This window comes from Phragmites australis, chromosome 15, assembly GCF_958298935.1.
Source record: "Phragmites australis chromosome 15, lpPhrAust1.1, whole genome shotgun sequence".
Classification (NCBI taxonomy): Eukaryota; Viridiplantae; Streptophyta; class Magnoliopsida; order Poales; family Poaceae; genus Phragmites; species Phragmites australis.
The window spans coordinates 9,178,357-9,249,633 of record NC_084935.1 but is presented as its reverse complement, the minus strand read 5'-3'; the positions used below and the strand labels follow the sequence as shown (position 1 = coordinate 9,249,633).

Sequence of the window (71,277 nt, the reverse complement as noted above, 5' to 3'; positions counted from 1 at the left end):
GATAAAAAAAATATCAACACCTAGATAAAAGGGGAATTAGATTATTCATGGCATCATAATCAAGCACATACCTAATTTGATTAACCCTACCCAATCAATCTAACTCTAATACTTAGTTCAATACCTAATTCTCAGTTAGAGATTGAGATGGTCGAGCTTGGCAAAAAGACCTACAGCCTTGGCTGGTTGGGCCTATTGGGCTTAGAAGAGCAGAAAACGACAATGAGGAGGGGGTACATCACCTTAGTACTGTCTTTGCCCTGCCAGTTTAGGTCGGAAAAATTTGATTCAATTTTGATAATATTATCCGAAGTTGATTATCTTTTGAGTTCTACATGGATTAGTTTGTAATAAAGTTTAGGCTTCACCTCTCTTACTCAATACGAAATTTTGTTACAAACTAATCCCTGTAAAATATATGATCAAAAAATTATCAACTTCGAATATATTATCAATAGTCGATCAACTTTAAAACATATAATCAATTTTTCCTCAAGCTCAGGCACAAAAACGTAGCTTCTCCATGCAAGAGCGCGTTCTGACTTTGAGCGCTTCTCCACTCAAGATGTTCACCTGGGTGTAATCTTCATGCTATGGTTACCTGCTAAGAATCGCATGCTTACTTGTGCGGAGAGGATTGATGCGATGCATGATATCGCATGAAATGGACTACAAAACCGCAAGTGCATAGCACCTTATTATGGTTTCACCCTCGCTTTGCATATAAGTGTTGACGTGAAGACAACATGTTTTTGCCGAAGAAACATTATATTGCTACTCATTTTAAACTTCCAGTAGTAACTAATGCACCATTACATCACACCACATGGGCCACCCCGAAAGGGCAAGGTTTTACAATATAATAATCGGAAAAATAAAACTATGAATAAGGAAAGACGACGCAGGTGAGACAATATCGACATCATATTTCCCCATACAACCAATCCATTCCAACACAGTGCCATCTCCATTCTGCCCAATCTAACATTTGATACTCCAAACAGAAACAGATCGAACAAGAACAGGCGGTAATGAACAAATGAAATTAATTCATATTAACAATCAATGGGTCTAATTGATAAGCTGTTGTAGATCGATGCGCCAGGATGAAGCTAGCTGCTTCATTATCTGAACCGGCGTCGCCCCCTCCCAATCATCAGGCAGCTCGATGGCAGTAGCCTCGTGAAGTCCCAGTAAAAGGTCCTGCTTTGCATCTAGAGGGATCCCGAGATAATCAGATCCGTTTTCCATTACGAGATCTGTCAACTGCACCAACAACCAATGCATTCATAATTCAGACATGTAGCTCAAAGTAGTGCTTTCAGCTCAGAATGTAAAGCCATAAAATGCCAGACGTCTTAGTATATAAACAGCGATCACTCCAATATCTCTTCAAAGAAAATTGAACCCTTTCTTCTCCCCAAAAGAACACCAGTGGAGACTTTTTACAAACCCTTGTTTGAAAAACACAATCACATTGTTTTGTGTTTATAGATCGTGTGCATTTATATGGTCAGCTTAATCACTATGGGACTGTTTGGTTAGGGGCCAAAGAAAGCCAAGCTAAATTTTAGCCGTGCACTGAAAATTTGGCATCCGCTTAGTTTGAGGTCAAAATTTAATCATGCACTGAAAAATTTTGGCCGACCAAAATTTTTCTATAACGTTTCTGGGCAAATCTTGAGCAGCCAAATCGTCCACTAAAACTTTTGGCTTGCCAAATTTCAACTTGGCATCAAACCAAACGCCATTTTGGCGAATCTTGGGCAGCCAAATCGTCCACCAAAATTTTTAGCTGACCAAATTTTAACTTGGTCTCAAACCAAACACCATTTTAGCGGCCAAAATTTGGCACTGCCCTGATTTGGGGGCGGTTTGGTTTTTGGTCCAAACAGGCCAAGACAAAATTTGACCAAAGGCCAAACCAGTGCAGTGCCAAATTTTAGCCGCCAAAATGACGTTTGGTTTGAGGCCAAGCCAAAATTTAGCCGACCAAAAATTTTGGCGGACGATTTGACTGCTCAAGATTTGCCCAGAAACGCTATAGAAAAATTGACCTGCTAAATTTTTTCGAGACATGACCAAATTTTGACATCAAGCCAAACAGAGGCCAAATTTTCATAGCACGGCCAAAATTTGGCTTGCTCCCTTTAGCCCCTAACCAATCAGCCCCTTAGCCACTGGCTAAATTTTGGCTTAGCTTGTTAGGGCCAATAACCAAACAACCCCTATGTCTTTGCATAACAAAATTACAGTACTGCGTTGGTTTCATGAGTAAATTGAAGCAACTGCAGTTGTTTCACAAGTATGCAAGTGCATACCTACTGTCCAAATAGGAAACTTTATTATTATTTCTATCATCGAGCAAACAAGAACTATCCAAAAAATAAGAACCCATTTGTTCAATAAAGAAAGCATCAAATATCCTTCACATACTTCACTATCATTTTTCCTTCAACCTTGTAGCAATCCAAGAAAAGTGATGGGCCTTCATTCTAGACCAAATGAAAAGTCAAGATTCTGTTTGAGGGCAAAATGGCCAAACGTCAATTAACTACAGTTCTATTCGATCACAATCAACTTTGACCAAGACATGTTACAACTTGCGAATTCTTCAATTACTTTGCTTTGCTAGCTAAACATGTGGCCATTAACCAAAAAAAAATCACTCCAAAAAAATTTTAATTCAGTCTAGATACCATTCCTTGACTCTCCTATTCTCCCTAATAAAATTGCCATACTAACAAAACTTGAAACCTTTACAGATTCTGTACCATAGCTTGTTAGAAGGGCCACTAGCAAACTACCAGTGGATTAACTACTCGGGTGAAGACCATCAAAATCTCAACACACAAAATACCTACAAGGCTACAGCTAATATATGGGAACAATGTCTGGATAATGGTATACACATTACTCAGATTTGACAATTCAGGAAATGCTCGGTACCTTGGGCTCTCGTTCCCACCAAACTTCAGGACACCATCACATACCACATCCAAAACTATTTGCATGGCTCATCATCCGTTCTATCATTAGAGTGTATTATGGACGAATATTTGGCCACTGGGGCTACAGGCACAGTATACTAAATAATATGCAAGTAATGAAACGGTTAAAAAAATGCTTAAATCTATGCACATTGAGATGCACTTTAGAGTGCGGTACCATAGCCTAAACATGAAATGATTTTTTTTTTAATTTGTTCAGCACCAGTTTTGAGACCAAAAGACTTCAAAGTTGAAATTTCCTTGATATAGTTGTCAATGAAAACATCTCACAGCCTCTTTGGATACATAAATTTATTCCTGCAATTGAACGTAAGTTTACCTGCTGGAGCCAGTTCAAAGCTATATCATAGAAGCTTTCTTCCACCAAGAACTGCCCAACTGCGTGTAGGACTTCATTTGCAACCTCATTTGAAAGTTGATCAACAACTGGTCCAGTTTGCTCCATTAACTTTACAAGTAGTTCAGCATCCCCAGTTGAAAGAACCTCAGCATATGCAGTATCTATATCACCAACATGAACAGCATCCATTGCACGAGTCCAGGACTCCCAAAGCAGGCCTCTTTCATTCCCTTGATTGTCACCATTCAGACATTCTCCATCCAGCTCAGGAATAGCAATTCTTGCAGCAGCCCTTGAACTTCCATTATCTTCACCTGCCACTCTAATAGCTTCCAATGTTGCTTCATCTTTTGAGGCTCGCCATGCACTTCGAGCAGAAGGACCCTCACCAAACCTAAAGGGCCCCTGCCCCTTATCCCAACCTCTCCTAGGACCCGCTTGATCATTACTCCGTTCATTTCGAGGCATCCTACTGTCAGATGAAACAGAATCTAATCCTCTCCTAGCATTCACACCGCTTCTTGATCCAGAATATGCGTACGAGTCCCATGGTTCAGAATCTTGTCTCCAAGATGGGCTTCTTAAACCAGAAGCCATACCATCTGCAGAAAAATATCTTTCTGCAAATCCCATCCGCCCATCACCACTCCTCCCAAATTTTGAATTAGGATATTCATGAAAACCATTGTATTTCATAGATGATCTGCCAGGAGATGAATCGAAGCCCAGCACCGAACCACCACCTCTTCTGCCAGATGATAGTGATATTTCCCTAGCCATCCCCTCAACAACTCTTTCAAGACCACGCACTCGATTCTCTAGAGTAACCATGCTGTCATGGGATCCTCCCATGAAATCCTGAAATTTGTAAAAACGAGCATTATTTCGTTGTTAGCCACTTAGCCAACAGATGTCTAGTAAAAAGCTTGTATTCTGTCCTCAAAAGTAGCAAACAGCAAGACATCTCAGCAGTATTTGGTCTCATTTGTGACCTACATAGGAAATTTACATTATTCCTCAAGGAAACAAGGAGATATTATGACTCGGATCAAGACAGCAGGTAATCAAGTAGTTGCCACAAAAGCCATCAATTTTCTTACAGAATATAAAAGAATATTTTAATAACAATATAAGCAAAGCAGTAGAGCTGTCAATGAGCTGAGCATGGGTGAGACCAGTAGTTTGGGGCAAGCTCGAGTTCAAGCTCGAAACTGTCAAGGTTCAAGGTTGAGGCTCAGCTCAAATTCAGCTCACAGCTTGATAAGGCCAGATACCTGTATATTTGCTTGTTTCGAGTAAATCGTGCCTCTATTATATATAAAAGCATGAGTCTAGCAGATCCGAAGGATCACAAGCGTCCATGAAAAAAACAAAGGTTAAAAAAGTTGTTCCTACCCTAAAAACGCATTAGAGCATTTAGACAATATTTGCTGCATTGTCCCCAATTTAAACATGCATCCTGGTTTTCTAGATAGTCTTCCTACTCTGATTAGGCAATTAATGTGGGTTCCACAAGTGCAATGGCTAGTGTTAGAATAGGCTTGAGCTCAACTTAATAAGGCTCCGAATTCTGTAAATGCATGTCTACAAATATATACTAGGTTTAAATAATCTTAAGCTTGGCTAGTACAGGCATAAAATAGTAGATTCAAACCTCATCGAGCTGAACTCAAGAGAGCTTGACTAAGACCAAGTATAACCTCATTAGGAGTTTGAGCTCAAGTGTGCTCGAGCTAGTCTTGATTGGGCTCAAATCGAGCTCAAACCTAACAGCTTGTCGAAGCCGAATTTTTTTTATAACCTCACATGTCAGCTCAGTTCATTTGTCCTGTTATGCAATATGATATCTCTAGTCTCTGATGGATGGCTAAATGAAAGTTTTCACATCAAAAGATGGCCAGTACTAACACCAATTAACACTATGACAATAGTCATATTTTCACCTACATGGGTTACTATGATGTAAGATCTTAATTGCATGTAGAATCAAGTGTTAAAGGCTTAGAGCTTCCGACAATAATGTCTTGTCATCCATTACAAAATCAGAAGTGTGATATTCATTTCTACATACTAGCACAATAACAAACCAAACTTCAAAATTTTCACAGAAATAAACATAAACTAACCTGCAGCATGTTCATTAGACTGGTTTGCTGCCTCTCCAGGTGTGACAACTGTCTCTGTATTGCCAACCAGTTTGTTTTATTATTTATAGAAGGACCTTCTCCAGGAATGTTCATCGTTGCAGCAGCAGAATCTTTTGCACTATTTTCACTCCTATATTCAACATCAGATGCCCTAGCTTTTGTATCTTTGTTTCTATTTCCTCTTTGGCCAGCCCATTTATCACGAATGTTCTGAAAATTAGAGCTAGCACGCATTTGTGTCAGATTTGCTTCGTCGTCAGCTGATCCATTGCTGTTAGCTGGACCAGCAGGATCACCATCTTCTTCTGATTCATCTTTATTTCGTAAATTAGATAGTAATGTTTTGCGGGGAACTACCACCTCAACAGCCAAGTCATCTGCACTCCTTGTTTCAAGCTTTTGAAAAAACTCAGGGTTCACTTCCCTGTCCATTAATGTAGGTCTTTTCTTTAAGAGAATTGCTGCTTTTTCAGCTATGCTACTGCCCTTCCCTTTCTCATTGTTGGTAGGTGAATCTGGAAAAGAATCTTTGAAAGATTCAAATTTTCCACTGCTTTGCATTGACCTTTTCGAGTCCAGTTTCCCTTCACTATCAGCTGGCTCCTTATTTTTACCATCTGCTGCATGCAGGTTGTTTTACAATAAGTATGAAGTAGTAAACCCTAAATTCACTCATAAAACAAAAGAAAAGATTGATACCATTTCCATCTTCTCCCGTCAACTTTTTCCACAACTGTACTGCATCAATCATGCTATCTCTGACAGGCCTTACCTGGGAAAATATTGACAGGAATAACTTAACATAATACAATGCATGTAAACCGTGGGCATCTGAAAAGGATCCATGAGCAGAAACATTTCCTTCAATCCAGATAGAGTGCGGTGAATTCTAAGTTACCTTATCAAAACGGCAAGCCTCAAGGGCAGCAATGGTTGGAGCTGTTCCGTCACCTATCAAGTGGCCTGAATGGGTAGCCAGGACACATAATGTATCAGCAGCTGCTTTTCTAGTAGCCCAATCACTGTTCTCAAGACAGTCACGAATGTTTTGCAGCGTCGGCTGCATATTCTGAGGACTAATTGCTCCAACCTGAAAGACAATATATCAACAGATAATCAAACAAGGAGGCCCAATGACAGAGCTGAGGGTTCATATAGCATCATTGCAGCATGGAATATGCAAACCAAAACAATGCTTGCAAGATGGAATTTTTCCATGATGAGACCATTTAATGCTCCTAAGTGGTTTGGTGCCACAGTATTATACTCTTATAAATACAACCAGAATGAAAACTAAAAGAAATGAGTTGGTGCCTTATCATTCATGTTATCATAATAAATCGATCAGACGATCACATAACAAAAATGACAAACTAAAGCTCACAGGTACAGACCAACCTAGTAAGCTACTCCATGCACCCAGCAATCAAAAGTCCAAAAAACTTTAAAACTCTTCTCAAACATTCAAACGCACAACCAAAATTCTAGTGAGAACCATACTAATGCATAACCACCATGCTGCAAACAGCCAACTGACAATAGAATAGGCAAAAAGCCAATCTTCTACTCTCTCAGATAATACATGAACCAATATATTGATACATACAAATTAGCAAGAACATGTTAACTGAAACTCAAACGCATACATATCACATCTCTATGACAAGGTAAAAGAGATCACATAATCTATAATGAAATAAAAGATAAAAAAGATGTCACCAGAAGATTAAGAAAGCTCCTATTTAGACCTCGAAAATCACTAACGGCATAACACTTCCCATTGTTCATCAAGACAAACAGCGATTACAAGTAAACCCAGTATTCTGTTCTCTCTGGCAGGCAAGCACTAAATCTCCCACATTCATTCTATCAGAAGGAACCACATTGCAATCACAATACTTCAAAGTCCAACCCATGTCGCAGCCTCTCAATGATAATTCACCAGATACTTGACCGGAGGACCGAAAACCTCAACAGTCTCCATCCCTAAATTTTTCAAAGAGGTACACAAGCCACGATCAAAATTGACTGTTATGAACAAACTAACTACAGGTACAGTAGTGCCAAGCAGCAGTTAATTCCCTGGAAGCCCTGCCCAGAGTCTAGGATGACATTCGTAGTACCATACTCTCGACATAAGTCACCAAACACTTGACTTGCTCCCTCCAGACCAGAACCCTACCAGCATTTTTCGTCCTTAAAGTTGAAAGTGAGATGCACAGGCCACAACCAAACCAACTACTATGATCAAACTAACAGCATCGAGCAGCACTTACATCAAAATAGGCCGATAACTACCAGACCTTTATATCATCTGGTACTGGTATTCCTTATGCCAATTTATCGAACATCTAGCACGCTATGAAACACGGATACTCCCAGGGAGGAGTGTATCCGAGTCCGACACCGTATCCGACTCGGATACGCATCCGAGGAGTATCCGACCAAAAATAATTTATAGAAAATCGGATACCTCAGGGATACTCCATGGATACCTTGCGGATACGGCCCGGCCCAGCAAGAGTCCTCTCGGCCCACTCAAATCCCTCATCATTTGCTTGCCTCCTAGGCTCCCACTCGCATCACACCACTCGCGAGCCACCTCTCGCATCTCAGCACTCGCCCACCGCCGCCGGCATGTGGGCCCTCTCGCCGTCGCCGGTCTCAACCTCACCGGTGGCCACCCGCGCCTCCAGCCAGCCCACCCGCGCCTCCAGCCAGAAGCCGCTCCGCCCGCCCGGTGGTCGCGCCTCCAGCCCCGCCCTCCTGCGCCCTCTAGATCTGATGACTTGGTGAGTAGTAGAGCCACCCGCGCCTCCTGTTCTTTCTTCTAACTTTCTAGGTCTGTTGAGTGCGGGCTGTGCGGACTTCATCTGAATATGGCCATTTGGTTAGTGCTGCTTCTATCTTATATTGAGTGCACCCTCATAGTCTAATTCGTAGTTATAGGACTGCTGGCCATTCGGTTAGTGCGCTTTCCACTCTTTTCCTCTTTGAATAGCTGTGTATATGGTACTGTCTGGAGATGTACCTCCATGTTATTTATGTTTTTTTGAAAAAATAGTAAAACGTATCCACGTATCGGGTTTTCTAGAAAAAATGGTATATCCCCATATCTGTATCAGTCCGATACCCGTATCCATATCGGTGCTGCATAGCTAGCACGCACAACAAAAATTTACAAATCTCCACCTGCGCCAAGCTTCCGATGACGCCGAGCAGTGCCCCCTTCGCTTGCACGCCCTGCCCGCCGAGCAACTTGCACACCCTAGGACCAAGCTTCCCAAACATCCCGATGACACCTGGCCCAGGCCCCGCCCCTTCCACCGTCTTCGCCAGGCAGGCGGCTGCCCCACCCTGGACCACCTTGCTCTGCTCCCCCATCACCTCGAACAGCGGCTTCACGAACAGCGTCACGGTCGCATTGCCCGCCTCGGCAGCACCGGAAGCGGCCATCGGCCGGAGGTACACCGCGGCGAGCTGGCCCGCGGCGTCTCGGCAAGAGTCGCGCACGGAGGTGTCGGAGGCCGGGTCCTTGAGCCGCCGCGCGAGGTGCGCGAGGACCTTGTGGAGGTGCGGCGCGGCAACCTCCGGGTGCGCGGCGCAGAGCGTGGCGAGGAGGCGCAGCGACTCGCGCCTGGCCGGGGAGGCGAGCCCCTGGGAGTCGGAGACCAGTGCGTTGAGCAGCATGTGCACGGCGTCCGCGGACGGAGGCGAGCGGATGATGCGGTCCAGATCCTCGACGGCGATGTGGTGCGTGTCGCGGTCGGAGAGCTTCGCGAGCGCCGCGAGCACTCGAGACTTGAGCTCCGCCATCGCCGCGTTTTTCGATGGCGTCGCTCCGGCAGCCCCTGACGACGGCGGCGCGCACCCGCCGGAAGCCGCGGTGCCGGGGTTCGGAGGCGGAGGCGGCGGCTGCGCGGTGGTGGGCGACCTCGGGTGGGGTTTGGGGCCGGATTTGGAGGGCGCGGTCGCCATTACGGATTTCGGTGGGAATCTGGGGAATGCCAGGGCTTTGGGGGCGGTGAGAGTGGGAATGGCAAGGTCAGATTTGAATTAGAGGTGCAGGGTTTGGGTTAATTTGGGGCATTTGATGGCGAATTTAAGGAGGATTTGGTGGGATTGGGGCGCGCTTTTGGATCGATCGATGGGTTCGGGTTTTGGTTTTGGCGTCGATTTGAGAATGGGGTGATGAGATCTCTCCTTGGGAGCGGAGATGGGAGGAGACGAGGAGAGGGCGAAGGGGGGTTCAAGATTCTGACAAGAGTTGAGACTAGAGAGGGGAGGGAAGTGGGAGGGAGAGGAGTGAGGGCCCACTAAGGTAGAGAGAGAAACGGAGAAGTGACTAGTCAAACAGGTGTGTTTGGTTTTGATTCCTTTATAAGGTTTTCTAGTGAAATAATTTGGGTGAAATTATATTTTTTTTAAAAATATATATAGTTAGTTATATCTGTCTGGATGGATTGAGTTGAGTTTCTGTTTGGTTAAATAAATTTGAGGTCATGTGAATAGATATAAGAGTTAATATTATAATTACTTATATGAAGATGATTTTGTAATAATGACAAGTAGGCTAACCTACATAAGTAAATGAAGAGTTTGTATCCGTTAGGCCATACTGCGGATTCGAGTTTCACTCTCAGACTAGAATGAGGTATATATTTGTTTCCGCCAGATCAGACTACAACAATAGATGTAGGCAAGCAAACGAGCTTCTTTTCAAGATTCAAATCATATGATAGGCTAAGACATGGAAGATGTGGGGAACCAGACACACCTTAAGGGTCTTGGACCCACCTTGCCATGAACCAAATAAGCATGAAGATAGCTACAGTCTATTATTGGATATCATATAATTCAAAATTTAAAACTTTTCATAAATAAATATGATATTATGTGATTTTGAGATGTTTTGTTATCCACATTTACTACACTACAATCGACTGATATAGGTAATTCTTGCACCAGAAGCAATTATGCACGTGCGCTAGTGAGTTAGGGATCAAGGTTTAGGTACAGGCAGGCTCACAAAGATGGCAAAGGCAATGGCTGAAACAACAGTGGTTGGCATCGTGGTAGTGTAGTGGGGTGATAGTGGTGTGTGCCGTTGGAGCCACGGATGGCAGGAGAGCGATGGGCATCGCCGGTGATGGGGAGACTACAACTCGTAGAGGAGGGATTAGTGCGGAGGTAGTTGTGGATCCTGTAGCTAGGCCGCATGAGACAAGAGGAGGGGAGAGGTTCATCGGTGCAACTTAGTTAGAAGAAAGAGGGAGGGAAGCATCAATTCTTGAGGAGACTGGAGTTGAAGAAAGATGTTGGGAGTTCAATTTGGCTCCAACGATCAGAATGTAAATTGCGTGTTTTTTCTGTTTCAAATTTCACTCATCCGAATTATAGTCTCACTCTTTTTGTTGTCAAGTTTTCCTCTTACAATCTACCTATGTTAATGATTTATTTCTATTTGTATGGTAAAAAAAACTATGGATTAAAGTAATGCACATCATCTGCTATACAGTGATAGGTTTGCCTGGATTGTTTTGCAAAATCCCAAAGTAACATATATATTTATGAGTGGTAAGAGTATTAATATGTAGTTTCTTGAATCCTACAAAGTAGTGTTACATCATAATATATAGCTTTGTCTAGTGATCTCTTAGTATATTGAGTGAATATTAGATAACTATACCTATGTGCACGGAATAAGGGTGTCCAGAATGTGGGGAAAAAACTAGGTAGTAAGCAATAAATGTTGTCTTACTACCCGGTAGTAGTCATTGTGTAAGCTGGTCATAAGAAAATTTTAGCTATTGTCAACAATAGCGCTATGACCAGGTAGCAAGGAATAAAAAACTATTTCGCTCTCCCTCTCCTTTCCCTCTCTCTGCCTCTATCACTCTTAGAAGTTGCCTTTCGCGCCATCAAAGTAGTCGATGTCATGAGCTCGACGATTGTTGCTACCAGACCCATTGCCAACATGAGTTCAATGGCCACTACCGTGTCAGCTCCTCAACCATCGGTGTCAACTCCGTGCTTCTTCGTTTGTTGTGGCCACTGCAACCAGGAGTTGCGCGCTTGTGACCATGACCTTGTAGAGGACCAGAGTGACTTCACGGAGCTATGCAAGATAGGGGAAGAGGCTGCAACGGACTCTGCCAAGATGACGACCGATGAGGATGAGGGTCAAAGTCATCCGAGATCGAGGAAGCTGGGGCTATTAGGAGCTCGATCATGGCGATGACAAGCTTGACAGCCATGGTCCTCAGGAAGGTCCATCAACTTCGGATGGGATGAACCATCACAGGATTTACCCGATGTCATTGATGCTGAGCAATCGGCCATGGCGAAGGTTGAGTGCTGTACCGCCTTGTCGAGCTTAGAGGAGGAACTGTACAATGAGGTATGAGACGGCATCCATGGATCTAGGAACCACGAACTCAAGCCACTTGGACTTCGACGATGACAAGCTCAATGAGTTTCCCAATTATTGACACCGACTCCGCATTCTTCCTCTTCTGTCGCCGCCACAAACCAGATGACCACGTGCAAACATGGTTGGGAGACCGAGGAAGAGGCACGTCGCAACCCATTGTTGTGAGATCTAGTCATTGCATCGCTAGACCCGGTGGTGATCAATGTCGATTTCGTCTAATTTGGAGAGGAGATGAGTAGGAGGGAGGGGGCGACGAACCGATGCAAATGAGAGGGAGGGGACGAGCAGCACCAAGATGGGAAAGAGAAATTGGCCGAGGGGTGAAGCAGATGGAAAGACTAATCTTTTAATCTAAACATCAGTCCTATTTAAATATTACAACAACAATTAACTACTTTCTGATTGATCCAACTTACTGCACAACCAAGTAGCATATATCGCTGGTGGCCCCAATGCACAGACAATTTGTGAAAGAAACAACTAAGATTGCCGCAAGAAAGTCCGGCTTGCACTATGGGCATGCCAAGAAGCCCAAGATCACTGCGCGTGGTAAGTACACACGTACTTACGCGCACGAGGAAAACGAGCTTCCACGCTCGCCACGCTGCTTAGCCAACCGGGTGTCGGCCGTGTGCCGGGTCAGGTCACTGTGGCCGGCTCAGACCATACTCCTACGAGGCTACGACACGTGTGCGATTGTACACTTGTTTAAAATGGAATCTACACACTGTCACCAGTAGCCAACTAGCCATCGGAGCCAAACGGATCGATATCTATTCCAATTCACAACCGGGGCTATTATTATGACTTGCGGTTAATAATAATTAGTGATTATTAATGATTTTTAGTTATAATTAGATATTATTAATCATAACCAATTATTATTTAGACATTTAGGGATGATTATTAACAACTTAAATTATAATTAATTAGAATTAATAATAACTAATATTAATTAGCATAGTTTGTTGATAATAATAAATATAAAATTATTCGGTTGATGGTGGTGAGGTTGTTGGAGAAGATGCAGTACGGGTGGGAGACGCTTGCGCATCACCAAGTCACCAACACGTTGCAAGTCGCAACGCCCTTGTTGCAACCGAAACAAAAACGGCGTCAGTGGTTGTTGGCACGTCCATTTTGTTGCCGTTGGATTTGGTAGCCACATAGGGCCCAATTTTGCAGTATTCTTGTCAAGGTGCAAGCTCAGATTATATACTACAGATTAATGAACGGTAAACACATTTTAAAAAGGCTGTTGATATATTTCATGTCTATGAAAATGGACGTTCCCTCACGCAACGAAACCCGGCCATCGATTCGTGATTGGATGTTCTCTGCTCACGCAACTGTCCTTGCTCCTCTTATAGCGAGAATGACCCGTTAGATTGTAATCGTGATTTTAGCAATTATTAATAATATAGTTGTTGACATTAATATGTTTGTCAATAATATATATTAGTAAGTCTCATAAATACAATACATTAAAAAATTACCGCAGTCAGGACAATGTTTGATTGAATTGAAGAAGTCCCAAGAGATTTGATTTCACCGGATAGTCTGGTTTGAAGAAGTTTGCACTCACCGGAGCTTTGTGTTTAAAGACTGTTAGCCTCACCGGAAAGTTCGGTGCTCTGTGTGTTAAATTCATCGGAGTATTTTTGACAAATAGTAGAAGGCTGAGGATCTCACTGAATAATCTAGTGATCTGCACTGAATAGCACCAGAGTATTTTCTAAAGAGAAGAATGCAAGTGCAAAGACTGAAGATCAACCCGCCGAAAAGTCCGGTGCTTAGTTTGTGCACACCGGAGTATGACACTGAAGCATTTCTTACTGAGGCGACTGCAAGTGCTGAAGAATGAAGATTAACTTACCGGATAGTCTGGCGATCACAGATATGAACGCACCGGATCATTTTACACAGAGAAGAAGTGGCGCGGTCTGGCTTAAGATAACTCATCGAAAAGTTCAGTGATGGATTTGAAGGCACGTCAGAATGTTCGGTGTCCACAGAAGCTTTAAGTGGAGTTTCAACGGCTAATTTTTGAATTTGTACTCACTAGATGATCCGGTGTTAGTTTTAATGTTATCATCGGATCATCCGTCATCCGGTGTTAATAGTTTTTCTGAGTCGTTGGGAAAACGGCTAGTTAGCGGGTTTGAGACTATAAATACTCCTCCACCCAGTCATTTGACGTGTGACATACTACTGGAGTCTAGAGAAAGCTCATATACACTTGAGTAAACATTCAAACCACTAAAATATTTAAAGTGATCATCCAAGATAATTAAGCATAATATTAGAGAGTGTTTAGTGTTGATAAGTCTAGAGTGAGTTGTTGTTAGGTGTTGCAGCTTGAAGAAGGGATTAAGGAATAATCTTAGTTTATATCAAGTGGTACGTCGACACCTTAGAGTCTTGGTGACTCGTCGGTATCTTGGGCCTAGTGGCTCAAGCTTGTTAACCCTCTGACTTGATATGAAGCGGCGCAAGACACGTGTACGGGGACACAGAGACTCTTACCTTGATGGCTTAAGCTCCGAAGTGATCACGACGGCAAGTGACCAGATGAGAGGTTAGTGGTGAGATTTTGTCTTGGTGGCTCATCGTGCTCGAGATCTTGTCTTGGTGACTTGGTAGCTCAAGAGTCGTGATCGGAAGAGACTTAGCGATCGAGAGCATATCCTTTGTGGAGCTCGAACGTGGATTAGGGATAGTATTCATGCCATCGAGACCATCAGATAAAAGTCCTTTATGCTAAGTTCTACCTTATTTATATTTCCGCATTTACATACTTGCAATTTACCTTACTAGAGTAGGTTGCAATCCTCTTGAGTGGTAGAGTAGATACACTAGATACACCTAGAGCATATTTAGATAAAAATTAAGATAGGTTTATCTTGTAAAGTTTTTGGAGCTAATTTGGTTTAGGTTTCTAAGTGTCTTAATTCACTTCTCCTCTTAAGACGTCACCATTCATCACAATTAGTATTAGAGACTCATGCTCTTGATAGGCTTAACATCCTAGAGTTGTGACGTCCGAGGTTGGGATGAATACCCATAGTACTCCACTTTTCGATGGCATAAATTTTCTCTGTTGAAAAATTCTAATATCTTATTTTTTGCAAGCAAATAGTTTAGATGTTTGGAGAGTGATCGAGGAAATAATAAGATCTCACATCACCAACAAGGAGAGGCAATTAAATGCATTGGCGAAGAGTTGCTCTTCCTTACGCCTTCAAGGAGGAAGCGGGGAAAGCCTTGTGTTAAGACACCGTTAAGAAAGGGGTCGTCCCAAACTTGTGGACCTTTTATTATCTTTAAATGTTGATGTATTTAATCGTGTTTATTCTCTCACCATGCACATGATATTTAGAATAGTCTCATTGAAATGTATGAAGGCACAAATGATGTATGCAATGAGAAATATCAAGTGCTTGATACTAAGCTCAATGACATTAAACAACTATCACATAAAAATGCTAATGACATGTATTTACATTTGAATATTCTTGTTAATGAGATAAATGGGCTAGGCTTGACGCTAATTGACGATGATAAAGTGGTGAGAAGAATATTTTAAGCTCTTCTTCCAAAGTATAAGTTGATAGTCTCCATCATCTACGACAACAACGATATCAAGAAGATAACTTCAAATCAAGTACTCGGTAAGATCACCGCCTATGAGATGACCATGAACATGGGGATTGACGCTTCTTCCTCATATGATACCAAGAATCTTGCTCTCACAAGCAAGTAAGCACCATGTCCACACATGAAGGCGAAGATGAGGAGGCAAGAGCAAGAGTCAAGCTCAAGCAAAAATGATGAAGATGAAGATGAGGATGAAGAGAGCAATGAAGTGATGAGGAAAGCACATCAAGTGATAAAGAAATAGATCATAAAGTCGCCAAGCTCATCTCTCGTGTGGAGAAAAACATCAAGAAGATCAATGCCAAGATTGATCAACGAATTTTTACGAAAGACTTGGTCAAAATAATTGATCACATCAAGAAAGAGAAGAAGACTAAGAGCAAGAGGGAGACAAGAGAAAGAGCCAAAACATTGGCAAGTATGGGAAGATGGGTAAGTGAAGATGAAGATTCAAGATCAAGTGATGAGAGCTTTGCCACCTATTCCTCCAAGAGAAGCTCTTTCTCAAGGTCGTCATCACGCAAGCCATCATCACATAAGTGTCTTATGGCCAAAGGTATGAAAAATAATGTAAGTGATGATGAATCCAATGAGGATTCTTCTTTCTATGATTAACTACTTCATTTCATCAATGAGCAACAAAAGCCCCTTAAGAAACAATATAAGGAACTTAAGAAATTCAATACACTCAATGAATTCATGATATCTTTGTTTCTAATTATGAGCAATTATTGAGCAAATTCAATTTACTAGACAAGGAGCATGTGAGTGCATTGAATCTCAAACTAATGCCCCTATGGAGCAATCTACATCTCTATTTAATTTCAATCCTAAGGTAGATATTTGCACTTCTTGTGATGTTTAATTGATATATCTAGCTCACCCTTTTGTAATAAGATATGTGTTGAGAATGTTCCTATAGATCCATATAATAACCTTATTGTAGAAGAAAATGATAAGCTCAAGCAATAAGTCAAAAAGCTTAAGAAGAACTTCGCAAGATTAAAGGGCAAGAACCATGTCCAACCTCCTCAAGATAACCGTGTAACCATGTTGAAAAAGCTTGCGGAGAGATCCAACATAATATGCTTCAAATGTCATCAAGAAGGTCACATGTGATATATGCAAAAATGATGTAATGCAAACCACACTAATGCTCTCTGAACTAGTATTGCACTGGATAGCCAAACCAACTAGTATTTCAAAAGTATGGATATTATACCACATATCAAAATACAACATAATATTCAAACATATTCATTACACTAGATCTTGAGATAAAAAGACAACAAGCCATAAAGGACAGTATCTTTCATCACGTATACAAAAGTAATGGACATCAGGAACATAATTTGTGTAAAAGTGCTCTCAGATATTGAGTAACAATTGGCCCCAAAATTGTTAAAGTTATGCTCCCTAATTGTTCTAGTGAATACATCATAGATAGGGTAATGTTTCTGATATTTTAGCTAGCAAATATAACCTGATCTAGTTCTTCAAAATTTAAGACATCATCATAGACATGGCTACTATGCCAACAAAGTGCACAAACTCTGAACAGAACAAATAAGAAAGTGCCGAGGTAGGAGAACTGAATATCAGTTTGCAAAATGACTGCTCAAAGAAGCTAACATAACAATTTATCAAGTATCAAGTATCAAGTATATTTAGACAGATTTTGAACTCATAGCAGCACACATCCAGGGATCAATTTAACATGTATTGCACTTATAGCCAAACCAACATGGATTTTTCAGTGTATAGTACAGAACTGAACATACAACAAGTAACATCCAGGTCTATGCTAGTGTACTCAGAAATCAAGTCTAGTCTCAGTGCATTCTTTCATCACAGAGCATAAAGCACATGTAACCAGTTGTCCAGATTAACAGAGTAGGGAGGGAGGTGATGATAAAATTTACCTTTGCTCTATCGATCGGTGAGGCGGGCGGGAGTGGACGACGACGTCACGAGCAGGACGGGGGATGATGGCGTCGGGGACAGAGACGGTGACCACCAGGACAGGGATAGAGAGGCTCCGGGGATGGGGACGATGGCCTCCGGGACGGGGACGATGGGGCTCTGGGGACGGAGGCCTGTGAACGGTGAAGGTGTCAACGTTGGCTATGGTCTAGGTGTCAACGTTGATAAGTGTGTAGGTGCACCTAATATAATTTTTGAAATTAATGCATCAGTAACAAAAGGATATCACTAAACGTCATGCGTATGAAAAATGCATACATGTTGTTACCAGTCCTAGAGGTTGTGGTCTAGGTGGCGGTGTGGATGCTAGTCCTGGTAGAGGTCGTTGCACATCAGGCCTCCTGGATTACTCTGCATGGACCCACTGCACCTAGAAAGAGCACTAAAGACGTCTGCGATGGATCAGTATGAGGTAAGCATCAGGGCCCAGGCGGTCCTGTCAAAAACCCGCTTCACAAATCCCGCTACATCCGCCGCACTAAGCTGAATCCATTGCGTGAGGCATCCTATGGCTCTAGCCAAGTACATATCGTATATGATATCGGCATGTTGAAACAAACATGAAATGAGATTATATGATGTTCATAGCTGTTCATATGGGATTATATGATGACAAAAAGATACATTAATTAAACATACTGCTAATGCATCGTCCTCGTCCCAATACCTCGGGTAGGCATTCATAGTCGAAGCAACGTGCGGTCGGACATTACTTGGGGTGTAGGTGACCCATGTATGTGTACACGGGATGTACCACCGTAGGTACTGCTCGAAGCCCAGGTCAGCGAAAGGACAAGGCTCCTCAACGACATCCTCAAAGGCATGGGCCCACGTCGAGACATATGGCGCCAAGCGATCTGCCCATACGTTGCCACCCGGTTGGCCCTTACGTGTATACCTGCAAGTCAACAACGTTAGATAGACTAAAAATGAGATTAAGCATGCTATAGATTATGTATTTGGTTTTAGTTACATGTGAACGTGGGGCGGAACCGTGCAAATGTTGATGAGGGGGAATGCCTGGAAGGGTCTGAACTGCCTTATTACGTGGTGGGGTGAGTACTCCTCGACGTAGATGTCAAAGACAAGCGGTTTCTTCGTAAGCCAGTAGTCCTCGTCGCGGCCACACAATGGAGACAAACTAAAAGGCGCACGGTCTTGTATCATCAAGTGGTTGTAGGGGGTTCAGACCACGTCCTTTGGACGCAGGCAGTCGAACTGTGGCCTAAAAAGCTCGTACACACTGTGGGACTACTCGTGCGCCCAGTGCAGCTGTGGAGAAAAATAGTAAGAAATTAGACTTAAAACATGTGGCAAGTAAAACAGAGCTATGTTTCTTACATATCCAACGTTGACACCACAACAAGCACATAGTGGGCTCGTCCTCCTCGGGTTTCCCATACCATTCCTCGGGGTATGAGGAGTGGTCCACAATGGCCCAGCTGATCGTGAACTGCTCATACGGCCACAACTGCAGCAGGAGTGGGCACCCAACAAATGTGGGTAGTGGCTCCTTCTTCGTGCACGCAACACATAAGGCATGATACGTCGCCGCCAGGATAGCGGAGGTCTAGCTAAACTAGGGGACATCATCGCGCTCCGCATCTGTGATCCCCCTTGCGTGCGGAAGAAGGGTCCTCGACACCAGTGACCTTAGCTGCTGGTGAACATAACCCAGTCGAACAACCAAAGCAGGTAGGCCTCCAAGTGCCTCGCAATCGAGTACACACTAGTTTCCAGGTGGATGTATGCCGGCTTGAAGTAATGCAAATCATGATGAGTAAAATATCTTGAAAATTGTAAAGTAAATGAGAAGGTAAATTGTAAGGTACCTAGAACTAGCGGATCCACTTGGGCACGTAAGCGGGTGCGTCGTCCGTCTGCTGAACTGGGGCGAACCGCGTGAGCATGACGTTCATCCAGCCTTCATCCACATTGATGACTCCAACACTGGCTCTAGTGCAAGGTAAACCTAATAGGTAGGCTATGTCCTGCAACATCGGAGCCATCTCGTCGCAGGGGAGGTGGAAAGTGTGGGTCTCAGGTCTCCACCGGTTGACCAGTGCAGCGATCAGCGAGTGGTCAAAAATAGAATCACCTCGCAGCTACCTCAGGTTCTCTGTCGCTCGGGCCTCCACCAAACGACATAGCTGTAGGAGTCCAGATGCTACCAAACTGTAGCATTTGGAATATTAACTGAATGTAGAACATGCAATAAACAAATAATCAAGAGCATACACCATATCTACAGGGTCAAGAAGCTCAGGGGTCGATGGATGCGCCATATATGCATTGAAACCACATTTAAACAATCTGTATCATACATATACACATAGTTATGTGAACAACGTATAACATACAAGTACATACAGTTATATGAATATATTACAACATGTAGGTACAAAATTAAATAGAAATGCAAGGTCCAAATACAATGTACATAGGTAAGGTGATCAGCTTACAAATATAAAATCGAGATACACTAAACACATTTACACTTGACCGCCGTCATGACCCCATGTACACAACATGTGCATTTTTCAGATAGTTTTTGTATGCACGGCCATTTTTATCGCACTTGCTGCATCACTTAACCTTGTACCTGCCCCAGATTCATCCATATCATTCTGAATCCGCTGAGTTTGTTGACATCCTAGTGTGTACTTCATCTTCTCTTTGTCTACCACGTACATTCGTGTGAGACCTGGATCACTTGTAAACGTGTCAACAATATTGTAGCCATAAAGATCATGATCCCATGTCTTTAGTATCTGATTCTTCATAAAGTAGCATGAAACATATTGTCGCAGTAGCATATTGGACTCCCCACATACAGCTATGATGTGTGTACATGGCCTATGTACCAATTGTGGCTTGTGGCACGTATAGATACATGTTCCATTCCTAAGCATGCACTTTTGCACATGACTCTCACGTCTGCCACCCCTACGACCCTTATCCCGGTACAAGATACTGAACATATGCTCTGTAGTTCTCTCCTGATTTGTGCGGTGCATATATGCCTTCTTTATGACCTTCTCCATGTAGTCACGTAGCATCGATCCATACAACATACGGTTATCTACCATTGCCTTTGAAGCAGCTGCGTAGCAATCAATGAAATATCTACAAGTTCCATGCAGAATGCCTTCAACAATTCAAACAAGTGGGAGGGACCTCATGCCTCACATAACACAGTTGTAGATCTCAATAAGATTTGTTGTCATTATCTCATATCTTACCCATCTAGTGTCATATATCAATACTCATTTCTCTCTTGGTCATTTTGTATCCACCGCGAAAAATTCCTAATAGTTGATCATGACCTTCTTACTATCTAGGGAGTATCTATTGGAATGGGTCCAAGAGCGACCGGCTCATCTTCGGTGTCTGCTACTTCAACTGTCTATTTCATGGTTTGTTCGCCTAGTCTTGCCCATAGTGCGTTGAACTTTCTCTGGTGGTTTTGACTGCACAATTTTTTTTAAAAGATTCACCAAATCCTTATTTTTAAATTGTCTGTAAAAGTTTACACCCATACACCTTATGCACCACCTGCTCTTCAAGTCGGGCCACTTTGCTCTTGCACACCGTCAAACACCACCATATTGCATATCCAACAAAGCGTGTAACAACCTACATGTCTATCATGAATCAAACATACATTAGGTCAGTTTAGAATAATAACACGCTTGACCCACTGAAGGAACCAATACCAGCTGTCCCAATTCTTGCTCTCCACGAAGACAAACTCCAGTGGCATGATTTGGTTGTTCCCATCTACCCTAATTGCAGACAGTATGTCCTTTATACTTTCCAGTGAGAAACATCCCGTCTAAGCAAATGATGAGTCGACAGTGCCTAAATGCCTTGATGGTTGCTGCAAATGTAAAGAAAGCATGATGCAATAATTGCTTTCCAGGCTTCTCACTTGAGGGGTAATGCTTGATGTCAAAGTAAGTTCTAGCGTTTCTCGCACATATTGTGGCTAATTGATGTAGTAAATTGTCATATGAATCTTCGTATGTCCTAAACCTCATCTCAATAGCCTTCTGTTTTGCCCTTCATGCCTTGGCGTAATTTATTGTGTACTGAAACCTTTCCTCAATAGTACGGATTATTGAACGTGGCTCATACTTTAGGTTGTTCATAATATTTCCGTACATAATATTGGAAACAAAAGCATATGACATGTTCTTTTGAGATAACACTATTTCCTCAATGTGACAGTTATGCTCCCTAACGATTGAGCACTCATAGTAGCCAACTCACTTCCCTAAATGCGTGCGCCCGCCACGGACAATCAGACACCAAATATTTGACATCGTACTTCCTTTTGCTTGACTTCATAACCTTGAACTGCCTCCGAAAAGACATCGACCAGAATTTTACTGCATCTAAAGATGTCCAAATGGGTCGTGCCTACTGGGCCGGCACTGTAGGCACGGCCCAGGCACAGCACGGCCCGACTCGAGATGGGCCGGGCTGGCACTGCACGAGGCCACGGGCCGTGCCTGGGCCGAGCGCGCAGCACGGCGGGCCGGCATGGCTCGGCACGCATATACCCGGTTATTTTCTATTTTTTTATATATTTTTAATTTTATAGCTATTTTTTTATCTATTTTTTATATTTTTATCTATTTTCTATATATATTTTTAATTTTGTGGCTATTTTTTTATGTTTTTGGGCTGACTGTGCCAACGGGCCGTCCGTGGCACTGTGCCCATCGGGCCGACCGTGCCGCCGGGCCGAAATCGTGCTCGGGCCGACCTGGCACGACACGGTGACCGACGGGCCGTGCCGTGGGCCGAGGGGGAGGCACGCGGGCCGGCACGGTACAACCCATTACTGTAGATGGGTCGTTCGGGCCGTGCCGTAGCCGGCTCGGCCCGAATGGCCCATTTGGCCATCTCTGACTGCATCAATAACAACCTCCTTAGTATGATACATAGTACACTGGGATACCTCATTCTCATGATATTACCATGGTGTCTGATGACCCTCACTGACAACTAGATTTGAAAATTCCTGATTACTCCACTCTGTAGTAACATGAGTATTTTCCTCATCGTCGGATGAACCCTCATCAGCAATGACTTTCTCGAGCTCCTGGTCCTCCCTCTCCATCTCTTCAATTATGCTAGAGATGTGCTTACCCTCATCGGCTACACCCCTTGGTTGTATCTCCTGCACATCCCCAACGTCTTGCTCGTCCCCCACAGTTGTCGGATGTGTTTCATCCACAACTGCTTGACTTGTTCCTGCTACTGCTTCCCCAACGTTTTTCTCTGTTGGCTCCTTCTGGTACACCTCAGCTCATAGTACAAGAGGGAAATCACGTTCACATGCTATATCTACGTACTGTAAGTAGATGTCCCATTAATCGGGATGAGCTCCCTAAAGTACCCCTGAGTAGCATGACTTAGCACAATTCTTAGTTTAAGCTCATGTTGCTGGGGATCTAGTTGAAAATAGCGCATCAACTACTTGCACATGCCCACTATGATCCTGTTATTGCCTCTAGTAAGTCCCTTGACGACATGCTAAAATCGAGAGAGATCTGCACTGCTATGACCATAACCATTATGACTTTCACCATAATATATCTAAAAATATAGCTTATCGGACATCTCTGTAAATATCCGAAAGATGTCCAACGTTAATATAAAAAACTATACTTTTGATTATTGAAACTCCGACAAAATTATCGAAACCGATGATCACCTAACAATACGTTTAGCTCGCTACAATCAATATTGCTCCTAAGCAAACTAACCAATTTAAACTAATTAAACCCCTATCTACTTATTACAGTTTCTAATTATCTATAATTATCATCTATATCACTATTTTATAAAATCTAGATAATCGAAACTAACGTACTCTAAATACAACTATACATCTGATGGCTATCCTACCATATTAAAATATATCTTTATAATATACTACAAAAGACAGAAAAACCTAATTTTTTGATTACCTTGTTAAACCTAAATCTCATATAATATAACTAATGTTATATCGCTAAACCCTGAATCTAGTGGTATTTTAATTACTAATAAAAACATAAGTCTAGAAAGATTACCGAAAACCAAGATCCTAAATCCACATATTAAAAATAATAGGGTTTCACTGCGCTGTCTCCCTCTCCTCTCGTCGCCCTCTCTTTCTTTTTTCCAAATTTAAATGCCTATTTTAGCTGATTTTCAATCTATTTATAGTTTTTTGGTGGGCGAGGAACGCGCGGTGGGGAGGGCTATCCGCCCCTGAGAGGACGACAAGGGGGGGGGGGCGCTCGTGAGGCCTACCCACCCTTTGAGTGAGCGGGTAGGGGCAGAACATGCTCTACGCTCGGGGTGGGGCCTAACAGCCCCTGAGAGGATGATAAGAGGTACTCGTACCACTGTGGTATGATAACTGCCCTCTGAAAAGATTACAACACTTTTAGAAGATGGTGGACGTCTATTTATACAAATTTTTGTATCAGAGATCTATTTAATTAAGTACTAATGTTAGAAAATGTGTAAAAAAAACTCAGCAGGTAGGCACACTAGCTGCATCTTTTGGGCGGAAATTAACATTTCCTTTCTGAGTGTCACACACAACCTTGGACGCGAACTTGTCAGTGAGATGAAATCGCATGAATGGCAGGAGGGATGACCTGTTCACATGAATACCTTGTCCGTCCGTGTTATTTTAAGATAAAGAGACTTTATTTTATCAAGTAAAAAAAATATCTTAGCCTCTAATCGTGACCGATAATTATTAAAAAACTTAAATGTATGAGAGATAGACAACTATTCAGATTTCAAGTTATTCTCCTAACAAACAAAGAGTGAGATAACGTCACACATAAATTTTATTGCTAAACCTCCATCTATATTTGACAAAGATATTCATCACGATAGTCTTCAAAAGATGACATGCAGTATGCATTGTGACCCACTCATCTTCTTTGTGTAGTAAGATCCAGAAACAGATATAAAGTGTAGCCATAAAAATAACCATAACTTGTTTTCTTAATGGACAACAGGTAGAACACTCACACCGTACATAGGCACACACCAGCACTCGATCATTGATAGCCGGCCTGTCACTTGGGAGGGACCAAATGGATTATCATACGTCGTCCCCAGGACAAGGACTTGTAGTTTTAAGGAACCAAACGATCGCATGAACAGATCTCAGGCCCATCGCGAGCTCCAAACCTTTTGTCGCTCTTTGCTGGAGTTGTAGTAATTTAAGTAACAACCGAAAAAGTTTTCCATGGGAAGAAGAAGTCTACTCTAGATGAAAGACTGATATCGCACACATGCAAAAAAAAAAAAGAAATTAAGAAAAACTGGGATGGCATCGCAACGAAACCAAACGACACCGAACATGCCAAACAGGTGCACAAACGCACGAGCATGGCAAGACGTAAAACCATTCTACTCGGCCTCGCAGGAACTGAATCTGCCAGAACCATGAGGCGCGCATCCACGGTAGAGAGAGAGAGAGAGAGAGAGAGAGAGAGAGAGAGAGAGAGAGAGAGAGAGAGAGAGAGAGAGAGAGAGGGGGGGGGGGTGCTCACGGGCGATCGAGGGCCCCTGCGAATTATTAGGCTTTCGGGCGGGGGCTGAAAGCAACGGCCGGCCGGAGCTTGCCAGGGAGCGCGCAGGAGACGAGCGCAACTAACGATCGGGCAACCACTGACGAATGACAACTGATTGATTAGCGGGCTGCGGCCAGCAACCTGCGATCCGCGCCACTGCACGGGCCGGCTCGGCGCCGATGCATCGGCAGCATGCTGTAAGGTGGTGGTTGTCGTCGTGCCCGTGGACGGCTCTGGGCCACCAACCCGACAGTTTGTCTCGAGCCTAAATTGGATGGGTTAAGAGGGTCTTGCCTTACGTTGTCCGCAGGACAATGCAAGGACCAGCTGGTTTCTAAAGGAACCCAACGACCACATGAACAAATTAATCGCATTTCTCATACCTATCGCTAACTTCCAACTAAATGCCCGAATAAAGACCAGAGAATTCCTCGTGTCCTATTGAATAAAAGCAAAATTCCCTATCTGAAAGCTCTACTTCCCATCGCTGCCACTGGTTCAAATTTTCGCACCCTTTCCCGTCACTGCCGTTAGCTGGACGTGAGACCTCTGTTAAGTGCTACTCGGAACGATCATGTTAGACAGACCTCTGTCTCTTTTTCTCCCTTCTCTTTCCTGCTCGCAGGACCATCTGTCATCTTCTTGCTCTTTTCATCTCACCTCAATGCCTCATCATCTCCTTTTCTCCTCTTACTTCTCTCTCCTACCGGCATTCGGAATAGCTGGGCGGCCAAAGCACGCCGCAACCAAGAAAAAACACTAGCTATTAAATCATTGAAGAAGAACATTTCTTGTATCGGTAGAAAAAAAAATCGCTACGTGTAGTAAGCTCCGTAACCGAAGAGACATGGAAAGAGCACGTTAGTTGATCAACCACAACGAAACCAAACGAAGAACCAGCATGACGGACAGCAAAACAATTAGTCAACTACACAAGACAATGTCGTAGCATTTCCATTTTAACACAACCGTTGCAAGACACATGTAGCTATGCACCATCCGTATACGGTGCGCTGCTTCGCTCGGGAGCGATGTGTCCTGTTATATATACGCTCCTGTTCGGGAGCAAGAACAGGCATTGGCACAGCGGCAATCCATCCGTCCTGGCTCAGGTTCGGCGCGTCACCGGTCGTTCATGATAACGAGCAACCAGGCGCGCCGGCATCATATCCGCCGTGGGAGGGAGAGAGTGGCGCACGGGACAAACGCAGGCTCCGCTCCGCTCCGCTCGCGGTAGCAGCCGGAGTCGCCCGTGCTCACGGCCGGGCGAGGAGGCCGGCCGGCCCCCTGCGAGGTAGGCGAGCTTTTGGACGGCCCGCGGGGGTTGAAAGCAACGCCGGCCGCGCGCGGAGCTTGGCAGGGAGGAGCGCAGCTAACGATCGGGAGCAGCCACCGAGCGATGACTGGTTGTTCAGCGGCGGCGATAGGACCTGCGTAGCTCCACGTACGCCACGGGTGCGGCGCCGACGCATCGGTGCATGGCCATGTTGTCAAGTGGGGGCGTTGGCTGTGCCCCCGTGGCTGGCTAGCTCGAGGAGAAATTTCCACGTATTCATGCGCACATATCACATATGATTCATCACGGTCGTTTGTTTGTGTTAAGATGTGTATTAAAAAATTATATAAAAAATTATAAAATATTTAAAATAATTAACGGATGAATAAATATTATCACATAAATAGATATGTGTAGTTGTATTTTTGGTCACCAACTCGACAAGTTGTCGCAAGTGAGAGCAAGCTAGATTGGTTGGATTCCTTTGGGCTATGGGTGCCGAGCAGCCGAGCACTCGGTAGCATACTTTCTATTCAAAAAGCAAGCCCACAGGTTCAGGCACAGATCCCATCGCCAAAACTTCTCCCTGTCCTGCCGGTGATACGTCCAAATGCAGGTACACCATTGATTATTGATTAGTCACGACCGGAAGGATCTTAACATGACACGATTGAGATTACCGTTGACTTCATTAGAGTGGAGATCAAATAAACGTTTCATTATTCAGCCGGCGTCGTGCAGACCCGATAATAGTGGCGGTGTAATTGCGGTGGACAGCAGTCGTGCTCTGATTTGGTTATAATAATCGAAGCATGTCGAAGCGACTCCGTGGATCGAGCGCTCAGTACGCTTTCGTAGCCGGACAGGAGAGTGTACCACCTTCCATACAAAAATAGCCACGAGTTGTCAATGCTACAATATACAAGATATAAAATCTTCACAGAAACGAAAGCTTTTTTTAAAAAAAATATTTAAGTGGTTCGTGACAATTGTCGTTTCTAGTGATCTGATGGGCAGTGGTTCAGACCCTCTTTGGATCCAACGATTTTTGGAGGATTCCAGTCTAGGGAAATTTTCCTATAAAGCATGTTTGGAACAAAGGATTGAGGATCTATTTGTTCCTGATTGTTTCTGATTTTTACTTCTGTCAAAAGTCTAGAAGCAAGAAGTTCAAATAAATAGGTTTTCTGAAATGTGGTTTCTGAAGAAGTCAGAAGATTGTTTCTGAGAAAATGAACTAGAAGCTGATAAGCTAGTTGAGAGTAGCTTTTCTAAGAAATAGTATGCTGAGAAGCTAAAAAACTTATTGTAAAATCTAACAGCTAAAATCTAAAAATAGATTTTCAGAAAAACCAAAAGCACAGTTTTTCAGATAAATCAGAAGCAAAACCTCAAACAAATAAACCCTAAATTTAGTAAATCTCTATGGGATGCAGAAGTATGAGTTCAAACCTCTAGTTATTTTTCCTACGCGAAGTTCAATACCACACTCTCTTTCTCTCTCTGCTATATCTCATGTTTCCTCCAAAATTCATATGTTTGTTTCATGTGAACCATTCAAACGCCAACGTTATCACATTTATGTGTTTTGAAATCCTATAGAATTACGTATCACAGAACATTCTAATAATACGTTTCTCCTATTCCTCCATCCCAAGAGCGCCTCAGCATTCGCCAAACCTGTTAACCTGACAAAGACCATCAAGTTTTCGTGAGTGCTGAACTGCACCAGATCATCACCCTTTTGAATTCAAATGAGTTTATAGGGAACAGGAATCATGAGCGTGCTCCATCTTGAGAAGCAAAACGCACACGTTGCGGCGCAGAACTCGACGCAGGTTTGACTGCCGCGTTTCTGCCCTCTCCAGAATGGCTTTTCAGTCTTTCATACCTCAATTTCTTTTGAGTTTTATTTTCGTTATATCTATCCATATAATCATTGAATCGGTTGCACTTTGAAAACGTATCGTTGCTGAGGCCTCTCGAAATTACAGCAACTCGTTTACTAGTTGTAATAACGTAGTTAACAGCTGTGTAATCACCGTGTAGGTTTGCAAGATTTTTCACAAGTTCGATAAGTTTTTATTCTTTTGTTTTTAAATACAAGCCCAAACGTGCACCACACTCACACCTATATAGTATATAGGATGCGTCCTTAGAACATATTTAAATAAAATTAGAGGTATAACCTTAGATAATATGAGCACATACTTTGATAATTAAACGTACTCATGTATGTGTATATTATTCTTCTTGAAATTTAATTTCAACAAAATATGAGCATGTGACTTAACCCGGGTAGACAATATTAGCTGTACAAGGAAAAGATTCCTTTGTCTTATGCATATACAATACTAATAGCTACCAGTTCCTTCTGTTTCATTTAAGATATCTGTTCATAATGCTTAATTTTAATGAAACGGGAACGTGCATACTCATATGCTTCTAGAGCAGGATTCTCACAAACATAGTGAAAACGAAAGGAGTCGCAACTAGCAGGCCAGCAATGTCTCTTTCTTGGCCTTGGATACCATATTACCATGCACGTGCCACGTTTGTTGCTGTCTCGAAATGATGGTCAACGCACAAAGATTTTCTTTTTGCATCACCAACGTACAAAAAAAAAACGTAAATCCAGTTAATATGGAATATATCAACCTAGCTCCAAGTTCCGAATTGTTAACAAACAACCAATAAGCATGTAATCCCTGCCTAGAAAAATGTAAGAGGGAGGGGAGGGCATAATTCTGTTTTTCTAACCACAGACAGAAGCACTGTCATTTCATATAAGAAGAAGATGCCTAATATTAAGGGAAACGAGACTAAACCGTACAACACATGGTTAATTAGAGAAGACCGAGCTAAAACCATTAGAACTATAGGCGAACACCTAGCTAAATTAGGTCTAAAACACCACTGAACGTCCTAAACCTGAGCACCTAACTAATTACTAGGGATAGAAACGGATCAAATACGTATAGAATCGAATTCGGATAGTACAATTTACCATATTTTAATCAGAATGCGAATACAGATCCGGATATCCTCAAATACGAATATGAATCGGATAGTTTGAATACGAATCCGCATTCGGATATCTACTCGATCTTCGAAATTCAGGTCAGAAATTTAATTTTTTGAAAAAATTTGACTGAAATTTGATAAAATTTGACTGAAATTTGTTCTAATTTGATTGGGCCGGAATTTTAGAAATTTTGTTCAAAATTCATGTTGGAAATTTAAATTTTTGATCAAATTTAACTGAAATTTGATGAAATTTGACTGAAATTTGTTCCAATTTGATTGGGTTGGAATTTCGTTCATATCTGAAATTTCTAAAACTTTAGCAAAATTTGGTTCCCTGGTTGGCGGATACGAATACAAATCGGATATATCTCGAATTCGGATATCCACATTTGAATCCGAATCTTGAAAACAAATTCGGATATATCCATTTTAGTATCCATTTCAGAAACGAATACGGATACAGATATCCATATTCGTATTTTAACGGATACGGAATCGGATAATTCGGATTTCCTACCATCCATTTCCACCCCTACTAATTACCTAGCTAAACTAAGTCTGATGTGGTCATTGTCGCACACAAATCGATGGCCCAAACACTAGGAGGGGCCTCCAACGAGGATGCGACATTAAAGACGCCGCCGTCGCTCATTCGAAAGCCTGGATCTTGGTTTTCACCTGGAGAGTCCCCATGGGTGGGAGGAGGCACCATGACAACACCTTCAGGGAGGGGAGCAGCATTCGAGGCCATCTCCATTGTCGACACTGGCAGCAAGCCAGGCTAGGCTTTCGTGTCACGTCCCAATTTCTTAATCACGTATTTAAGTAAAATTATATTTCTTAAGCATTATGCTTAGATTTGCGTAATGATAATTCGGAGTGCTAATGCACTTCATTAATAATCATTTGGATAAGAGAGAAAGTTGGAGAAAAAATAATGAAAAATACATTGAAAATACCTATTCTCTCTAACATGTGGCCCCACTCCTCACCCACTCCCTCTCTCAAGTAGGCAATAGCCCACCTGCCCTCTCTCTCTCCTCTACTCACTCCCCACGTTTTCCCCCAGCTGCTGTAGCAACAGCACCCTCTCTCTCTCTCCCTCTCCCACTCAAGCACTCTCTCTTTTTGTCACACCCGGTTTTAGAAAGGGACAAAACCAGATATAAACTACATATATGCCAGGATCAAGTTTCATACATGCAGCGACTTTATCAATGTATTACACACAGTGTCATTATTACAACGTTTAACTAGAATAAATAAAGAGACCATAAAGACTTATACAAAAGCACACAACTAAACTCTGTGAAATTTCAACTTCCACAGGCATTTGACCGGGGGAAACGCCAGCCTAGCAGTTTTCATCTTCATCAACGAAGAAATCTGGATCTCCTTCAATGTCTAAGCAGCACTTGGATGATATTTGGGGTAAAAGCAACAAGTGTGAGTACAACTAGTACTCCGCAAGTGTGGGAAGATAAAATGCTATGCAAGCTTAAACAAGGAACAAGCTGTAACAGTTAAAGTTTTGCATAAAAGCCAACTGCACTAACGAAGTATTATGAAAGCATCCTACTTATCTAGGTGATTCATCATTAGATCTCCAACTCCTGGAACCATCGCCACATTTTTTCCCATCCACTGAATCCCACATCAGGCTCCCAATAGACCAAAACAACCCAAACCCATTTGGCTAATCATGTGAGGATCCAAGTCTCTCATAACCATGAGCACGACTGTTATAACAGTTTTAGACTCTGCAGAGGTTGCCCAGCTTTCCCCACAAGTCATGATTTTCCTTGTTGCCGTGTCCGTGAAACACTTAACACACACCAGTGGTGTGTTGCCCGAAAAGTCACTACAAAGCCTCTACAAAGTTTCATCCAGTATGTGCATGCCCGCTAGGTTTCACTGCCGTCAAAGTGGTATTCACACCACCCAGAAGCCCCCTTTTGCGCCTTGTAGCTCCAGGAAGTTTTCACCCTTCCCTTCCACTACACATCTCATACCACTAACCAAATGGTTCTGGCCTTTGCCGTCCTTCCGTTTGGCACGCACAAAACTGGAATCCACTAATTAATAGGCTAAGCCTATCCCATACCAGGTATCATGGTTGGTACGATATTTCTTGGGTTGTCGCTTCACGAACCGGTCCTTAGGTTATTTGAGTAAACACTAAACCAACATCATAACTTCGTCAACACTGACCCAACTTTGCTCAAGGCCTAAGGTTCTATGTTGCTAATGCCATCATTAATAGTCCCAACTCATAATTGCATTAATTAGTTAATCATGTTTAACCCTTAACCCTTCAATCCCCTTGTGCAAAGTTAAGCATGACTACCCATCATATCATCTACTATCAACATGGCGACAAGGAATTATATGGAACATGATACTATAAGTACGTAGGATTCAGGATTAACAGCATGCATGTTTGAAAAGAATGCATTTTAAACAAAAATGAGATCAAAATGTTCAAGGACACTTGCCTCTCCCAACTTGCTACTCAGACTCTTCAAAAACTTGGTCCTGAAGGTTCTCGAACTGCTCTTCGTCTGCTTTTGACACACACCAAAAAACATACAACAAAACCAACTAATAACAGTACACCAAAAAATAGCTAACATCTATGAAAAAGGTAGTACAAGATAGTACATGTCGCTACGAACACGTGAGCGCGAAAATCATCTAAATCGGAGCTAGAACGAGAAAGTTATGCTATAAATAAGATTATGGTTAAATCTGAAAATAAAAAGGGCTTAGTTTAAATAAAAATAGAGAGGTTAGGGGTCTTTTTGCAAAAAATTGAGGGACCTATTTGCAATTAAGAAAAGTTCAAGGGCTAATCTGCATAAATACAAGGGCTTTTATTTAAATATAGGAAAGTCCAGGGGCTTATTTGCAAAACTGCCATTGTTTATGAATTAATTTAATTCGGAATATGACCGGGTATTTCTTGGGTGAGGTGGCACTGTCACATAGGCTGGTTGGCTGAGGTGGCCGGCTTAAGTGGCGATGATGTGGCCAGCTTTGATGACTAGGTTTACACATGCCATATGTCGCCACGGGATTGGCTCGACGAAGGGTTATTTTGGATCTAATCTAGACCATCTATTTTGGATCAGGTGGCTGAGGCTGGAAGGGGCTTTGGCCGACCGGCTTAGAGAAGAGAGGCGGCGGCGGTAGACTCGGGCACGGCGGCGTCCTCGCCGGAGGGGCGGCGGACCACGTCGCCGGTTACGGGCGACAACGACGAGCGGCGGTGGAGAGAGAAGAGAGCACAGGGAATCCGTTTTAGACACGTACTGACGACGGTGCGGCTCGGGTGACGTGCGGCGGCGGGGTAGACGTCGGTGAGGCTCGGGTGGCGTTCGGGGGGGGCTCGCTCCGGTGGCCAAACTCGATGGCGATGGCTCCGGCGAGCGCGGCGGTCGACTGGAAGGCTCGGGGGCTGCTTGGCTTCGGCAACCGGGCGTCGAAACGGCGGCGACGAAGCTTGGGTGGCTCGGCTATGGCGGCGGCGGAAGAACTTCGGATGGACGGTAGATGGGAGAATGAGAAGGGGGGTCCGGGCTTTATATAGGCGGGGGGGGGGGAAGAGATAAGGCATGTGGTTTGGGTTTAGATCGCTTCGATTGAGATACGGACGTGGGAGAGTGGCAAACGGCGTCGGCCTCGACTTGGACACCGGCGGAGTCTAGCTTAGGCGGGAGAGGAAGAAGGCGCGGGGCCCATCTGGCGGCGTCTGCGGAGAGAAGCGGCTTTTGGCCGGGTGCCACTGGGAGAAACGGCTCGGTGCCGCTGGGCCGCGGCCTTCGGCCGGCCTCGGCGGGGAGGCGGGGGGGGGGGGGGTGAGGGGAGGAGGGAGCGGGCGGGCCCGAGAAGGAAGAGAGTAAAGGCCAGAAAGGAGAAAAGAAAAGGGAAGAAAAGGAAAATTCAGCCCAGAGAGAAAAAAAAGATTCTTTTTTCCTTTAATAAAACCTTTTCAAACCTTTTTTTTAAAAAAAATTCGAACGACACGCTCGGGGTTTTTCAAAAGTTTATTTTCCCCACAATAAAAATTTTAATGCAGCTAAACTCAATATGAATGCAACAAACTATAATATAGCCTAGGTTCATTATTCTAACTTTTAGAAAATAATTTCTTTCTCCTAAAATTTTAAGGCAAAGAACAACACCCTATTCTAAGGAAAATGATATTTATTACTATTTCCAAAAAGTTGAAAAACTAGGGTGTTACACTTTTCCTTCAAAATCCTGAGCTCAAGTGGAGGATTCAAGGTATACATGTGGTACCATTGCATTCTCTAGCTCATAAGCTACTTATCCATCCAATCCGTTTTCGTTTTCATGGAGGAATCAAGTAGTTCTTGAAGTTGTTGGCATTCTTGAGCTTTTTGAGCAAAAATGGAGTTTTTGTTGAATCTGAGCTCTAGAGTAGTGTTGGTAGTTGATGAACAAGTTCTAGTACCCTTAGACTATCCCTAACATGTTCCCTTTAGGCTTGAAAAAGATCGCAACTCGAATCAACCAAAAATCCACTCGAGAACAGCTTTTCTGTATAGCTCGGATACTCTGGACTCACCCGGATACTCCGGGTTTAGCAGATTTTGTCTGATGAATTGTGTTCAAAATTGGTTAGGGTTTAGGGTGCGAATTCAGTTTAGGATCCTTTGGATAGGGCATGTACACATTTGTGTAGCACAGATTTGTAAACTGAGTCAAAACACCCAAGTGAAAAAATCGTGAAGAAACTAAGTCTGTATAGCCCGGATTATCCGGACAAGCCCGGAGACTCCGGGAAATTATGTGATCGCGTAGCCGAGAGCTCCACTAGGAACCTCACTCGGAGTGTCTGGTATATCCCGGATAGTCCGGACCAACCTGGAGGTTCCGTGTCAAATTAAAATAATGCTAACCGAAAGTCTTTCTCGGAGGATGGCCCAGATACTCCGGAAACTGGATACTCCGGATTCACCCGGATACTCCGGGCCAGTCAAACAAATAAAAAGCAGTAACAGAGCGCCTCTCCCGGAGGGTCAGAGCCTGGATACTCCGAACCAGTCCGGATACTCCGGATGGTTGTTATTTTTCGGTTTTTATTTAGATCGTTTAGCATTGCATTGATTTTTATATCTTATACTTCTAGCATGTTGTTAAGCATTGTGGCATGCATTGTTGCACTTTATTCATACTCATGGTATTGCATGCGTTATTCTTTTTAGAGAATGTCGAGCCGGTGATCCAGGAGAGAGAGTGAAACTTTGGGCAGCCACCTGAACAGCAAGACAAGCATCTATCATATTGAACCCTGTCAGTTGAAATGAATTAAGTCTAAATATTGATAAATTATGCTTATGTATAGGTTTGCATGTTTAGGGAGTCGATGTCGGGAACAAATGGGTAGAACCTACGCCAATTGCATTCTTATGCCTTGATGACTTGTTCATCCATGTTTCTTGTAGCTTTGAGATGATGTTATGTCTAGGTACAAGTTCGACTTATATGCTCAGCCATGCTTAGGTCTTCCGATAGAAGTCGAACGATGGCGTTTTTCATTGTTCGCGAGTATAGGATTTACTTTTGTCGCACAAATACATGGTTGAGGTTGTTATTGTTGGTTGAGTGGTGAGTATGAGACGAGATGTGGGCAGTGTTAGAGGTGTCATCTGCCCTCAAGGAAAGTCCAGGGTAGTTCGGGAAGGGAACCCAGACATCGTAGGCCGCTTGTATCATTTAAGGCCGATCGTCGGGGTAGTTGGCTTTAGCACTTACCTTACTCACCACATGCCAATCTAATGGTAAGGCGAGCCGAATACCTTCGCAGTTGTGGCTTTGTGGGTCCTGAACATCGACGGTGTGAGCGGGCGGGTTTGTAGTAGTACTAGTTTGCTCCGGGAGTAGTTCTAGTACCACCGCGTCGAGCGATGCATGCCGCACATGATTGGGGCTGGTTAGGAGAGGTTGACACGGGTACCCCCTTGTGTGCACTTTAGCGGGTGGCACAAGCCGTATGGTCCCCGAGTCGTGTGGGTCTAGGAGTATCCCCTGCAGGGTGTATAAACAGTTCGAACTGTCGTGTTCTCGGTCATGAGCATGCTATTGTTTCATTTGCACCCGGTCGTAGAGTTCTCGTTGTTGGTTCGGTTATACGGTTCGGATATGTGGTTTGTGGTTCAGATATGTGGGAGGTGGTCGAGATGGCACTTATTATACATTGATACTATTATGGTTATAGTTTCATATGATCAGTTGGTAGTTGCAGGATAATTTCATATATGTTGGTTAAGTTAGTTGCTCACACATATGTCTAGGTCGCTTACCGCTTTAATTAACTTAACCGCACGTTTATATTCTTGCTAACAGCTCAATACATAATCCTTGGAGTTGGGATATTATATACTCATATTGTGTAAGTCTTGCGAGTACATTCGTACTCAGGGTGCTACCCTTAAGTTGATGCAGGTGCTCCGGCTGCTGAGGAAGGGACGGTGTTCGGCTACTTTGTGCCTGCTGATCAGGGTGGCGGGCAGGACTAGTGCATCCTACTCCGAAGCTCGAGCTTTTCGAGTGGAGCCTAAGGGTATGTGGCTCCACTCTCTTTTATTGTCTAGTTTATTCTTTCCGCTGCGTAGTTCTTTTGTGGTTAGGAGTTGAGGGGTTTTGTCTCCTCCTAGCTCACTTTTGTTATAAATTGTTGGAATCAGTTGCATGCTTAATTTTTGTAATATAAATATTTATTACTTGCTCTTTATTAAGCTATGTTGTGATGTACTATGTTGGAGGCATGTGTTTCGATCCTTGGGCACAAAACACGTGCCGGGACTACCGGAACAAGATTCTGGTTAATCGTCGAGGTTGGATTATGAATAATGATGCTCCTGATGATTAATTAGAATACTGTTTGGACGGTTCCTCACATTTCACCCGGAGCCCCCGAACCCCACCCACATTGCATTTGAACCGCATACGTGCAGCCGCAACCACTAAAGCCACGCCATAGATGGAACAACGACCGACACATCACACACACCACCACCAGCCATTGGGCTCCCCATAGGCCAGATCTGGTGGGAAGTAGATAGATCGGCAAGGGAGGGAGCCCAATCAGCATCGAGTTCCCAAGATGGGGCAAGTGTCGCGAGGCCAGAAGACACGATGGAGATTTGAATTCAGGTCAACCAAACTACACCCCACGACATAAGGGCATGGTAGGGTGCCACCACGACCCCCCCCCCGCATGGCAGAGCTCTACCACGGCCACGACGGAGAGACGAGCAAGCGCCCCCAGGGGGCGCACACTAAGGATGGCAATTTCCCCTGTCGAGTCGGGTCCTCGCAGGTTTCAGACCTGACTGGGGCGGGTTCAGGTGGAAAATCAGCCCTGCGGGCTGTCGGGTTGGGGACGGGTGGCTTTGCACCCGCGGGTACCCCACGGGCCCCTAAATCCCTCGGCCCCACCTAAACCCTTCAAGGCCCAACCCATCCCCACCTCCTCTGCTCTCTTCACCCCCACGTCACGCCTCCACACCAGACACATCAACGCAGTGAGAGAGAGAGCAAAGAGTGAGAGAAAGGGTGCCAAGATGAAGGGGTCAGCCAAGGGGAGGTCCGACGAGGCTGGCCGACAGAGGCCCAGGGTCAAGCGCGTTGAGTCCGGTGGCGCGGGTGGAGAGTGAAGGTGATGGAAGCTAGATCGAGGTGGCTGAGGAGAAGAAGCCACCCGTTCTCCTCCTAATCCCTAGGCTCCTCCCCCCTTCTCCTCCACCTCCTCAACTCCTCGCCGCTGGCATCATGAAGCGAAAGATCTTTCCACGACGCGACCTCGGCTCCTCCACCTCCACGACGATGGATCTGGAGGCGACGCAGCCACGACGACGGATGTGGAGGCATCGCCGTCCTCCTCGACTTCTCCATCTCCTCCCCTCCCACTCGAAGTAATGAGGTATGTTGTCCCCCCTTCCCTGTTGATCTGCGATTGTGGCTCCGCCTTGGGTGTCAGCCATCAAGCAGTTGCGCTGGTGTTGAGATGTCTTCGGCCATCACGTCGGCGAGTTGCCTTCGTGTCATGGCCATTGAAGTGGATGTGCTTCGGCCAGCCTTCGTGTTGTGACCGTCGAAGTGGGAGGCACTGCGAGGGAGTGGCGTGGGAGTGCTACTGTGTGACGAGGGAGCGACGAGGGAGGGCGATAGTGCGAGAGGCGTGGGCGCACGGTGATAGAGGGCAATGAGCTGACGGTGAGGGAGTTGCGTTGTCACGCGACCGCGCTAGGAAGACCGCGATGTTGGAAGTAGTAGTGGAGGTTGTTTGGTAGTGGTGGCCGGTGGGGGCCTCTTAGTCTCTCATCACCTGCCATATTTCTTTCCTTGAAAATAAATGACAGGTAGGTAGGCCCAAGGTTCAATTTACCGTTTTTCAAACGGTAACCACTCCCGAGCGGTAACCAAAATTACGCGGTTATCGCGATAACCGCTCAAAATTCGATTGAAATTCGCACAAAATTTATTTGCTAAAATTTTAAATTTGGACAAAAAAAAATGTCAGATTCTCTGTCCAGTAACAGGTTGAATCGGACCGATTACCGAGCAATTTTCTCGATTTATCAAGCGGTTTTCTCGATTTTTCCGCATTATCAGTAACCGCTCGGTTTTGTCGGTAACCGCTCGGTTTTCTCGATTTATCGAGCGGTTTTCTCAATTTTTAGTGAAGTTCAATTAAAAAACCTAAAAATTGGCTCAATTTTGTAAAATCAATAACTAATTCATCTGAGCTTCAAATCAAGTGAAACAATTTTGTTGATTTTCTTGTAACATGGTATACATGATAAAGAATTTATAATAAAAAAAATTGAAATTTTTTTGTGAGAAAATGTATTTGTTAAACCAAGTTAAAAGCATAGTTTACTCTTTACTGATTCAAAAATATTAAACTAATTTTGTTAGTTTTCTTACATGATCCTATATCTTTTAAAAATACATAAACTCATGAATTAGTTATTGTAATATACAAGATTGTGTAAATATGTTGCGACTAGATTAATTCATAACTGACCCATCACACATTCAAAATTAGTGAAATAACTTTTATTATTTTATTTATACTATGCTTTATGTAGGAAAAATAATGGTAGACATGAAAAAGTTAATTATAGTGCTGTTTCTTAACATATTCACTTTATACTTGTGAACTTTGTAAAAATCATGGAGAAATTAATAAAACTCTAAATAAAGTGAAATCAATTTTAAAGATCCTCTTAGGATACGTTCTACATAATAAAAATATGTGTTTATATGTTAAGTTTTTTCTTAATATGAGTTAATAACTGAGCCACACACTTTAACTTTTTTTAAGTTTGTCAAACTTTCTCCTATAGAATATGATGCAAAAGAAATTATTTTTGAAATTTTTTTCACATAAGGTCTTAGAATTGTCTCTAGTTTTTTTAGTATTTTTTTGATTTTTTTTATTTTTTCAAATTTTTTGAATTCAAATTCGGTTACCGTTCAGTTTCTAAAATTGGATCAGAGCGGTAAGCTTGTAACCGCGAATTTCGAATAATAACTGTCGATAAATTGAATCCTGAGCAGGTTAGGAAAAAAAAAGAAAAAGAATAACTGTTCACACACACGACAAATGACAGGGGAGGGCAGGCGAAGGAAGAAAAGGAAGGCAAGCAATAAATTGGGTGAGGACTAGGAGGCAGTATCAGCTGCGCTCCTCAAGGCACACAGACACAGGCCAGTTGAATGTGAGTATGTGACCCTTGCTCTTCAATTTTACTCAGAAACTGCTCGCCCCTCTCTTCCTCTCTCTCTCCCCGGTGTCCTGCGCGAGGATTCAAGCGGCGCAAGAACCAGTCAGCCGGTATGGCTCGTTACTCCTAATTTGTTGTTGCGTTGCATAATCTCTTGGAGGATTTGTTGTTTGGGAGTACCAATTGTTTGCGGGCGCTCCATTGGGGAACGGGGATTCGGAGGTTCGTGCGCGTGTTGATATTTTCTCTTACCATTTCTTGCAGTGGATTTGCTCCCATGTCATTTCGCCAGTTCTCCCAAATCTTTTTGTTTGCTCCTGTTTCAGGTTGTTGATGGCGAATTCTTGTTGGTTTACATTGTCTGCTGTATGTGCAGATTAGAAATAGGAATATAGGATGGGGTAGTTAAACTCAGTCAATTTGGTTCTTGCTGTCTGAAACTTAACCAATCTGGTTCTTGCTATGTCTGAAACTCATTCAATCTGGTTCACGGTTGTCACCTTCAGTTCTCCAATCTGCACTTTTGAGCTTCTTGTAAGATTTTGGTACTAAGAACTAAATCTGCCCCCTAAAATAAAAAAACTTGTCCTAATCCAGGAATGGAAGTACCAACTCTGGTTTTATACGCACATTTATTGCTCCTGCTCAAGGAAATCCGATCCAAATTTGTGTTCTAGTTCCTGTTTGTTTCATCCCAGTATTATATGATGAGTTTGGTGATTGGTGAGCAATCTCACATGATTTGGTGCCGCGTTTTGATTTATTCATTAAATTAGTGGCCTAAGGAATCCAGCAATAAAAATATATAAGGTTGCAAAGAAAGAAGGGGACAGAAGAGAGTAGGTTCTTTACTTTGCCCTCTTGGCATCCCATGAAGTGATGCTTGATGCTTACCACCAGTTGTTTCTCTACCTTGCTCCTGTTGGTGGTAAATCATTATCATTAGTACTAATTTTTTTCTGGATGAATAAAAGTTCGGGCCAATGTGGCCTACAACATAGTGTGGTCTAAAAAGTTGGCATCAGTAGATGCAATGAGGAAATTAAGGCAGAAAGGATGGAATAGAATAGAGAGGATAGGAAGAAAGGTGGAGCAATGTTTGAGCATCTTTACACCTCAGTTTGATGGTCACATTTAACACTCTAATCCTTTAGAAGCCACGCAGACAGAACATCCTTTTCGACATTGCCTTCCAATAACTCCTGTTATATTAGGACCATCATAGCTTTTACAGATCGTTGAGATTTCCCAATCTTCGTGTTATTAGTCAGTGCTACGTTGATTACAGCGTTAAGTTAATTGATCAATGCACTTCTGCTAATGCGTTATATTTTCAGTGTAAATACTGAATGGCATCATGTAATTCAATCATGTGTTTCTCAGGAAAAAAACACTTGGTCTTGTGTAGATGCCACATTCCTTGAAATAGAAAAGTATAAATGGGTCTGATTTGTTTGTTTAGATATCATAATTCTGGAATTAGGAACACAAATGAGTTGAAGTCATGCTATGATGGTGGTTGAATCATTGCAATTTGCAATCTTATCATGCTTTTTTTTTTTATCAAACGACAATAGTGGCAAGTGTCTGTTATTTTGCACTTCTCATCTTGCATGTTCGAAACATCATGATTTTATTCTTCTTGTTACACAACCTTTTCCCAACCTTTTACCTTTGCAGTACACTACTAGCTTTTCACCAGTCAATAGCTCTTGCTTGATGCAATGTTGCAATGCAATTGTTGCTTCAAGCTTTTCTCGGTTATCCTTCAAAATAGAAAGGCTTTGCTCATTATCCTTCAAAATCGGCTGTGTGCATGTAGAAGCTGGAATTCATTTTCGGTTATCTAAAAAAAAGCTGTTCTTCAAAAAAGAAAAAACTTTGCTCAGTTGTGACTTGTATGAAAAACTAACCAGTTACCAGTCTTCTGTCTGACAAAACAGATCATGCCTTGCGCCACCGAGCTCGTCCATGGTGAGGGAGGCACGATCAAAGTGGGCACAACCGGCACCATCGGTTCACTCATGACTAGGGAACTGGAGGCCATCAAAGTCGTGCCACAAGCAGCCACCACCCCACGCCTGAGGCGCCAAGGTTGTCCAGTTTCAGTGCCTTGTGGAGCTAGTCCCCGGAAAATTGTCCAAAGGAAGAGCTCATCCAATGTCTCCAGCAGCAGCAACAGCGGAACTGACGGTGCAAGTGCTGAAGAAGCCTGCAAGCCAAAGAGAATCTCTCGAAGACACACCTTCAACTCTCCAATGCTGCGCTCGGATAGCGCACTCCTGGACCGAAGCCCAAACACTAACAAGGCGAAGAAGAAAGGGAATGTGTACGGCGTCGAGGTGGTGGACATCAAGTGCAGCAACCCGATGAGCAGCCGTCTCAGGAAGCTCGGATTCTCCAAGCTGTCGGTGACATTTGCGTAGCTTGGATGGAATTTGGCTAGGACCATTCCCAACATCTGAATGGAAGGCGCAGCTGCCCTTTCCCTGTGGGCATCCTTGGTTCTTCGAAGGCTTTGGAGGGCACCTTCCATGTGCCGACTTTAGTGAACCAATCATCCACCTGACATCATCCTTGTATGTCGCAATCCAGTTTGCATCTACTAGCTAATTTTTCCCCTGCTGGTTTTTCTATGTGGAAACTACCCTTGTGCTCTGTGTATGACAAGTTAATCTATGAAAAGCGATACCAATCAGAAATAAGATCGTGATGGATGGTGTAAGGATGCATTTTGCGCCACCAGATTTCAAGAGCGAGGGGTGTTTGTCATCTGAGACTGATATGCAAATTTGGCAGGAAATCTTTGTAGACTGCAACATTGAATTGATGGTCTATACCAGCCTAATAATCAAAATAATATGGCTCGAAGCTCGATTAAATTGTCCATATTTAAAGGGGAAAATGCAAAAGCCCTCAAAAGTCATTTGAATTTTGACTTCCCCAAAAGTTGTTTTGTTGCAAAAAAAACCTCTCAAAGGTTCGGCTTTATTGCAAAAACACCTCCAAAATTAAAAAAAAATAAAAAAATTATAAAAAAACTAGAGACAATTCTAAGACTTTATGTGAATTTTTTTTTAAAAAAATTAATTTGCATTATATTTTATGGAGAGTAAGTTTGAAAAAAAGAAAAACGTGCAGCTCATTTATTAATTCGAGTTAAATGTATAGTTAATTATTTACTAATTTAAAAATCATAAAACCAATTTTTTAGTCTTCTTACATGATCCTCTATCTTCTAAAAATACATGAAATCTTGAAATAGTTATTGTAACGTGCAGGATTAAGTAAATGTATTGCAGATAGATTAATTCATAACTAATCCATAACACCCCTAAAATTAGTGAAATCACTTTTATTAGTTTACTTAAACAATGATTTGTGTAGAAAAAATTATGGTAGATATGACAAAGTTAAAATAACATGAGTTAATAAATGAGCCGCATATTTTTCTTTTTTTCCAAACTTCCTCTCCATGAAATATGATGCAAAAGATATTATTTTTGAAAAAAAAATTCACAGAAGTTCTTAGAATTGTCTTTAGTTTTTTTTAGATTTTTTTTTTGAATTTTTTTTTGGGGGGGGGGTGCACAAAGTCAAACTTTTGAGGTTTTTTTTTCAACAAAACAACTTCCGGAGGGAAAGTTAAAATCCAAATAACTTTTGAGGGTTTTTTTGCATTTTTCCCATATTTAAATCCAGTGGTTAGTACCATATTATTACTTCCATCGATGCTAGATTCATGAGCAACTCTGATGCTATGGGTCATGAGCAAATAGGAACGTTCATTAATACATATTAACTTCAGACGCAACTCTAATGGTGATCCAAATGGTGAGATGGCTGACAACCAAGAGATAGGTCACTGGGAAGCATGGCATTCTTGCTCATTCCCAGTCTCCCAGAAGTTGTTTCACTATTTCTGGAAGTGCCATCATGTAAATACTCTGCTAAAAGTGGGTAACATACTCTGTCCAGCTTCATGCGTTACTGTCTCTCTAGGCAACACTCTTTAACATGGTCAAAGATAATAGCACAAAAGAAAGCATGCTAAATGTGGCCCACATGTCAAAGCCAGCACACAAGGGCCCTTTTCCAGGTTTAGCCGTTTAGGCACAAGGCAGCCTGCTAAATATTTCCCAAGATGGCACTGATCAAACCCACCTTTCACAATCACCTTTTACAGGTCTCCATTTTCCACATTCCCTTTAAGGAACCCATTTTCTTCACATTTTTCATGTGTACCTGTTTCCCACATGATAACCAGCCTTGCAAACAACATGACCAAATCTGAAGCCCAAAGGCAGCCTCATGTTCACCCTCTCACATCAGTATATATCTCACACCAACCCCTGGCCCAATTCCTCACAAACTTGTAGCCATTCTCTCAACTTTTCTGCAGAACAGAGAAGACACTTTATATATCTCCTCCACTCTCTGAGTATCTGAATATCTCATGTGCTGTTTTGCATCAAATTAAAAGTACCTGAGAGATTCATAATTCAGGTAGCAATCACCTTCCTTTGCCAAACTCTTCAGGCTAAGCCTCCATATAAACAAGTGCCGGCCAAGCAGTTCAATTCAGTTCGGTAGCATACGACTTATCCATTCCCTCCATAGAGCCGAGTGCCCTTCTCAGCCTCTCGCTCTCCCGAGTCCCGACGTGCACGTACTCCGCTCCAAGAAGGCGAGGAGGAGGCCATGGCGTCCATCCCGTGCACCATCCAGCTGGGCACCAAGACGACGACGTCCTCGGCGTCGAGGAGGGTGTCGCCGCGGGCGGCGGCGCAGGGGAAGGGAGGCGGAGGGCTGAGGACGCCACTGCTGGGCGCGGGCCGGCGGGGGCTGGGGTGGCTGCGGCCGTCGCGGCTGAGCGGGGTGGTGCCGGCGAGCGAGAGCGGGCGGGTGGGGCCGACGTGCTGGTTCAGGTTCGGGAACAAGGACGCCGAGGGCGCCGGCATCTACGGCAGCCAGGGCCGGGACGACTTCGACCGCGACGACGTCGAGCAGGTCAGCCCGCCCTGCTTCTTCTCCTCCTCCTTGGTGACCAAGTGTTTTTTGATTCACATTTGCAGCATTTCTTCTCTCTATTAATCACATTTCGTTAGCAAAAAGAAGAACAAATCCAATTGTCAGTGCTTGTGAGTATCCCAATTCAGATGCCAGTTGCTGTCAGTGTCTAAGACGACGCAGAGATACATACTTTCACATACTTGTTTGTTTGCCGAGATTCAGAATGCAACTTACATTGCTCATCGCGTCGAAATCTCATCCAAAATGGCTGTGGATTTCGTCGGTGCAGTACTTCAACTACATGGGGATGCTGGCGGTGGAGGGAACCTACGACAAGATGGAGGCGCTGCTGGACCAGGACATCCACCCCGTCGACATCCTCCTCATGCTGGCCGCCTCCGAGGGCGACAAGCCCAAGATCGAGGAGCTGCTCCGCGCCGGCGCCAAGTTCGACGTCAAGGACGCCGACGGCAGGACGGCGCTCGACCGCGCCACCGACGACATCAGGGAGTTCATCGTCGGATTCGCCGTGAAGAAGGCCTGATCGTATGGGAAGCAGATCATTGACCTGCTGGAGAATGGAGATCGGAGGATAGATGGACGACGCTTCTTTGGCTGTAAATTTTCGTTTCGTTTTCTTGGGGTGGTAGCGAGTGTTAGCCAGGAGATTCACAAGCTGTCTGCAGAGCTAGCTTCCTTTAAAATCATCTGTATCTTGCATTATTACTGAATTCAGAGTGTGTGCTACAACTACTACGACCGGCCGTTGCTAAATGACTGAGGCCATACTTTGTGCTACCTCTATTTCAAATAAATGTTATTTTAAAATATGTATAATTAAACTTTAAAAACTTTGACTATTAAGATCTGTTTGTTTCAGGTTGTTTCTGCCTTCTGTTTCTATCAGAAGCCTACAAACCAGAAGTCTAAACAAACGGGTTTGCTGAAAAATAGTTTCTGAAGAAGCTAGAAGCCTGCTTCTGAGGAAATAAAATAGAAACTGAGAAACTAGCTGAGAGTAGTTTTTCTAAGAAGTAGTGTACTCAGAAGAAAAAAATTGTTATAAAATCTAACAGCTAAAATTCAAAAGCAGCTTTTCAGAAAAGCCAAAAACACAACTTCTCGAAGAAACCAGAAACAGAAACCCAAACAAACAAACAGACCCTTAATACATGCAAAAACTTTGAACAAAATTACCAGAATTCAACACATGCAGATGTTACTAGTGGATTCATCGTGAAAAATATTTTTATATGGTTATATGTTTAACAAATTTCATTAAAAAAATTAAAAAAGTAATGTTAAAACATATGTATTTTAAATCGTGTCGATATCTAAAATGAAGTAAAAGAGAACAGAGAAAGTAAGAGCTGTTGATCTGTGAAATCTCAAGTTCCGCCGTTTCATCATAAAATCTGAAACGTAAGCCAGACACCAAAACAGACTGAAGCATGATGCAGATTGGAAAGCCTTCATGCTTTTATTCATTAGCTTACTGTCATGCCCTTTAGTACAACTATAGTTTACAAAGGCGTTCGCGCCGGAAGATTCATTAGGAGTATAAATTCTACAGGCCCATTATGAATCCGCCCGATCCTTATTCCTTTTCTTGTATTATCACTTGCATTCTGGTATATTTTGTATGGTTTTCGAGAGTCACTAACTACAAGACATTGGGTAAGTGGCAACTGAACTTCAACTTGGGATGCGACCGGAGCGCTTGCTGTAGAGCAGTATCCACTGTCACACCCTCACGGAACAATTTGTCATACAACAGGCAGATGAACTGAGCCAGGTTCTCTTCATCATCCAAATCATGGTTGCTGCTTTTCTCTGCGTCGCTGTCTTCCCAGTCACTTACTGGGCTAACAGGTTCAGGCTCCAGCTCATCGGCTTCATCGTCCCCGATGACAAACTTTCCGTTCTCCAGGCTTCCATTTACATCCATCCCATGGTATGCTATTGCCTGGGAATCCGGAGGCTCAATGGATGACGAGATGACTGCTTCGGCACCAGAATCCATGAACGCCTTGACCAGGCCATGGGCAAGGCCGTACCTGCCATTGCATACAATAATCCTCTCCCTCCATGCTCCAACCTGGGACATCATATATGTAAGAGCAACTCCAACACTCACGCTATCATACCCTCTATCTTCAAAGTAGCGTGTGCATCTCCAAAATCAGCCTCCAACAGACACGGTAAAGCATACGTTGTTTATGGATGCCCTCCAAATCGTCTTGCTCGCACGCTAAATCTAGCGTGTCCTGCCTGGGCCGCTATCTAGCAACCGCAGCTCTGTAGAGGGTCGAGAGAGGCCAGCAACAGTTAATTAGCTTTTGCTTCAAAAATTTATTTCTTCTCTCCTCTTTCATAAATTCAAAAAGTGACTTTGTAAAGCTGCTAAAATCACAAAGATTTTTGTACTAATAGAATATATAACAAAGAATCCATTTTAAATGGTTCCCACTAAAAATATCTTACAAATTTTAAATGAAAATTCTCCAAATTTGACTATTTTTTAACATTGCTTGAATTTTACGGCATAAATTTAATTCCCAAAAAATAGGGAAAATTCATGAATATTCATATAAACTAATGTACTAATTTATAAAATATAGTCGTTACAAATATGTTGTTAGTTATAGAATACTATTAAAAAATAAGAGAAAGAATATAGAGGGTGAAATATAGATGTGCTGTTGGAGTGGTGGAGTAATATGAAGGGGGAATATTTATAGATAGCAATCCATATAGGGATATAGAGGGTGAAATATGGATATGCTGTTGGAGTTGCTCTAAGGAGCCCAGAATGCCCCTAAGCTCTAGATTCACATTGAAAAAAGCACAAGAAAGAATGAAATATGATGTACCAGTTTACAAGTGAAATGGGTTCTATTTGGCTAGTGTTTATTTTAAGGCCAAGTTTTAGCAAACCAAACTAATTTGGTACCATTAGCATGTTTTCAAATTGAATCCATTTCACTGTTTTTCTCTGATAAATTTGGTTGACGTACTTAATCCCTCTCGTTTTATGATATGGAAACCTGCCCCTTTCCACTACCTTGGCAGCACACTCTGGTTTCGGACCAATTTTTTCAGTCATGATGTGCATTTGTCCTGGCCAGAAATTATACCTTTAATCTACCATATCATTTCAATAATTGTATCATAAAAAATATAACACTGATCACGTAATTTGAGGAATCAATTGTGGTACTGTACTATAACAGATTAGCTGGAGCTGTTCTGGCATCTATATTTCAGTTATGGGAGCATTCTGCAGAACATTTCCTATCCATGCACAGCCGATGTCAGATCCCTCCTTTGGGGTCACCTCGTGTAGTTCATACCAGTCTCTGGATCAGTAGCTGGTACGCACAAACTCCAACAGAAGTAGACATCACAGTTATACAAGATTCAGTACAAACACGAGCATTGGAGCTAAGGGCTCCAAGCAACACAGAACTGCTACAAATACAACACGCTACTACAACACGATACAAGGGTTACATCACCGGACATACTACTGGAAGTCTAACACGCGGTTGGCAGGCGGTACATCGGTCTTGACGGTGCTCCTGAATTGCGCCGTTGCTGATGGTGAAGAGGGTCTTCAGGGGTGGGCTGCACTCCACTCTGCAGCGAGGTCGATGTCGTCATAGCTAGCTAGTTCCAAGTCATGCATCTGATCAAAGGTTCTAGCCATGTCCTCTTCATAACCATCCAAGTCAATGATGTTCTCTCCCACAGACTTCTGATTATCCTCCGAGTCATCGTCGCGCACAAACTCGCGCTCGACGGGTTCTTCTTCTTCTTCTTCTTCTTCTTCCTTGGAGCCATCTTCGTACATCTGGCCTTCTGGCTCTGCTCCGGGAGCTGGTGGAGGTGGTGGCGGCACTGCGACCGGTGCTGGTATAACTCTGACAGATGTGATTGCGCTGGCGACTCCTGGGGGGAGGAGGGAACTCCTGGTAACTCCAAGCGCTGAACGCTGTCAAGGGGAGGTAAGTGGAAGGTCCTCTTTCTTGCGGTGAGCTTGCGGTGGGGTCCTCCGTGTGTCCTGTGGCAAGTCAAATAGGCCTTGTTAAACTCTTTGACATAGTGCTCTGAGGTCTCCATGAGTGCCTTGGTGACGTCTTCGGCACGCTTTTCTGCAACTACGGCCTGCTCTCGGACTTGTTGCAGCTGCCTCCGCAGAGCTCTTTCTCGGGTCTCTGAGTGTTCCGCCCTCTGGACGCTTGCTCTTCACTCGAAGCGGTGAGTCTCATATAGCTGGTCTAGTGCGAGAAGGTACTTCACTGTAGCAACTAGGGTAGGGTCGTCCTCTCTTTGACCCAGGCCTTCCAACCTCCTCATTCTACTACGCCACACTGGGCGGGAGCGGACACTCACTGGAAAGAATTTCACCGGGGTACGTCCGGTGTCCTTCTCATGCTTCTCACAGAAGTGGAGCAGGACTTTACAGGCTGCAGCCTGGTAGGTGTCACTATACTCAGCTCCATAGGCAACAATACTCAATGATTACCAGTCTATATACTCAGGCGTCTCGAACACAAGGACATGGACTTCACATCTGTTGGTGCCATGCTCTTGGTACTCTCGTCCACGGTACTCTGGACGCTGAGTATACCCAAATCTCATCAGTGTCTCCCAAAGGATGAGGGGAAAACCTTGCACGTCCAAGCAGTAGGTGGTGGTCCATCCGTCTCCTTCCATCTGCCAAAGTTTTGAAAAACAGAAATGAGTCGGAATTGAGTAAAAACTTTTGTTAAAATGGAGCATCAAGGTATATAGGCAATAGGGGTAAGAAAATTTTGTCAAAATAATTTGTTATAAAATTATCACTCATTTACTCGGCCAATCCTAAGGTTTCGCCCTACAGTCAAGCATGGTTCTGATATCACTCTATGAGAAGCATGAGAAGGACACCGGACATACCCGGTGAAATTCTTTCCAGTGAGTGACCACTCCCGCCCAGTGTGGCATAGTAGAATGAGGAGGTTGGAAGGCCTGGGTCAAAGAGAGGACGACCCTACCCTAGTTGCTACAGTGAAGTACCTTCTCGCACTGGACTAGCTATATGAGACTCACCGCTTCGAGTGGAGAGCAAGCGTCCAGAGGGCGGAACACTCAGAGACTCGAGAAAAAGCTCTGCGGAGGCAGCTGCAACAAGTCCGAGAGACTTCAATTAGCAAGTGTTGAAGCATGTGAAAGATACCTCAATACTGAATCAGTTGAATCATTTTGAACAGCCAGGTGTATAACACCAACTTGAGGCATATTCTGCAATTTATCATACAGTGACCGAACATGTGCAGATGACTGTCTTGACTTCAAAGGTGATGTCGGTGGTGAGGACTTTGCAGTTGGATGGCCATCCAAGCTAAGTGGTGGAACTAGGTCAATTCGACCAATTCGTTGAGTGCCCTCTGGACTATATAGAAGTGGACTGGATGGAAAACTTCCAGTAAATAAGGGAGAAGTTATTGGAGTAGGAAGGGCAGTAGTTGGCTTTCCAAATCCAGAAGCACTATTCAATAAAGCTAGCCTAATACCATTCTGGGAACAGAATGTTTCAAGGGAGCATGCATGATTTATTTTCTTCCCAAAATCAGGACTAAATGAAGCTTCTACAAGTAAAACCACACGCCTCCATCCTAAGGTAGGATTACTTTCACTGAAACCTGGTAGAGAAGATGAAATAACATATCAACCAGATATTCCTTAAAATGTTTCTTAGTGCTGAAATACAGGGAAGACAAACCTGAATTTGATGATGTCAATCTTAAAAATGACAGGGATTTGGTAATATCGGATGACTTTTCTTCTTGGTATCTTGGGACTAGAAGCTCACAAAGATTCTTGAAAGCCAGAAAATTTTTCTGAATGTACTCCTCAGCTGCAGTTTCCAACTTAAGCCAGATAGCAGGATCAGTCTCGTCTAGCTCCATACCACACTGTTCATCAACTGCCAACATAACAAGAACCCCACTCATTTGTATATCCAAGCTTATTAGGTTGAAACATATAAAAAATATTACACCATAAATTATGATTGTTGTATGGCTCCAACATGTTAACAGTTTCCTGTCTTTTTTACAAATGTCAACCGTTTCCTCTTTTTTTTTAGCGAATATTGAAAAAATACTCGACCAACCTAGGAGGAACTAGGTGGCATTGTAAATAAGAAGAAATAGGCACCCAAATTCGCGTCGAAGAGAACTTGAACCTGGGTGGTCTAGGCATACATCCACACCCTCAACCAACCGAGCTAGGTCCAGTTCCTTTTTAGCGAATATTAACACTTAACAGTTTCCTTGGAAGCTGAATTACCTGGATTAAAGCGGAAATATTGCATTTCGGGAAGCATCGGTATCAGTGTATCCAAAGTTTCTTCAACTCTCTCCACTGAACATGCACTTTCTATTAGCACTTGCCCTGTGTCCAAGTATCGCCATCCACCTCTCCGACTCTAGATGCAGACATGGAATAAACCTATATATAAGAAAGGTGGGCCAAAGATGTATATCTCATATAAAAGTTCTCTTGGAGTCTAAAGGTAATACAGTGTAGAAGTTAACATTTACAATATACAATCAAACAGTATTCATCTTTGATCAGTTAAGTATCTCTTACATAGTAAGTGTATGCCTGGAAACATGGCTTCTACAGGACGGAGGCCAGTATATGCTACTATAAATGTAAAATATGTTACTTAAAAGGTCATTTAGAAGATCACAAATTCACAAGGCAGAAAGAATAGTGGAAGAACTAACAACTAAAAATGATCAATATCTACCCTCCAAATTTATAAAACTGGCGTTCTGTGACTCGATATTGAACCAATGAAACTCCTCAATGACAACATGATGTACTGTAGATGCGTTTGATAATCATCCAACAGCAGGGAAAATGAAATCTATTTTCTGATGTAAATTTATGAAATATTTAGTAAACAATTGATTATACATGGACTGCCTATTGCCAAGTATTGAATAATTTCACCACAAATCATGAAGTACTGCCTTACCTTAATTGGAACTGAGCCACATCCTATCGAAACTAGACAATCTATTTGTGTATCTGGCCACAAAAGTTGAGCTTCTCTTATAGCAAATATTGTGGGATTGTTGGCTACAATAGCTCCATCTTGCCAACGATTCACATCTGAAAAAGATATGAGAAGAAAACAATAAAAAAGAATGACGACTGAGGAGCATGAATACCTTGGGGCATTCAAGAAAGAGGCACAGTATCCATTGCACAAAATAGAAGGCACAGTTGATTCTACAAAAATTTACCATCAGAGAAATCATCCAGATAATACGGAGCTGCAGACGATGCTCTTATTGCTTCCCACACACGATGCTTGCAGCTCCCCATGAAAGCACCACGTTTAATACCAACTGGTGCACCAGAAACAGCTGTTCCAATTGCACTGATTGATGGACTTTCTGCCATTCCTGGTGATACCTCCAGAGTACCAGGTGGATACTGGAACATGTTGTCAAGTTACCATATGAGTATGGCCCAATACTCAAGAGTCAAGAAAGGGAAAAAAGAACGAAAACACTGTGAATCTATGCCCTTCCAGACTGTAAACGTTGTGATAGCCAATATAATATTAAAAGTACATTTTAGATGTATTTCTTATTTACTAATGAGAATTAAGTTGGTAGCATCATACAGCTGCACAAACTAGTTTAAAACTGAAAACAAAGAACCAATCAGGCAGGATAAAAAAACAAACCTGATAGTTTCGGAATATATATGGTTGGGCAGGCATGACACTGAATAAAGTAGATACAGCAAAAACCTTCGGAATGCCTTTTACAGCAGATTCTATTAGAAGGTCACCATCTTCATCAGCACATATTTCCTTTAGTAACCTCTCAAATTGATCTGCACTGTGCTGTAATTAAGCCCATAGTCACTACACCGTGCATAACATGAACCAGCACATCAAAATATCAAGTTTATCACTTCATTTATACCTTGGACCCATGTACAACCACTCTAAAACTCTGCAATGAACTTTTGAAAAGTTGATCAAGCTTCTCCTTCCACGTAGCAGCTGTCCTTAGGAATAGGTTCATTAAATAAAAGTTTCCCTAGGAAAATCAACAGTTCAGATTGCAACACAATGGCTCTAGCAAGGAAAATTCAAGAGGCAAAAGAGATTCACCAAGTTTTGTGTATATTTCTTCACACTGATCCAAATTCATCTGCTTAATACCAAGAGCCATTGCAAGCATTCCACCTGTGGACGTACCACATATGAGGTCAAACATTTCATGTATGCGTTACCCAGTTCCTTGCTCTATCTGCTTAAGCATTTGGACAGTTGCAAGGCCCTTCATGCCACCACCATCCATTGATAGAATGCGCAGACCCTTCTTCGCAACTGGCCTTCCTCTTATTGCTCGACGCAAGTTCTCGTTCTCCCCTAAAGATATTTGAGGAGAATCAGGAACACATCGACATGATTATTCACTAGAATGGATCAAGTCGATCAGGACCAAGAACAAGTGTACCTAGAATTGCCAGAGCATGTGCGGCTGCCTTGCTGACGCGATGCTCTTGTGAAATAGTTAAGCGGATTAAAAGATCTCGCAAGCTTTCAGAGTGCATGAGGGTGCGACGAGTCTCCAAGCAGAAAGCCAAATTGCCGACTGCAAATAGAGACAGACGTTGCACCTAACAAAATGAAGCAAATAATGATGAGCTCTTTGGTGGCTATCCAAACAACACATCAACCAGAGTCTAAATCTAGTTCATCTTGGCTCAGAGTTCTTGTGTGCACAAAGTGCTTTCAGTGACTTCAGCGCATCTTTTGTCAACATCTTTTGAGCAACATGATCAGAAGCAAAAGTTAAGGTGACTACAACTTGCAATACCGATACTAATTCTTCCTCGTCAAATGATTTCAGTACAGCTTCAATAGGCTTCATAATGTCACATTTAATTAGCTGCATTGCTGATGAAATATCAGATGCCAGTGATGAAAGAGCAAGGCATGCTTGCTCAACCTGCAAAAGTAATTGAAAATTATTAATAATAATTATAATAATAAATGTTTCATGTTTGAAACATGAGGTGGCTACAGAGGGGGTGTGGAGTATCTAGTATGTACCACACGGCGATTATCACTGCTTATCATGCTTATAAGCTGCCTGATAACATTTTCTTCTTTGCTAATAGCAACTTGGTTGCTACGATCTTCCATTATTTTGGCCAAAGCAGAAGCTAGGAAAGGATGATGACAGGAAGAGAAACGAAAAACAAGCGAGAAAAAGGCACTAAGTTTGTGCCTGGACGCAATGAAGTAGGAATTATTCTCAGTCTGAAAACAAAACACAAACATACATATAAAAAAAGTTGATAGTTGTGAGATAACTAGCTAAAAGAATGATAGAAACCCAAGATAGTTTATCTACCTCTATTTGCACAGTGACAGATTTAAGGCTTTCCAGTGCTTCAATTCTAATATTTGCAAGAGTGAGATGCCTAAGGTTATGCAGCGGCAAAATTTCTGGAAGGAACTCTAGAGGATTTCCAAATAAGCACAAGACACGAAGCTTAGGCATTGACCTGAGGAAAAGAGAGAATGAATTGTGAGCATAACACTGATGAGAAGCAATTACAGAAAAAAAAATCTAGAAATAATAGATAACCTGAAATCCAACAATGGGCGAACAAGCTTGTTATGTTCTAATGATAATTCCTCCAGCATAACACATTGTCGCAGTTCTACTGCTTGTTAGAACAAAAAAATCTTAGATTGTTGCAAGGGCAGTTGATGAGGTATGATCTTGAACACATGGAAATCCACAGCTATCAAAACAGATTGAATTCCGGGAACACACTAACCAGGGACAGAAATTAGCATGTTGTTGTCAACTGACAGCGCTTTCATATTCTTCAAAGCACCAACTTCAGGGGGCAAAACTGACAATTTATTGTTGTCAAGATATAACTTCTCAAGAAGTGGAAGGCGATTAATTCAACTGGAAGCACCTGCCAAATTTTTTAATAGCACTTCATGGTTAGACTGGGTAGTATCTTGATATCCATCACCCTAAGTTTACATTGCTAGAAGTAGGTGAAAAAGACATCAGGAAACTTTGGAATCTATTCAGCACATGCAATTTATGTTCAGAAAGCAGAAAGAACAACAGTATTGCAACATTGAATTCATGTATCCTGTTCTGATTTTAACTCTCATTTCCATGAAAATACGCTTTTCATGCTCTTGAAATAAATGACATCCAAATCTTAGCGGGCATAAACACTGATACTCGAGGAGAGATTTGACTGACAATCCAACTACACGTTTTCACTTCGCAGATCAGCTGCTTCAATAAACTGAACTGTGTTCAGCAGATCTACTGCATCAATTAATCCACAGTGCTGCTGATTTTCAACAGCTGTAGCAATCACTTGATTAAAAGTGAAAAGGTGATCAGATAGTTAACATATAGGATTTACTGGTTTCCATAGTCAATCAAAACATGATATAAATCATCCATAAAGATCCTGATGTCATTTTACTATCCTAATTACAATTGTACACAACTAAAGTACTAAACCACACAAAATTGCAAGCCCAAAGAATGACACACTACAAAATCCGCGATTGTTTAACAAACGGACGTAGCAAGGAATCAAACAAACTATACATAATCAAACATGATTTCATACAACTAGACAGGTAGACACTACCCAGTGGCAGCCAAAGCAAACACAATCTTACGCAAGCCGCAAAGGCTAGCAAACCAAATGAACAACATTTGCATATAGAACATTTCATGTTACACTGGTTAAGATCAGAATCTCTAAAACTAACAGTAGACGAATACAGAGCAACCAAACACAGTGCCTAAGTGTCATTTGCATAAATCCGATCAAAACTTCTTAATGAACACCAAAAACACCACAATGCCACCTCCGAAATGGATACCCCAATCAGCAACTACCAGAATTCTCCGTCAATCAAACACGCATGGAATCGACGAGTAACGGAATGTTTCGCGCGGATCAGAGACCAACGAGTGACCGACGAACTCACCAACAATCCGCAGTTGCAGAGGCTGAGCACGGCGGCGGAGCGCCAGTGATCCGCGAGCACGGGCACTCCGGCCGCGGCGGTGGGCCCATCCACTGCTGGCGCGGGGCGAGGTTGGATCTGATGAGCCGCGCGAGCACCCCTGCGCCGTCGCCGCTCCCCAGCGCGGACCCGGGGGCCCGCACCACCCGCACCGACTGCAGCGCCTCCCGCCTCCTGACCACCCGCATCTCCACCCCGACCTCCGCGTCCTCACCCCCCTTGGGGCTCAGATCAACGGAGACGGCGTCGTGGGGCGGGGGCAGCGCGACCATGATCTGGGACTGGAGCCGCAGCGCGACCTGGTCCTCGTCGTCGCCGGCCGACCAGTCCAGCTCGATGCGGAACCCGAAGTCCCCGTTGCAGGTGGCTGTCGGCGAGGAGGATGGTGTCGCGCCCGCCGCAGCCGCCGCGGCGGAAGGGGGCGGTGACGGGACCTAGCGGTCGGCGTGGTCGCCGTAGTCGAGGGTGAGGTGGAAGATCTCGGAGCTGCGCTTCCAGCCCAGGCCGCACGACATGGCGTCCGCTGCGCTCGCATCAAATGGCAGGGGCCACGGCGAGGCAGGGATCGGAGGCGGTGCGAGGACGGCGACGAGGAGAGGAGGGAGGAAGCGGAGGGGGAGGCGGCGCGTTCGCGTTCGCGTTCGTTTGGTTTGGTCGGAATTTCTGGGTTTAATTTTGGTTTTTCCGCTCGGGGTTTTACGACCTTCCAAGATCCACCACGCACATCGGACTGCGACGTGCATCAGTGTGACTCCGGCTTCGGCGAGTGGTGTTTATGGGTTATAGGTTTCTATAGATCTTAGCGTGTGTATTGAAATGTATTTTTAATACTATAATTTAAATTTTAATGTTGAGGTGTGGTATATATTTAAAGAGATGCTACCTAAAAGACTAATAATCATCCTCTTTTTCTGATGTGCAACCACCTAATTCTCTTTTCTAATAAACTAGCATAGCAGAATCCGTCCAATAGCCTAGATACTACAATATTTCTAACTACTGGTAGTATAATCTCATCATCTTATACTAAGAAAATAAGAGATGAATTCGAAAATTGAGTTGTCCGGCCAACAAATAAATTGTATGAAAGTTCTTAGAACTTAGGTGAGACGAATCTACAATTTTAGAGTTTTTTTAGTGGAAATAGATTTCATTAGTTCCCGTCTCAGTTAAATCGCTGGCCTCCCCACCGATTAAATACGAAACAATAATATGGTGAGTGGTGACAAAGTTCTCTGCTTGAAAAAGATGCTCCACGTGTATTCGGTTCACCTCTCCCCGGGGCCCCAGTCCCCACCATCCTCTACACGCTCTCCACCGAAACACGCTTCCAAACCAAGGCGACCCATCTGGAGATCCATCCGGACTCGAGTTGATTTCTTCCCTCGTAGGTAAAGATGCCCTGGCTTGCTTGCTTGCACGGGTATTTTGATTTGTTCTGCGGAATCTTTCTCTTCGCTGTGCCGCCTCGAATCCGAACGATTCTTTCTGGGATGGACACTCACTCCGACCCGTCGACCTTCTCGCAGATTAGTTTGCAGCGTCGCGCAGTAGATTTGTTTTCCAAAAAAAATCGGGGATTCAACTGAATCTCCGTGCACGAATGTCAAGTACGCCCCGGAATAGATATGATCTATGTATCTGGGATTGCAAGTAGATTGTATGTTCTTGGTCAGTTAATCTCTTACGGCTTCCTGCGGTGACACTATTTGTGAGTAGACGTGATTACGATCATGATACGCAGCTCTAAATTGGTAAAGCTTCACTGCTGTTATTTTAGTCACAAATGATAATCCATTTATTGGGCCTGGAAATTTTGTACGAAAATCACAGCTAGTTCTAGTTATCTGGTGCATGTTTCCAAATAAATCCTTTGGAGCTTAGTGGATGGGCATATAAATTTCCTTGGCTTCAGTAGTGGTATTGAATTATTGATGATATAGTGGAAAATGTAAGTGAGCTGCAATAGTACAACTGTATGATAACCCTTGCTTTGGAATATTTTTTCCTTTGAAATGTGTATGTGCATCTGAAATTTTGGACAGGCTCTAAATCTGGAAATTTCAGGATGTTATAATGCTCAGATTTATGTTATGTGCCATCAGCAATTCCTTCAACCCCTTTAGCACCACTTGGTACATACGGCACATATTGAAAAAGTCTTATGCCATGTTGCTTTGTCAATTGTACATCATTGCAATGGGATGGATTTGTGAACAATAAAGTAAATCTTACCGCTGTCCTGCATTTCGATATTCCAGGTTCTGCCTAGCGTCGAGTTTGACTAAAAATTTACTAATGTGTTACTTGGTCTGTGTTCTAAACAATCAAGTTCATTAGGATCAATTGATTTTGAGATCTCCAATTAATCTGCTCTTTCTGAATTTAACTTTGCAAAAATTGTATAACCATGTTTTTTTAACCAACCTGTGATTTTGTGCTGATGCTAATGTGTGATTATGGAGGTCTCTGTGCAGGAATGGAGAAGTATCACAGCAACACTCAATTTGCATCCTTCAGTGATGCTCCGTTTGCTCTTCGTGGTAAAAACACCTGCATTGATTCGTTATATGTTCTTTGTCCTTGTGGCGTAATTTTAGAGATACCAGTCACTTGTACCACAGATCCACATACAGGTGATAGTGGTGGAAAACTGGCATGTTTCCAAGTATATTATGTCGTGTAGGATGTGTACTAATATGGTGCTGGAAATGATATTAGAGTGTTAGTCAGCCTGCTAGATAGGAATTTAATTTAGCTGTGACCAGTACATCACCATATATGTTCCAGACTTGCAGTACGTCACAGCTGAAGCAAAGTCAATGATGGCAATGTATCGCTGGTCACTTTATACCATTATATTTGGTAGATAAAAGCTTCCTTGGTTAGTCATAAATTTTTGGGGACCTGGGGGCAATAACTCATGCATGCCTCATGGCTTTGACCATTTTCAGTTGTATCTCCTTTTTATTCGAATATATGTGCATAATTTGATGTACATCTTCATGGAGAAACATCCATCAACTTAGTGCATATCTGATTCTCAGATGAAATGCAGTTAAATCTCCCCCTGAATTTGTTGGTCCTTCTCTGTATGAGTTTACAGTTCATTACACACACTTAACCATTCTAAGATTGTAACCTTCATCTTTTCAGGTGCTCTGGGTAGCTCAAACTCTAATCTTAAGCAAGTTAAGGGTTACACATCCTCTCCCCTAGGTGCTATGCGGCCAAAGATGTCTCCATCCGGAAGCCGACCCCTACACACAAGTTGTCCCCTGTCAGCTCCTGTTGCAAATCGCCCATTGTCGCCCCATCTTCCCTTGAAGAAGCCTCAGCTAAGCGCTACGTTCTCAATCTCGCATCGTATATTTGGTGTTGCATTGGGAGCTGCCATCATATCCATTCCTCTTGCAACCAAGTTTAGCCTCATGTTTGGAGTTTGAGAGTGACAGCTTGCCTTGATGAGAAACTGTATTTCTTTCAGTGAATGTTTCATTGCCTGGGTTTATTTTGCAATGGTACTGGTGGCACAGTTGGAATAACCACTTTGTCATGTCTGCTTGCTTTTTTTGTAATAACGAAAACCATGCACTGAATAGTGTAAAAAGATCTCACTTTTGAGTACATTTGGTTACAAGTTCTGCAAATTAGATCGTGATCTCATTGGCTTAAGTGATTATCTTGCTCATCTGCAAATTAGATTTTGTCTACTGAAAAACGAGATCTATGTAAAGCTCAGTCTAGTTATGCATGTCATGCCATTACTTCTATTGACAAAAGAGGTCTATGATATTCAATTAATCTTTTTGTTTTCTTTTTCTGCCGCTTCCTTTTTCCGTAGTTCTCTCTCAGAAATTCAGGATCCAACTTCTCCTGATGATAACGCCATGCGCGCATTTTATGGACGCACTGCCACTGACCAATTAACACGGTGTGACAATATCCTAAGTTTCTCTACATAAACGACTCCGTTTGATCACAAATCTAGAAATTCATGTCAGGTTCGTGCAGGCTGCAGGTAGTTTAGACGCCTGTTATTGTGATGCTTCAATCTAATTGTCGCAAACCTCGTGATTCCGTAGTAAATGTGAAAAATCACAAGAACACAACTTAGGCTACAGAAATGTAGAACAGATACAAGAAATACATGTCTAAAATATTCAGAAGATTGCAGCAACGCAAATTGTGTAAACAGCTTGCATCTGAAACGTACCACAACGCAATGTTTAGTAGCAGTATATTTAAGCAAGCACCAGATAACTTGTACAACTGGGAAGCAGACCCATAAGAAGGAAACGAGAGTCCAATCGTATTACAAGAGGGATCCTCACCTATAAAAAAATAAGGATGTTCAAAGCAGTTACTGAATACAGATTATGGCAATGTGCTGTAGCCGGATAGCGTTTTTCTTCACACTCTGTAGCTTCAGCTTCTAAAAGGCTCTTCCTTGTTTGCTCAAAACCCTATTGTTTGTCTTCCTCCAAAGGCTTCAGGTTGAAGTACCATCGCATCTCCTCCAAAGGCTTTGAAAATTGCAACATATAAAGGAACAGTTGGAAAAAAAAAAGAGATAAAGTTCATACTGACCTCAAGTGCTGCACAAATCGAGGAAGATGCCGAAAGGAAATGCAGTATCGTGATATAAATGTCGATACTTGTGGAACAGATGAACTGCGAGCAGTAGCCAGAGAATGCAAGGTTATAGCCATCACACTGTTTTCTTTCATGGAAGAGAAGCTGGTGCAACTCACTGAGAATGAGATGTGGACTGCACCTGTCATAACTCTTGTCATTTGAAGAATCCACTGCATCAGGTATAAAGAGTCTGTAAGATCTCTCCATTCACACGGATATAAGGAACATAAGCAATGTTTGGCCAGTCCTTTCCCTTGAGCTCAAGCAACTTCTCTTCCTTTTTCTTCAGCCACTCCTCTTTCTTCAGTTGCTCATCCGCCTCGTCCATGCTGGCTAACGCGTCGTACAGCTTCCGTTTCATCCATCTATCCACTTTCCTCTCATCCGTCAGACACATATCATCTGCTGCACCCAGCAGAGGCCCCAGCAGCCACGCATTTTCCGCACATTTGAGCAGCTCTGCTATGCTTGGGTAATCCTCTTTTCTCTTCTCCCTCAGCGGCTCATCTTCATCCTTTCCCTTCCCCCGCCACTCACTTTCTCCACTCTGCTGCAGCCACTTATCTTCCTGACCCTGAAGCGACTCTTCTTCTGCACTCTTCAGCAACTCTTCTGTATGATATATTTATTTACACGCTTCAAATATATAGATAGCATCAATGTCTCACTAGCAGGATTGGCCAGAATTATGCGAACTTGTAATGGTCTGCATCATGAGATAACATGCATGTACAACTGCAAAGGCAGTCCCAGAAGACGGGGCATTCATTACATTGCATAATCCGCTTCACACACCCGGCCAGCTCACGTTTTTGTTCGGCTAGTTCTGGCTTAAGCCTTGCACGTTGCTCTCCTGTCTCCTCGGTCCTTGTCACCGGAAAGTATGCTGTTGTTTCTCCATGTCCACAGGATCCAGCATATATATAAGCATCATGTATGTCTGACCAAGAAAACAACTACTCCAGTTACATTTTTTTTTTCTACAACACGCAGAAGAGCTACGTCTCATTATATTAAGAAAGAAAAATATCCGATTAAAGAACCGTACCAACGGCCGGGTTAGTATGCAGGTACATACGCGTCACAAACATATCTAGCGACACCGACAAACACTCACGCTAACAACGTCCCCTAGCAACTAGCCTCCTCAAAGATATCACTCAACAAGGACACCAAATCCGGTTGAAAGCCATCGAAGACACAACGGTTGCGGTGCTTCCAAATGTACTAGGCCACCAGGATAACAAAAGAGTTGAATCCCTTTCGAGCTCCATTGGGAACTCCGGGTTGCGCTTTCCGCCACCATTCCTGGAAGGTAGCCTCATGACCGTCCGGTGCCAGAACCTGCAGGCCAACACGTTGTAGTACCTTGAACTAGATCTCTCTGGCGAACACACAGACTGCAAGCAGGTGTTGAACCGTTTCATCCGCCTGGTCACAAAGAGGACAACAAGAGGGATGCTGAAGTCCACGATGTGCAAGACAGTCTGCCGTCCAGCATCTGTTGAGCGTGGCCAGCCAGATAAAGAATTTGGCTCACGCCGGTGCCCGGGTCTTCCAGATTCGTCTGTGCGGCTCGAAGGCAACGGCACCCATAAAGAAGCGGTGATAAGCTGAGCGGGTGGAGAAAGTACCAGAGGTCTGCCCCCAGTTACATTACTCATTACTCTGAATTCTGAAGCCGCTGCATCGGTTCAGTTACCACGACTCCGCACAATGCCCTGGACACGGCGGCGATGTTCTCCATTGGTTCCTCGGCTAGCTGTCTTCTGGCAGAAAGAAGAGAAGCCCTGCATGGTACGGCCATCAGCAGCAAGAGGTTGTGAGATGCAGGCTCTCTTCTCCGGCCTTCAAGAACGCGAGATACGTACTGGAGAGTGGAGATCAGGATATGGGTTAGAAGATACCTGGAACATTTCCCTGACGTATTCCAAATGCTTCACAGAAACCAACGCTTACATGTTATATACATGCGATGCACACCTAGCAGTCCGGTGAGGAGACTGAGCCAAACTGCCGGCTACGGTGTTGTCTGAAGCCCACTGCACCAGATCATACTTCAGACCGTGCATGGCGCTTCACAATGGTCATGCAGCTGCGTCGCAGTAAGGATGTGCCGAGTTGGTTCCACGGCTGCACGGTGGACACAGGATGTGTCATTGTACAGCTTCCTAAAAGTTGTCACTTCTTGAAAGAAACAAAATAAACCTGCAAGTCGTAAGGGGTTCCTTAGCCACTTGCGTAAGTCAGTCGAAGATTAGGTAAAAGGAAAGAAAGGAAAATATACTTCATTTTGTTTCCATGTTACCATATACTGATCTACACTAGCGCCCAATCTATCCGTGAGACCAAGGACCTACTATCTTTTATTATTTCTGAATAATATGAGTGCTGACTGGAACAACTGAAACCTCCTGAAATAAATAAGATTGTTATGTATCAGTCCCCTCTCATCAATCAGCATTTCAGCACAAACGATTCAAAATCTAAATAACCAAGCCTATAGGTCCACATATTATGGCACCTTATTTTTGTTTAGATAATATCTAAGTCACAGCCATAAAATGTTCCGAACACACCTTTGCTAAAATTATAGACGCGTGGATGCCTTCTTCAAACTGTACTATCTTTACTAGCCTATATTTAAATGGACGTTGTTCGTGTGAATTAGACGTAAGAAAGATGTCAAGTTAGGAAAATGTAAAAGGCACTGTACCACAGAATTCAAGAGAGACCATAATAAACTTATCATTTGCACCCAATAACCCTCAAGAAAATGCGTGCAATATAATCTGTGAAGTAATAATTGTATGTCATCATCAGCGCCTTACAAATTTGAATTCCAAACTCGGTTGATACATTTCTTTGGGGACCTTTTCCGTATTTATTCGGTGTTCACGTCACAAGAATAATACAGCAGTTTAGCGCGAAATGCATAGTTTGCACTAGGATATGCCTGAGAATAGGAATGCAAACAGCAACAGAAATTCAACCAATAAAGCGGATAAGAGGGCAATAGTAACATAGTTCTGAATTTCACCTTTTACACAGATTTCGTGAAGCTGCAGCTTCAGAGATAAAGGTTCTGTATGATATCTCCATTCACGCGGATATTAGGAATGTGAGCAATCTTTGGCCAGTCTTCTCCCGTGGTCTTGATCCACACATCTTCTTTATTTTCCAGCTCCTCTTCACTATTCTTCAGCCAGTCCTCTTCTTCATTCTTCAACCACTCTCCCTTATTCTTCAGCTGTTCTGCGTCACACTGCACCCACTCTTCCTCATTTTCCAGCCAACCTTGCCAGAACTTATTTCTTGTCTTCTGTCGATACTCATTTATTGTCTCTTTCTGCCATTCCCCTATCTTCTTCTTAACCCATGTCTCCCCAAGCTCCTTCTGGCATGACGCCTCTAGTATTGTCATGTGGGGCCTCCAGTACCAACGTCGGCCGCGCGTCCAGGAGCAGAAATCGCCGGCACCGAGTGGCTAGGCGTGGATTTAGGCATGCAGGCATGCAGATCGACATGCAAAGATTGCTAGAATAAAGGAGTTTGTTTCCATTTGTTAGCAGGCCACGGGCCTATATAATGCATGTAATCGGCACTCTTTGGAGGCAAGAATGACCAACCCTAATCCTCTCTCTTCTTCCTAATCTCACCTTCCGTCATCATTGGGCAGCCGGGCAACAACCCCGACGCCATTACCCGTCAAGGCTACGAGCTCCGTAGCCGAGGACCCGCTGTCTTGGGCATCGACGTCCTTGACAACCTGGTATCACGATCCAAGCCTTCCTCACCCAGCCGACCACCATCGCCACCACCGCCGTTCCGCCCTTCCTCTGCGCCACCCACCCCACGCCGCACATCCGCCATGAGCGATCCCAACGCCCTCCAAACCACCTTGAACGCCCTGGCCGCCTCCCTCAAGTCGCTGCAAGCTTCGGTGGAAGCCAACTCGCTGGCGATCCAGCGCCTGCACGACACGCGACAGCCGCCACCCTCGTCGTCCTCCGGCGACAAATCCGCCTCAGGCGAACACCATCAAGATAGGCCTCCACGATTCCAGAAATTGGACTTCCCCAAGTACGACGGCACGTCGGACCCTCTCATCTTCATCAACCGGTGTGAATCTTACTTCCGCCAGCAACGTATCATTCCAGAGGAGCAAGTCTGGATGGCGTCCTACAACATGGACGACGCCGCCCAACTCTGGTTCATGCAAATTCAGCAGGAAGAAGGCACTCCCTCGTGGCGCCGCTTCACCGAGCTCCTGAACCTCCGCTTTGGGCCGCCGCTGCGCTCCAACCCCTTGGGCGAGTTGATGGCATGCAAGCGCACGGGCTCCGTCATCGACTACCAAGGTCGGTTCGAAGCTCTCCTGCCTCGCGCGGGCTACCTCACCGAGGACCAGAAGGTGCAGATCTTCACCGCTGGGTTGCTGCCGCCCCTTAGCCTCGACGTCGAGCTCCACAACCCTCAGTCCCTCGCCGTCGCCATGAGCCTGGCCCGCAAGTTGGAGCTCTGCGATCAGTGTGCCGCGGCGGCCGCGCCACCACCACGCCCAGGGCGTGATCACCAGAGGGGCATCCTACCGGCGCCACCGCCCCGTCTGGCGCTCCCAGCGCCCAACACGGCGCCCGCGCCAGCGCCACAGCCGGTCACCATCGAGGGCCGCCAGGTCAAGCGCCTGTCGCAGGCAGAGATGGAGGAGCGCCGCCGCCTAGGCCTCTGCTTCAACTGCAACGAGAAGTTTGGGCGAGGCCACAACCGCGTCTGCCAACGCATCTTCCTCCTCGACTTGGCGGCGGCCGAGGACGACACCGACTCTGAGACAAACGAGGCCACTCCAGCGGAGCCCCAGATCTCACTCCACGCCATCGCTGGCGTGCGCACCAGTGAGACCATGCAGATGCATCTCACGATGGGCGGCACCTCCCTCCTCGCCCTGATCGACTCCGGCTCGACGCATAACTTCATCGCCGAGGAGGCGACCGCCCGCGCCACGCTCCCGACCCTCACCCAGGGCCAACTGCGGGTCACAGTGGCAAATGGCGAGCGCGTCCAGTGCCCCGGCGTGTTCCGCAACGCGCCGTTCTCCATCAATGCGGAGGAGTTCACCGCGGATTTCTACGCCCTGCCGTTGGCTGGGTACGACGTCGTCCTGGGGACCCAGTGGCTGGCAACGCTGGGCCCGATTCTGTGGGATTTCGGCGCCCTCACCATGTCCTTCTGGTGTGGCGGCCGTCGGATACGCTGGTGCGGCACGGCGGCTCCCACAGGCTCTGCGATCCAGGCCTGCATCGGCGCCGATCTCCTCACCACCATCCTCGAGGAGTTTGCCCCTGTCTTCGCCGAGCCCTCCGGCATGCCTCCGGCACGCACGCGCGACCACTGCATCAACCTTCTGCCGGGATCCGCCCCGGTGGCTGTCCGGCCGTACCGCTACCCCGCCGCGCACAAGGATGAATTGGAGCGCCAATGCGCCGCGATGATGACCCAGGGCATCATTCGCCGCAGTTCCTCGGCGTTCTCGTCGCCGGTCCTCTTGGTCCGGAAGGCCGATGGCTCCTGGAGATTCTGCGTGGACTATCGTGCCCTGAACGCCATCACGATCAAGGATGCGTTTCCGATTCCGGTGGTCGACGAACTACTGGACGAGCTCCGCCACGCCCGCTTCTTCTCCAAGCTCGACCTGCGCTCCGGTTACCACCAGGTTCGGATGCGCGCCGACGACGTCGCCAAGACCGCCTTCCGCACCCACGACGGCCTCTACGAATTCCTCGTCATGCCGTTCGGCCTCTGCAACGCGCCGGCGACGTTCCAGGCGCTCATGCACGACGTCCTGCGACCTTTCCTCCGCCGCTTCGTCCTCGTCTTCTTCGACGACATCCTCATCTACAGCGAGTCATGGGCCGATCATCTTCGCCACGTGCGCGCCGTCCTCAGCACGCTCCAGCAACATCAGCTCTTTGTCAAGCGATCCAAGTGCGCGTTCGGGGTCGAATCGATCTCCTACCTCGGCCACATCATCTCCGCTGCGGGTGTCACCATGGATCCCGCCAAGGTCCAAGCAGTGGCCGACTGGCCGCAGCCTCGCTCGGCGCGGGCGGTTTCGGGGCTTCCTCGGGCTGGCGGGGTACTACCGCAAGTTTGTCAGGGAATTCGGCACGATCGCCGCCCCCCTGACAGCCCTCCTCCGCAAAGAAGGGTTCTCCTGGACGCCGGAAGCTACTGCGGCTTTCGCCGCCCTCAAAACAGCCGTGACGACGGCGCCTGTTCTCGCCCTGCCCGACTTCAACCGCGCCTTCGTCGTCGAGTGCGACGCGTCCAGTTACGGGTTCGGCGCAGTGCTCCTCCAGGACCAGCACCCGCTGGCGTTCTTCAGCAGGCCGACCGCACCACGCCATGCGTCCTTGGCGGCGTACGAACGTGAACTCATCGGCCTCGTCCTCGCCATCCGCCACTGGAGGCCATACTTGTGGGGACGCCGTTTCGTGGTAAGGACTGACCATTTCAGTCTCAAGTTCCTCTTGGATCAGCGCTTGGCCACCATTCCACAGCACCACTGGGTGGGCAAGCTCCTCGGCTTCGACTTCTCCGTCGAGTACAAGGCGGGGAACACGAACACAGTCGCGGACGCCCTTTCTCGCCGCGACACGGAGGAGGCCGTGGCCCTGGCTATCTCGGGCCCCCGCTTCGACTACATCGACCGCCTCCGCCAAGCTACGTCCACCGATCCGGCTCTGGTGGCGCTCAGGGACGAGCTGACGGCGGGTACACGCGCGTCTCCCTGGTCGCTCCTCGACGGCCTCGTTGCATTCAAAGGCCGCCTCTACATCCCGCCGGCATCGCCACTGCTCCACGAGGTGCTCACCGCCGTCCACGACGACGGACACGAGGGTGTTCAGCGCACGCTCCATCGCCTCCGACGGGACTTCCACTCGCCCAACCTTCGCAAGACAGTGCAAGATCACATTCGCGCCTGCGCCACCTGCCAGCGGTACAAGTCCGAGCACCTGCACCCCGCTGGTCTCCTTCTACCGCTGCCCGTCCCGACGGCGGTCTGGACTGATATCGGCCTCGACTTCATCGAGGCGCTCCCGCGCGTGGGCGGCAAGTCTGTCATCCTAACGGTGGTGGACCGCTTCAGCAAGTACTGCCACTTCATCCCCCTCGCGCACCCGTACACGGCGGAGTCGGTGGCCCGGGCATTCTTCGCAGAGATTGTACGCCTCCATGGAATCCCGCAGTCTATGGTCTCCGACCGAGATCCCATCTTCACGTCGGCATTCTGGCGCGAACTCATGCGGCTCACGGGCACCAAGCTCCACATGACGTCGGCATTCCACCCGCAATCAGACGGACAGACAGAGGCCGCGAACAAGATCATCGTCATGTACCTCCGCTGCCTCACCGGTGATCGTCCTTGGCAATGGGTACGTTGGCTCCCATGGGCCGAGTTCATCTACAACACGGCGTTCCAGACAGCGCTCAAGGACACGCCCTTCAAGATCGTCTACGGCCGTGACCCGCCCACGATCCGCTCCTACGAGCCAGGCGACACCAGGGTTGCAGCCGTGGCCAAGTCCATGGCGGAACGTGACGAGCTGCTCGCCGACGTCCGCTACCGGCTTCAGCAGGCTCAGGCGGTGTACAAGGCCTACTACGACAAGCACCACAGGGAGGTCCACTACGCCGTCGGCGATTGGGTCTGGCTCCGCCTCCGTCAGCGTGCCGCAGCGTCCCTCCAAGTTCCGACAACGGGCAAACTTAAACCCCGCTTCTACGGGCCGTACCGCGTCGCCGCCGTCATCAACGACGTCGCCTACCGCCTGGAGCTGCCGGATCGCGCCCGCCTTCACGACGTCTTCCACGTCGGCCTCCTGAAGAAGTTCGTCGGCACGCCCCCGACGTCGCCACCGGCCCTACCGCCGATCCACCACGGAGCGGCGGCCCCGGAGCCCGACCGCGTCACGCGCGCTCGCCTTGCCCGTGGCGTTCGCCAGCTGCTCGTTCACTGGAAGGGCGAACCCGCTTCATCAGCATCGTGGGAAGACCTCGACGGCTTCGTCGCCCGCTACCCCACGTTCCCGCTCGAGGACGAGCTGATCGTCGAGGGGGGGAGAGATGTCATGTGGGGCCTCCAGTACCAACGTCGGCCGCGCGTCCAGGAGCAGAAATCGCCGGCACCGAGTGGCTAGGCGTGGATTTAGGCATGCAGGCATGCAGATCGACATGCAAAGATTGCTAGAATAAAGGAGTTTGTTTCCATTTGTTAGCAGGCCACGGGCCTATATAATGCATGTAATCGGCACTCTTTGGAGGCAAGAATGACCAACCCTAATCCTCTCTCTTCTTCCTAATCTCACCTTCCGTCATCATTGGGCAGCCGGGCAACAACCCCGACGCCATTACCCGTCAAGGCTACGAGCTCCGTAGCCGAGGACCCGCTGTCTTGGGCATCGACGTCCTTGACAAGTATAGATGAGCAACCCAGTATCTGTACCTCCTTTAGGTCAGCCGGTAGACCTTACGACGGAAGTGAGTGGATTTGAGAACATGACTGCAGACTCAACTTCTTCAAGGATGACATAGTGGCCAAGTTCGATGGGAGCTTCCTTAGTTGGTAGCAACAAGAAAACTCTAGCTCTTGTAGGGACTTAATTTGCTCAAGCCACTGTTCTTGAAGAACATATATTTTGTGAGTCTTGTAAAGACAGAGACTTCGAAGTCCTGAAAGCTTGCAAAGGATATTATCAAGAATTAAAGACTGGGATAGGTCATCCATTATTCCATTGTGAGCTCAGTGAGAGACTGCATAACATAAGCACACTCTTCTTTACACGTTAACACTCTACTAATTCTTGTGGTCCCAGGAAGTCTCCTTTTTCTGCCCGACTCTTTAGGTAATCCAGCTGCAGGAGAACCAGGAAGGTGGATCTCTCTCCCTGTTCAGTCCACCTCTTTGATTAACTGGAGAATGGTGTTTTTGAGAACAAGTGTTTGCTCTTCTCCAAACCTTAACGCCCAACCAGAGAGCAGGCGGCTGATCTCTTCCTCTGGGGATGGCGTGATTATGTGGCAACTGGAAATATGTAGATTTTTCAGGTTGTTGAGACAAAGTATTCCACCTTCAAAGCAGAGCTCCTTACATTTTGATAGGTGCAAATACTCAAGTGATACCAAGAGTTGACATGGAAGGATTAACTTTTGTGAGGAGCCATTTACCTTTAAATGGGTGAGACAAGTTAGTCTATGCAAATAACCTGACACTGTGCCAGAATATGAACCACAATCCGAAAGTGAAAGTTCTTTGATAGCTACGCCCAAGGCCATAAAAGGTAGTTCTTTCAAGTTGTAGCATATCTTAATCTGTAGCTTTTGCAGGTTTGGACAGAAATTTCTGCTCCCTGCATCTGCCCAATTTTCCCATTTCCCCATGGATTCAAAACTCAGCTCCTCCAAAAAATTTGGAAGACCACATTTGAGGTCCCATAGACATCAGAACTGACATCTTTTATGGAAGGCAACTCATATAAATTCAGTTTCCTGAGATGCTCAAGCTGTCCAATAGGTGGAAGTACCAGCAGTTGTCCCACCCAGCCTGGAAAAGCAAACCCTGGGTACCCAAAAATGTTCAGCTTTTGCAGATTCCTATGTGGAGACAAACACTCTAGTATCTCCATTGCTAGATGAGGTGTAAGGCCCTCTCCAACAGGATCTGCAAATTTGAGGATTCCAATGCTTCAATACTTTGCGGGGGTACTGTAGCACTAGAAATTTGTCTCCAACAGAGCCTGTATTCAGTGATACAGTACTGCTACAGTGTTAGAGATAAAGGATGCTGTAATAGTGATAGAGGATGCTGTAATAGTATTTTGAGGATAAAAATTTGAAGTAGCTGTTGGAGATAGTCTAACTGTCTCTGATGGATTTGCAAGTAATCCTGATATACCAAATTGACTCAAGTCGTTTCCGTATTGGTTATATTTACCTCTTGAAGACTGTTTCCTGTCCCATTTTAAATCTAAACAAGTAACAAACTCTTTTTGGAACAAATTAGCTTGAGTTGCCTCTGCTTGATTAGACACCCTCTGAAGATATGGCATACAAAGCAGGCCTTGAATGTACCTCATGTTCCTTAACTCAGTAATTCTGTGACCATCCTCTGCTTTAACATGGAATTCGTGCAAGTCTTGAAGCTTTGTTAGCTCTCCAATGCCATGAATTAGAGCGATTGTATCTGCATCTCCATGGACGTGCCGTAGGCTAACTAATGAGTTCATGCTTCTTGGTTTCTGAAAAATAGTTTTAAGGTTAGAATAAATGTTTTTTTGGAAAATAGTTTAGAAAATATATATTAATTCTGATAATGTTTAAAAATATATTCTTTGATAAAATAAATGCTTTTAATTTGTTTTGATGCATAGAAAAATTAGTTTTATTTCAAAAAAATGCAAATAAATTACATACAATTATTTTAATCAGTTTTATGCTATAAAATAATTCTACAAAATTTTAAATAAATGTTTTAGGCCTTTTAAAAATTAGGTTTAATTTCAGAAAAATAGTTTTTGTTGTTTTTAGTCGCTTAGAAATTTGTTTAGCCGTAGTTTTCCCATCGTTGCTCCGATTTGGGTGGTTCTTGCGCCTAAATCTTCCTAAAATCGTGCTCTAGTTTGTTCTAGTGTTTGTTTTATATGTTTGTTTTGTTTAGTGTTTGTTCTTAGTGGTGCTTGTTTGCTCGCTTGTAGAGTAGTTTGTCTCGGAGGCGTTCGAGAACATCCAGGATCAAGACTTCGGGGATTTCAAGCAACTCAATGGAGAAGGTAAGTGTCCTTGAACATTTTACGTCTATTTTTATAAATTTTTGTTTTACAAATTGCATGCTCGTCAAACATGATATCTCATTATTAGGGTTTACTAGTTTTCCATAACCTTCCTTGTAGCTGTAGTCTGGTTGTCATGTTCTGAGTAGAAAATGCTTAGTTATGTTTACTCATGGGTAGCATAGGAAAAATATGTTTTGGTTAATAATGATGAACTTTGATAAAAGTGTTTTGACTTGGAAAGTAGGGTCTGGGCAAGTTGGCATATTGGTTGGCCTGTGGATATGTTCTAGGCAGAATTGCTAGCTTTCGGATAATTGGTTATTACCCTGTTGTTGGGTTGATGACGGTCTTGTCGCGACCATATTAAGGATCGGTTCGTGAAGCGACCACCCATGAAAATAGTACAATCACAAGCCTAGTATAGGATGGGCCGAGCCGAGTAATTCGCTATCCT

General features: G+C 44.4%; 4 protein-coding genes, 1 long non-coding RNA gene and 2 pseudogenes across 9 annotated transcripts; 3 read left to right on the top strand and 4 right to left on the bottom strand.

The window, feature by feature from the left end:
* Positions 1–906: 906 nt before the first annotated feature.
* Positions 907–9,800, bottom strand: LOC133892759 (microtubule-associated protein TORTIFOLIA1-like). 2 transcript variants are annotated; one of them, XM_062333704.1, is made up of 6 exons: positions 8,691–9,800; positions 6,397–6,588; positions 6,198–6,270; positions 5,478–6,118; positions 3,331–4,209; positions 907–1,266 (listed from the first exon to the last, which is right to left on the bottom strand). In XM_062333704.1, the coding sequence occupies exons 1-6, from the start codon at positions 9,474–9,476 to the stop codon at positions 1,072–1,074; spliced, it is 2,766 nt and encodes a 921-aa protein (XP_062189688.1). In that variant the 5' UTR covers positions 9,477–9,800; the 3' UTR covers positions 907–1,071. The 2 variants fall into 2 exon arrangements, with proteins under 2 accessions (XP_062189688.1, XP_062189689.1); XM_062333705.1 differs by having other exon boundaries at positions 5,478–6,115.
* Positions 9,801–39,112: 29,312 nt separating this feature from the next.
* Positions 39,113–42,112, top strand: LOC133893614 (uncharacterized). 4 transcript variants are annotated; one of them, XM_062334687.1, is made up of 2 exons: positions 39,113–39,224; positions 41,174–42,112. In XM_062334687.1, the coding sequence occupies exon 2, from the start codon at positions 41,177–41,179 to the stop codon at positions 41,654–41,656; it is 480 nt and encodes a 159-aa protein (XP_062190671.1). In that variant the 5' UTR covers positions 39,113–39,224; positions 41,174–41,176; the 3' UTR covers positions 41,657–42,112. The 4 variants fall into 4 exon arrangements, with proteins under 4 accessions (XP_062190671.1, XP_062190670.1, XP_062190669.1 ...); XM_062334686.1 differs by having other exon boundaries at positions 39,126–39,224; positions 41,154–42,111; XM_062334685.1 differs by having other exon boundaries at positions 39,130–39,340; positions 41,154–42,110.
* Positions 42,113–43,585: 1,473 nt separating this feature from the next.
* On the top strand, positions 43,586–44,991 carry LOC133893396 (protein LHCP TRANSLOCATION DEFECT-like). The gene is made up of 2 exons (XM_062334405.1): positions 43,586–44,240; positions 44,533–44,991. Exons 1-2 carry the CDS (start codon positions 43,932–43,934, stop codon positions 44,785–44,787), a joined length of 564 nt encoding a protein of 187 aa, XP_062190389.1. The 5' UTR covers positions 43,586–43,931; the 3' UTR covers positions 44,788–44,991.
* A 694-nt stretch (positions 44,992–45,685) lies between these two features.
* Positions 45,686–56,114, bottom strand: LOC133892633 (phospholipase A I-like; annotated as a pseudogene).
* Positions 56,115–56,595: 481 nt separating this feature from the next.
* Positions 56,596–58,980, top strand: LOC133893459 (succinate dehydrogenase subunit 3-1, mitochondrial-like). Its single transcript, XM_062334484.1, has 3 exons — positions 56,596–56,744; positions 57,831–57,896; positions 58,510–58,980. The coding sequence occupies exons 2-3, from the start codon at positions 57,833–57,835 to the stop codon at positions 58,797–58,799; spliced, it is 354 nt and encodes a 117-aa protein (XP_062190468.1). The 5' UTR covers positions 56,596–56,744; positions 57,831–57,832; the 3' UTR covers positions 58,800–58,980.
* A 1,932-nt stretch (positions 58,981–60,912) lies between these two features.
* LOC133893615 (uncharacterized) lies at positions 60,913–63,403 on the bottom strand. The gene is made up of 3 exons (XR_009904538.1): positions 63,032–63,403; positions 61,899–62,199; positions 60,913–61,781 (listed from the first exon to the last, which is right to left on the bottom strand). It is a non-coding gene; the product is annotated as an uncharacterized LOC133893615 (long non-coding RNA).
* Positions 63,404–68,778: 5,375 nt separating this feature from the next.
* LOC133892110 (putative disease resistance protein RGA4) lies at positions 68,779–70,249 on the bottom strand (annotated as a pseudogene).
* Between the last annotated feature and the right edge of the window lie 1,028 nt (positions 70,250–71,277).

Excerpts from the sequence above, each read along its gene's own strand:
- LOC133893396 (XM_062334405.1), top strand. The coding sequence starts at position 43,932 with ATGGCGTCCATCCCGTGCACCATCCAGCTGGGCACCAAGACGACGACG. Across the intron at positions 44,241-44,532 it reads ACCGCGACGACGTCGAGCAG|TACTTCAACTACATGGGGAT; the intron begins GTCAGCCCGCCC and ends TCGTCGGTGCAG.
- LOC133892759 (XM_062333704.1), bottom strand. The coding sequence starts at position 9,476 with ATGGCGACCGCGCCCTCCAAATCCGGCCCCAAACCCCACCCGAGGTCG. Across the intron at positions 6,271-6,396 it reads AGGCTTGCCGTTTTGATAAG|GTAAGGCCTGTCAGAGATAG; the intron begins GTAACTTAGAAT and ends ATATTTTCCCAG. Across the intron at positions 6,119-6,197 it reads GACGGGAGAAGATGGAAATG|CAGATGGTAAAAATAAGGAG; the intron begins GTATCAATCTTT and ends ACCTGCATGCAG.
- LOC133893459 (XM_062334484.1), top strand. The coding sequence starts at position 57,833 with ATGGAGAAGTATCACAGCAACACTCAATTTGCATCCTTCAGTGATGCT. Across the intron at positions 57,897-58,509 it reads TGCTCCGTTTGCTCTTCGTG|GTGCTCTGGGTAGCTCAAAC; the intron begins GTAAAAACACCT and ends TCATCTTTTCAG.
- LOC133893614 (XM_062334687.1), top strand. The coding sequence starts at position 41,177 with ATGCCTTGCGCCACCGAGCTCGTCCATGGTGAGGGAGGCACGATCAAA.